Source organism: Gossypium arboreum, chromosome 6 (assembly GCF_025698485.1).
Source record: "Gossypium arboreum isolate Shixiya-1 chromosome 6, ASM2569848v2, whole genome shotgun sequence".
In the NCBI taxonomy this organism is placed as follows: Eukaryota; Viridiplantae; Streptophyta; class Magnoliopsida; order Malvales; family Malvaceae; genus Gossypium; species Gossypium arboreum.
This window is the reverse complement of record NC_069075.1, coordinates 13,431,883-13,503,971: the sequence shown is the minus strand read 5'-3', so window position 1 is coordinate 13,503,971 and position 72,089 is coordinate 13,431,883. Positions and strand designations below refer to the sequence as shown.

At 34.8% G+C, this 72,089-nt stretch overlaps 1 protein-coding gene, 1 long non-coding RNA gene and 1 other non-coding gene across 3 annotated transcripts; 1 reads left to right on the top strand and 2 right to left on the bottom strand.

Moving 5' to 3' along the window:
* Positions 1–9,418: 9,418 nt before the first annotated feature.
* Positions 9,419–9,525, bottom strand: LOC128294984 (small nucleolar RNA R71). Its single transcript, XR_008285291.1, has one exon. It is a non-coding gene; the product is annotated as a small nucleolar RNA R71 (small nucleolar RNA).
* Positions 9,526–46,262: 36,737 nt separating this feature from the next.
* Positions 46,263–49,087, bottom strand: LOC108484402 (uncharacterized). Its single transcript, XM_017788174.2, has 2 exons — positions 47,295–49,087; positions 46,263–46,779 (listed from the first exon to the last, which is right to left on the bottom strand). The coding sequence occupies exons 1-2, from the start codon at positions 48,693–48,695 to the stop codon at positions 46,396–46,398; spliced, it is 1,785 nt and encodes a 594-aa protein (XP_017643663.1). The 5' UTR covers positions 48,696–49,087; the 3' UTR covers positions 46,263–46,395.
* Positions 49,088–57,769: 8,682 nt separating this feature from the next.
* Positions 57,770–59,118, top strand: LOC128294153 (uncharacterized). Its single transcript, XR_008284421.1, has 2 exons — positions 57,770–58,093; positions 58,805–59,118. It is a non-coding gene; the product is annotated as an uncharacterized LOC128294153 (long non-coding RNA).
* Positions 59,119–72,089: the final 12,971 nt, after the last annotated feature.

Below are 72,089 nucleotides of genomic sequence, written 5' to 3'. Positions count from 1 at the left end.
GCTTAATTATGGGCGATCTACTATTAAACAGGGAATTTTCCTCCTCTGAATAAGCACATTAAAAACCTGAATTAATATCCTGGAATATTCAATCAAGGGTTAAATTCACAATTAAGAATAAGAACAAGTATTTATCATATAATTCAAATAGTAATAAGATTCGTCTTAGGTTTCATCTCCCTTAGGTATTTAGGGAATTTAGTTCATAATAATAAAAGGAAACATCTCAAAATTGAGAAAACAACAAAACATAGAGAAACCCAAAAACTTCGGTAGATCTTGAATGGAGATCCTAATTCCGGGATGATTTCGATGGCTGACCTTGAGTATTTTCTGCGTTGTACTCTCCGTGTGCCCTCTATTATTCTTCTAGGGTGTTTATATAGACTTTAGAATGCCCAAAATAGCCCAAACTTAGCCTTTTCTGAGTAGAATTAGACTTGGGCTCGACAGGGACACGGCCGTGTGCCACGCCTGTGTGAAGGTGCTCAGGCCGTGTGCAATTCTGAATTGGTTTAATGTCGACACAGCCATGACGCACGGAAGTGTGGCCTACCCGTGTGTCACACACGGGCGTATGGTTTTCCCGTGTGGAAATGCCTAGGCAATGTGAAACGCTGAATTAGGCCTATTTGGTCCGTTTTTGGCCCGTTTCTTGCTCTTTTCGCCTTCCTATGGGCACATAAGTATAAAACATGAATTTAAAGAATTAGGAGCATCGAATTCAATGAAACCAAGGAAAAATAATCCATAAATATGACAAGCATGGGGTAAAAATTTGTATATATTATGGTTTATCAGTTAAATAATTAAAAAAAGTAATTACTAATACTTTTAGTCCTCTTAGATATGATATTTTCTACTCACCATAGCTATACTATTGTTCGATAGGTGCGCTTACCTTTGTCGTATTTATAGTTAGTTTAGTGACCATCAAATATCATCCCTACGTAGTGATCCATTTTCTAAAATTTGAACTTCATTATTACACTCATACATTTTAGTATCTTCATCTACTTGTTCTTCACCAATATCAAAGATTTCATGATTTTGCACTTCTATCTCTAAAATATTATATAAGTGTCTATGGTGAAAATTTTGTACTACTCTCCAATTTTTCCTTATTGTATCCTCCACATAAAAAAACTTACTTTGCTTGAATTGACAAAATAAATGGATTATTCTCATACCAATATTTGTTAACATTGATACTTAGTAAATGACCATCTTTATGAACTCTTTTCTTTTTACTATCTAGGTGGAACCACTCACACTTAAACAAAATGACTCTATAATCTTTGATATAACTTAATTGAATAATATCAATAAGAAAACCGTGCAAGTTGATTTGGTCCTCTTCATGATTCCTTTCAATCATCACACCACTATTTTATGTTCTCTATAATAAACATAATATAAGTGTTAGTTATTCTACAATAAAATATAAAGTTACTTGAATAATTAAATTATTGTAATAGAAACCTACTCTAAATATGGTTCAACTTGATCACAATTTGTTAGAATATACCATTGCATCATTTCATACTCTTGTTGTGCAAAGACTCATATTCTGATGCTTCTAAAGGGAAAAACTTCTTGAAATAGCAAGCAAACTTGGATCATATATTTCATTCCCTCCATCATGATTTCTATCTTTTCAATTAAAATTTGTTTTTGTTAGAAATTGTTTGACCCAAATTCCTGTTAAAATAAAATACAAGTGGCAGGATAGGAGGATCTACGAGGGTAAAGATAGGTACGGTACAAGCTGCACAAGTGAAATCTGTATAGAAGTTTACTTCATCTATTTGATGTTGATTATAATAAGGTGTTTTAACCTTATTGCATTACTTCGATTTGACTTTGATTAGAATATGGTTTTACAAACCTATAAATAGACATAGTTTATACCCTTTTTGTATCATTCGAATTTCGACATAATGAATTTTCCTCTTCTTTGCCCGTGGTTTTTTCTCAAAAATGTTTCTATGTAAAATTCTATGTGTTGTTTTCTCTTTTTCTTTGCGATTCATTGTCATTATCGATGTTCAATTTTCATAGTCTCAATTCTAGAATGATACATAGGATAAAATGTTAAGCAATCAGTAGAAACATATGCCTCAACTATACATCCTTCTAGACGAGCCTTTTTCCATGTATATGTTTTGAGCTTTCCTAAAAACCTATTAGGTAGAAAAAGAATTTTTATTGAATTATTATACTTTACCTAAAAATATAAAACTTAAAAGGTTAAAAGATAGAGTTATCTCTCAACAAGGTACATCCATCGATAATGTACAGGTCCTCTAAGAATGACCTGATTAGGCAAGTGTACAACCAAATGTACCATCACATCAAAAAAAAGCTTGGGGGGAGGGGGTTCTCCAACTTGCACAAAATGATTACACTTGTAATACCTCGAAAATTTCTACAGTAAGAAGGTAAGATATTATCCTTGATATAGTAAAACAAGGAGATAAAGTGACATAAAAGGGAAATTTTGAGTTATGTCAACATTGGGAAGTATATTATGATATATTAATTCAAGAAAGGACTAAATCGTAAAAGTGAGAAAAGTTTTGTTACTGAAAAGTAAATACTCAAAGTTTGAAGGGTTAAAGTGTAAATCTGAAAAAGTTAAAGGACCAATAGTGAAAATATTTTAAGGGTGAAATGATCCAAAAACTATGGAAAATGGATAAATTAGGACCAATTGAACAAGTGAAGAACTATGAGGGACTAAATTATAATTTTTCCAAATTAACTGATGACTCGAGGATGGAATTTTAAAAGATCATGAAGGGCAAAATGGTCAATTAGTAAGAGGGAGAATTCTAGAATGTAATGATTATGTTGATGATATTTATAATTAATTAATTAGATAAATGTTATTTTATTAATATTTTAATAAGATATTTTTGAATATTTTATTTAATTGAGGATAATATAAAAAGAAACGAAGATGAAAAAAAAAAATTCGTCTTCATTCAAGGCTTCCAACGGCTATGAAGAGAGAAAGAAAGAAAGTTTTACTTTTTTTACAACTTAGTCATTCCACCAAAAATTCACCATTTTCACCTAAAAATCAAAAGAATTTCCATGGTTACCAAGAGAGAAAAATAATAAGGAGACCACGGAGAGCTAGAATATCAAGTTAGATTCAAGAAATAAAAGCTGGATGATAGAGAAAATCAAGTTAAAATTTGAAATCAATATGACAAAGTAAGAACATCAAGATTTCAACACATTTTTAAGTTTGATATTATTGAAAAAGCATGGAAATGATGTTAAAGTAGAGTTTTCTTATGTAAGGTTCTATGTTCTTGATATTTTAGTGAAGGGAAATAGGAGAAAGTGATGAGAAATATTGTAGAGAAAGGAAATAAGGGTGTTATAAACTTGGTAATAAACATTTTGCTCTAAAATAGTTTTAGACAACAGCAATAGTCTAACTTTGAAAAATCACCAAAAATTGTAGAAATCGAATTAGAGTTAAATAAAGTATGAAATTAAATTCTATTGAGTCTAGTTTCTCATAGAAGAAATGGTGTAAGAAATAGAATTGTAAATTATGAGTTATAATAAATTTTATGAGACAAGGTCGAATGATTTGGGTTCCTCTGTTCTGTCTTTGGAAAATCATAAAAAATGTAAAAAATAATTAGGGGTATAAATTTATATTTTAAATTCTTAATTATTTTATTTTCAATAGAAACAAATGGAATCATCATATAATCCCCGTATTAAGAGATAATTATTTTTAGTGAAGAAAGGTTGACGCTATCAAATAGCGAACAAGGATAAATTTGAAAAATTTACTGTATTTATTGGCTAAACTATAAATTATGAAATTTTTATGGTAGAAATATATTTGAGTCTAATTTTTATAACAACAAGCGGATCTTAATTTAGAATTCTGTAGCTCAAGATATAAATAATTTAGTGACTATGACTCAAGTGGACAGCTTGATATGAACATATAAGTAAATAGTGGAATTATATATATTCATTACGGATGTGGAATGGAGAGGAGGAGGAAAATATATGAATACTTAGCTATGTTTGGTTTACATTAAAAATGACTAATTTGCATGTTTTAGACTCAGGGGCTAAGTTGAATAAAAGTAAAACTTTAGGGGCAATTTTGTAAAAATGTAAAAAATGACCAAGTTTAAGGAAATGAATTGTTTTATTGTCTAAATTAATAAATTGAATGAAATTATTAATTGAGATCAAGATTGGGTGAAAAATTGAGGAAAATAGAAATTTTCAAAATGCCCCTGAATCTTGGTATTTTTGCAATTTAGCCAGGTAAGTTCATATGGTTGAACTTTTATGATTATTTGTTAACTTAGAAATGAAATAATGTATTATTTCATGTGTTTGTCATTGAATTGTGGCTATTGAAAGTATATGAAAAGTGATTTGAATGTTCAAATTAAGTAGAACGTTGGATTGAGTACGATCGTTCAGTGACAAGTGAAATGATAAGTGATGAATTGACGAATAAGACCATGGCAAGTGTGTAAATGTAAGACCATAGCTTTGCTATGGCATCTCAGTGAAAAGGCCATAATTGGGTTATGGCATCGTGAACGTAAGACCATAGTTGGATCATGGCAGTATATGTGCATGTGTAAGACCGTAGCTGGGCTATGACATCATGAAGATGATAAGACCATATCTGGGATATGGCATTGCGTGAGTAAGACCATGGCTGGGCCATGGCAATACAAGTGTAAGACCATAGTTGGACTATGGCATAAAGAAAATGATGTACTCAAATCCATAAGACGTTCTTTAATTTGACAAAAATTGGTAAGTGACATATGAAATTAATATTGAAAAACTTATGGTTATTATTGATATTGATCTGAAATAAGTGTACCTATTGATATTTAAATGGTCCAACGGGCAAAGTTCTAATATGAGATAGCATGAGTTTGAAATGAATTATTGCTGGTATATACTTGAAATACTTGGAAATAATGGTACATGAAATATTGATATAATGAAATGAATGATATATGTTTATGAAGAAACGAAAAAAGAATGATGTGTATTATGACATGTAATATGTGATTATCTTTATTATGTTGATACAAGGAAATTATTTTGTTGTGATGAGTAACAAACTTAAGTGTAACCTGTCAGGAAAATAAGTTTATCAATGTTGAAATTATATGTAATCTGTACAAGTACGCTAACCAGTGTTGTTGCTTGATACTTAGACAAGTGCCAAGCTATTGGTCGAATGGTGATTTTTTTATTTATATGATGCATTAGAATGGTAAGTATTTAATTGAAAATACGTTAGTGCTGTTTAAATTATTCAATTTCTTATGAAACGACTTATCATGTGATCAATTCGAAAAAGACTTTGGCTAAATGCACTAGCTTGTTACCATGGTTGAATGATATGTTTATGGCTTGTGTGTCAAGCATTGGAATAAGTGTGGAAAATAAAGAAATACAAATGAAAATAAAGAAACTAGGAAGAATTAAAGATATTTAAAATTTTACTAGGCTTGGGATAATATGTATAAGTAATGTTGTGGATTTATTCACCTTGTGAATTGATGAATATAACTTTATGAGTATTGGGATTATCAGAAGCTCGATTAGGTTGGAAGCTTTTCAGAGATATATCATACTATCCATTGGTTCTATACGTAATTTTGGATTATTTGATTCTGGTTATAATGGCATGTATAGGTTAATATGGCCAATGATGACATGTAAATGATTGGTTATGACTAGTCATTGGAATGGCTAGTGACGAATATGTTTTGGTGTTTATGTATAAAAGTCCATATCATTGTACATGTTTGAAATGGTTGATTGATAAAAATTGTATTGGCATATTGATGATTGAAGTTAGTTAGCATATTTGATATAATATGCATAAATGTGAAATTGGTATCTAGGCAAATATGAGTTTAATATTGATACGAAAATAATGTCATTTGATGTATCTATGGGTACATTCGTTGTATGTGGTTAATTTTCATGTATAAGACTTGATTTTGGTATGAATTAATTGTCATGGAATAGCCTATTTTCGTCTACACAGGCAGAGACACGGGCGTGTGTCTCATTCTTGTGTAACACATGACCTAGCACATAGGCTTGTGGCTTGGTTCATGACAACAATAACAAAATATTCCTCAAGTTTTCTTATTTGTGACCACCATCACTCCTATTCCTTATCTTAATTACTCTATCCTCTTGTCTTGTTTGCATGACCAATAAGAGCAATGTTTTTAATATAGACTGAGTAAGACTTTCAGTGTGTAATACTCTTGTAAAAGCACCTTGAAGAGATGAAATCTTTGAACCAGACAAAATTTTTGATTTGTAAGTCTCAAAGTCAAGATGATAAAAAACCAACAAAGAAACTCATGACAACCATTTGTTCTCGTTGAGAGACTTATCTTCTTTCTCTAGATAATAGAGTACTTGGCATACCTCGTATATACAAGAAATATTCCCCTTCCTAAAATATAAAAAATCCAAGTACTCCGTTAACTCCTTAACAAATGCATAGTAGTTAGTTAGATAAATTACCTCGCTGTCAATAGAATTTCAAATCTACAAAAATGATTGAGCACCTTCTCCCTGCCACACTTGCTTGGTATAATCAATAAGAGGTTTATTTTTCAAACGATCATCTTTATCAATACTTCGTAAGTAAATTCAAATTGTTTTACTTCAACCTAGATAATTAGAATCATTCAACTTGTGCTTTGTAATTTTTGACATCATTGAGATCATATCATTAATAAAAACTTTACTACCTCCCATCATGAAGATAATTGAATAATCAATTCAATCAAATAACTCCAAATAATAACATTAAATTCAAGCAACCAAAAATTTAAAGGACCCATATAATAAATTTCTCAAACCTAAAATTCAATTTGCCACAAATTCAAATGAACCATATAGCAAATTTCCCAAAACAATTAGGAAATAGTGAACAATGATGAATAATGATGAAAATAGGAGGCAAGAAATAAACCCTTTTCAAGACAGAAGCAAACTAGCAAATCAATGGTTGAGACTTAGTCAGAGTATCGAGTCGACCTTGTAGGAGGACGCTGGAGGTTTGGTGTGTGACGTGTAGTCACGTGCCTCCATGTGTCAACATGTGGTGAAGGCGTTAGAACAGTCTAGTGATGTGTAAAAGCCATTCACAAGGATTTTTGTTACTGGATTTCAAGTGTTGGCTGAAAAATGTGACACACACCTCCTTAGGCCAACAATAAGAACCAAAAACCACCTCTTAGTGGTCACGAGAATACCCTTGATAAACCGTAATTTATACATATTTCTATCCCATGCTTAGCACATTTTAAGCATGATTTTTCCTTAAAATTGGTGAATTCAATGCTCCTAATGGCTTAATTTCGTGTTTTATACTTAGGTAAGCATAGCAGAGTGAAAGGAACGAGAAACGGGCCAAAAACAGAGAAAATGGGCCAATGTACGAAATCAACACGGCCTAGACCTTCTTACACGGGCAGACCACACAGCCGTCTCAATTTGGCAGAATCGAAGCACGACTCACACGGGTGGACCACACGCTCGTGCCTCTTTAACAGGCTTGACCACGGCCTGAAGTAATCGCACACGGGTGTGTCACACGGCTGTGTCCCTGCCGAGCCCAAGTTTAGTCCAATTCGGAAAAGGCCAATTTTGAGGGTTCTTAGGCATTCTAAAGCCTATAAATACACCCTAGAGGAGGAGAAAAAAAGACACACAAGGAAAGAGGCAGGGAACTGCTCAAGGAAAGTCAATTGATCCATATCAGAAGTCGGATTCATCATCAAGACTGAAGATCTCCCCTCAATTTCCCTTCAGGAGTTTTGGGTTTTTCTTTAGGTTTTGTATTCATTATTCTTCTGAGATGTTTACCTTTTTAGTTATGAACTAAAACCCCTAAATACCTAACGGGAATGAAACCTAAGACAGATTTTGCTATTATTATCTGAATTGTATGATAAATATTTGGCTTGTTCTTAATTATTTGTTCTTAATTCTTGTCTTGATATTCCAGGATATTGATTCAAGTTAAGCTCTTATTCAGTGGAGGAATATACCCTGTCTAAGAGTACATTTGTCATAATTAAGTGGAGTTGATTGCGCGCCTAGAGATAGGGTGACAAGATTTTGCCGGATTAGGGTGAAACCTAATAAGGGGATCCATAGATCGAGTTAATGCAACCCTAGGGAGTTAATTAGAAAGAGATTTCAATTATTCAACCTAGGGTTAGATGTTGTTAGTCTCAAGAGGGATAATAATATAACTTAGGGATTTCTGCGGATCAAGTCAAATGAATAAATTGTTCAATTCAGAGTCAAATAACAAGTGAAGTCTAGGTGGATTTTTCCTTAGGTATTATCTTAATTCAATCGTTTTTCCAAAAGTAATTCCCCAATTCTATTTTCTGTGAATTCTTAGTTTAGTTAATTAGTTAGTTAAAACAAACCCCATTATTCTTAGGCTAGATAATAAAAAGACAGTCATTACTAGTACTTTTAGTTCCTTTGGGTTCGATAATCCGGTCTTGCTAAAGCTATACTACTGTTCGATAAGTACACTTGCCTTCATCGTGATAATAGTTAGTTTTAAGAACGATTCATTATAAATATTTAAAACCTGTCACGAATATCTCGTATCAAGTTTTTGGCGCCGTTGTCGGGGAACTAAGATATTAGGAACACTCGATTTTTATTACTTTAGCCATTTACTTTTACTGCAATTTAAATTTTATTCTAATTTTTATTACAAATTCTTTCTTTTCTCTTTTTCTGGCAGGTTCTTATAGTTTATGACTAGAAGAAACCTGTCAAGACCATTACTTTTTGACAGTGAGATCGATCGCATAGTTCGCAGAAACCAAAGGGAAATAAGGCGAAGCTTAAGATACACAGAGAACGAACAAGAGGACGATAAGAGGATGATATTAAAACCACAACCGAGGAAATGGCTGAAAACCAAGAAAATCTGCTACCTCCTGCAATTGCTGTTAATCAAAATCTTGCTTCGTGCACTATGTATGATTATGCTAAACCTAATTTAACAGGAACTGAGTCAGGTATAGTTAGATCTGCTATTGATGCAAATAATTTTGAACTGAAACCTAACACAATTCAAATGATACAACAGTTTGTTTAGTTTGATGGTTTGCAGGACAAGAATCCCAACGCTCACTTGGCAAATTTCTTAGAATTTTGCGATAGCTTCAAAATTAATGGCATTTTTTATGACGCCATTCGCCTTCGGTTGTTTCCCTTTTTGTTAAGAAATAAGGCTAAACAATGGTTGAACTCGTTACCACGAGAGTCAATCACTACTTGGGAACAAATGACTGAAAAATTTTTATTAAAATATTTTCTACCGGCTAAAACAACCAAATTACGTAATGATATCTCTTCTTTTGTGCAGATGGATTTAGAAACACTCTACGATGCATGGGAGAGATACAAGGACCTTTTAAGAAGATGCCTTCACCATGGGTTACCACTTTGGCTACAGGTTCAAACGTTCCATAATGGCCTGAATTGTGACAGCCCAAAATTGACCCTAGTCGGAATGTGGTCTCGGGACCATAAAACTGAGGCATAAAAATAATTAAAAATTTATTTTGATGCCTATAATATGTGTGTGCTCATGTATGACATTTTATGATGATTGATTTAGTGTTATGAAGGTGAATTCCACTAGAAAGGACTTAGTAGTGAACTTTGAAAGTACTATAGGGAAATGTGTGATGACTAATTAAAGCATGCATGCAAAATAATGGACTTGCAAGTCAAATTCCCCTTTTTACAAGTGGTGGCCGGCCATGACAAAGAGATATGGGCTAAACATGTCATGAAACATGTTTTGTTGGGCATTAGGGAGAAATAATAAACAAATAAGCATGGGTAAGAAAAGAATGAAAAAAAAATGTGTGTGAGAGAGTAGCATTCCCCCCCTTGCCGTGAGTTGAGAAAGAAGGAAGAAAAAAAAATTGTTGTGTTCATCCATTTTCACTTCTTGGCCGAAAATACTAAGGAAAAAGGGGGAGGATTTTTACTTCATGCTTGGTTTGGAAGAGATCTAGAAGGAGATTTGGCTAAGTTTGCATCAAGATTAAGGTATGTATGAGGTTGTGTTAGGAGTTTCATGCATGTTTTGGTTGCTAACTTGATGTGCATGTTAGCCATGGCTCAAATCTTTGATATGCCATGGAAATGGTATTTGGCCAAAGTTGTTATGGTGATAAAGCCATTGCATGCTAAGTGTGAAGCTTGATGATGATGCATGCAATGATGGATTGTCTACTCTTGAGTAAGATTTTGAGTTTTCTTTTGTTTAATCGTGATTGAAGTTGAAAAGGGCATGATTGTCATATTCGCCATGATGCATTCATGAGCATGGTTCATGCTTCTTGCATGTTAGTTAAAATTTGTGTTTTGGATGGCTATGGACACCTTGAAATTCGCCATGCTCATATATGTATATATATGTTTGCACATGATGTTTTGGTTATGAACTAAGTGATGAATATGTTTGTTTAAAGAAGAAGATGTTGAAGAATGATTGTGAAATTGCAAGCACATTCGCCTAGCACACATATGAGTGCTTGATGCTATATTATAAGTTTTGAGCTACAATATGCAAAGCATTAACTAGTAAAATGCATGCTGTTTTTGTGAGGTATTAAGTGCATAATTGGCCTCAACATGTACATGAATATTCGGCCTTGGGTAGCCTATTGAAGGCCTTAGCTTTTCCTTGATGCTCGAATAAATTGTATTGAATTGCTTGATGTAGTATAAAATGTGCATGACCATTGTGTATTCAAGCTAAAGAGTGGCCATATGACCATTTAAACTCCTTGTCATATTCGCCATAAGCTAGCACAATGAGGTTTTAATAAATTGAATTTGTTTGAATTAGCTCAAGAGCTAAGAGGGCCACAATTGGACAAGGGAAGGAAAAGTGATCGAATAGCCGTAAAAGCCGTTCGACAACATCCGAGGTAAGTCCTCAAGAAGTGACCTTACTTGAATTATGTGGAATGAAATATGGATGTATTGATTATTGATTTATGTGTGTATGAGTATTCGAATAATACCCGGGCTAAGTCCCGAAGGCGATTATGCTAGTGATTATAATTGTGTTTGAGCCTTAGTAACAAAAATGAAATATGTATGTCCAATGATTATTGATGTATGTGTGCATGAGAAATTGAATGATATCCGGCTAAGCCCGAAGACAATTATGCTGGAAATTATATCCGGTTAAGACCAAGGCAATTGTGCTAGTGGCTACATCCGGCTAAGACCAAGGCATTCGTGCGAGACATTCTATCCGGCTAAGACCAAGGCATTTGTGCACGTGGTTATATCCGGTTATATTCGAAGAATCTTGGGCTGGAGGTGAGTGTTGGTTGCTGTAATAAATTCAATTAGTACGCTCAAAAAGCCCAAAGAATAAGGTACGTTTATATGTGCATTGGAAAGTCGACATGTTTGAGCAACATTCGCTCAATCGACTAATGAATTTCAGCTATTGAATTGATCGATACTTTGTGAAAGTATATAATGATGAAGTGTGAAGTAAGAATGACTATGTGAATGAGTATTAATGGAATGATGTATTTGGTTATGTGAATGTATTGCTTTAATTAAAGCTGATTATATTCCTTGAGACTTACTAAGCATAAAAATGCTTACCCGTTGCTTTGGCTCTCTGTTTTATAGATTTCGCCGATAGCAATCGGATTTGGGATCAATAAAGCAAGTCATCCACACTATCAACGCCTCTATTTTGGTATAAATTTTGGTTGAACTTTGAAATGGCATGTATAGGACTACCCTTGTTGGTTTAAAAATGTGGTGATGTATATGTATACTGCCATGCGAAAATGGCTCGTAAAAGGAAGCATGAACTTAGACTATTTGTGGTTTGTATGTATATATATGGTGTCATGATGTGATTATGGATTGGAAATGGGAGTGTTGGTCACGTGATCAGCCATTGGTATGGTTAAAATGATCATATATGAACCTATGTATGGCAAGACTAGTTGGTTCATGGAGACTACAAAATAGGTAAGACCTACCTTAAAAAAAGGTGCTGCCAGCTGCAGAGATGTGAATGTGAAAAATCACCAAAATTTGTAGGAATGGTATTAATTAGTGAATAAGCTATGTAAATGAACCTTGATGAGTCTATTTTCATATGGAAGAAACGAAATGGTCATAGGAGTTACATGTTAAGAGATATTAAAGCTATTGTGAGACAGGGCCAGAACGGTTTCTGGGTCCCCTGTCGCAATTTTAAAAATTTTCTATAAATTATCCAGAAAGAATTAGGAGTCATGCCTTATATGTACAGATTCCATTTTGAGTCTAGTTTCATTAGAAACAAACGGCACCAGTATTAAAGTCCTGTACAGTGAGATATTGAAGTTGCAACGTGCGAAGGTCAGAGCAGTCGATCCCTGTAACATGGGTGACTTTAACTAATAAACTGTACCAATTGGCCCGACCAAAAATTCTAGAAATAAATCCATGGATGGATACATGAGTCTAAATTCAGGGAAAATTTACGACACCAGTTTCCGAGTTTTGAAACTCGAGATATGATTTTTAAGGCGACGGTGACGCAGTTTTCCAGCCTGACTGGAAATGTCAAATTGGTGGGCAAAATATGTGAACTTGGCTTGTTAACCCCTCGTGTCCGACACCGGCGATGGTCTCGGGTTCGGGGTGTTACAATTTTATTGGTATCAGAGCCACGATTTAGTCGATTCTAGGACTACCGTGATGTGTTTGGGGTCTAGCTATACATGCCATTAAATGATGAATCGATAGTGTGGTGATTTCTGACAATTTGACTTTGTGTTTGTTTATAGCAATGGATCCCGATCCCAACCGAGCGATAGCTGATGATGTGGAGAGTGTGGCGCCGCTCCCGCAAGGGACAGCGCCGGTGGACTCTCAACCTATGGCCAGCAATCCGAATGACGAGGCTAGGCAAGCCTTTTATAGTGTGATGAACGAATGGTTTAATCAATACATTCGAACTAACACTACTGTTCCACAACCTCCATTCCCGACAAATGCAACCCCAGACCTACAATACCTCCGTGATCGACCAAATAAGGTCAAGTAAGCCCCAATCGATAGGATTCAAAACATGGGGCCACTGAATTTAAGGCTACGGATGATGATGATGCCGAAGCGAGCTGAATTTTGGTTGGATAACACTATCCGGTGCTCGATGAGCTATCCTGTACACCGATGAGTGCTTAAAGTGTACCATCTCCTTGCTACGTGAGTCCGCCTACTATTGGTGGAGTACTCGACTTTTGTGGTACCTAGAGAGCAAGTGACTTGGGAATTCTTTCAAACCGAGTTCAAAAAGTATATCACCGAGATTCATCGACCAAAAGCGAAGGGAATTCCTTGACCTTAAGCAAGGTTCTATGTCGATTCGATCTACGAACGAAAATTTGTGAGGCTTAGCCAGACGCTGAGAATGCATTTCGTCCAAGCCATTATGTGTAAACGCTCGAGGATGGGCTGAATGATGATATAAGGATGTTCGTTGGCATTCTCGAGATACGAGAGTTCGTAGTACTTGTTGAGCGAGCTTGTAAAGTCAAGAGCTTAGAAAGGAGAAACAAAAAGCGATGTGGGAACCGGAGAATTCGAAAGAGGTCCTCGGAAAGTCTCTTCAACAAGCATAGAAGAGATTTCGAGATGATGCGAGCCGGTCTAGAGGCGTTTGGGCTTTTCTAGACGAGGACGCGATCGACCCCTGTGACCACACGAGTCGCCTGATCGCCAGGGTGGAAATGATCGCCGAGAGAGGCGGAGTGTCCACATTGTGGCAAATGGCATTCGGGAGCTGTTGGTTTCGTGATCGCTCTCGCTATAAGTGTGGGTCGGCCGACCACTTTATGAAGGATTGCCCGAGGATGCATGAACAGAATGTAAGTCGAGTGGAAACCCGGTACTACCATCGCCGAGGTAGGCCACCTAGAAATATGGGCAATGACAAGGGCGGTCGAGAGGATCTAGAGATGCTACCATCGATCCGAGGCTCGTGTTCTGCAATGACTTATGCCATACGCGCACGTGAGGATGCTTGCCTCTCGGATGTCATTACCGGTACTTTCACTCTTTTCAATACAAATGTGATTGCTTTGATTGACCCCGGTTCTACTCATTCATATATATGTGAAACCTTAGCATCCAAAGAAGACTTTGCCTATTGAGTCTCTCGAGTTTGTAATTCGGTGTCAAACCCTTGGGTCATTACGTGCTTGTCAACAAAGTGTGCAAGAAAAGTCCCCTAGTGTTCCAAGGTTCTTGTTTTCCGGCGGACTTGATGCTTTTGCCGCTCGATGAGTTCGACGTTATTCTTGGTTTGGATTGGTTGACCATGCACGATGCGGTTGTAAATTGCAAAAGCAAGACTATCGATTTGAGGTGCGCGAATAATGAGATAATTCGGGTTGAGTCTACGGACTTAAAGGGTTGCCACCGTAATATCGCAATGTTGGCCCGAAAATATGTAAGAAAAGGGTGCGGCGTACCTTGCGACGTGCTTTCGATGACAAGGAATCGAAAAGAAACCCGAATCAGGTCGTTGGTTTGTGAATACCGGATGTTTTCCTCAAGAATTGCTTGGGTTTACCACCGCTCGAGAAATAGAATTTGGCATCGAATTGGTACCGTACCACTCCAATTTCGATAGCTCCGTATCGTATGGCACCAACGGAATTAAAGGAGTTGAAAGCTCGGTTGCAAGAATTGGTGGATAGAGGTTTTGCTCGCCCGAGTTTTTCGCCTTGGGTGCGCCGGTGTTGTTCGTGAAGAAGAAGGATGGAACCATGCGGTTGTGATCGACTATCGTCGACTTAATAAAGCGACGATAAAGAACAAATATCCGCTGCCACGTATTGATGACTTGTTCGATCAACTCAAGGGAGCCTCGGTGTTCTCGAAAATAGATTTGAGATCGGGCTATTATCAATTGCGAATCCGAGATTCTGGACGCACCCAAGACCGCCTTCGAACGAGATATGGTCACTATGAGTTCCTAGTGATGCCGCTTTGGGCTCACTAATGCCCTCGCGGTATTTATGGATTTAATGAATCGGATCTTCGACCATATTTGGATCGATTCGTAGTCGTGTTCATTGATGACATCTTGGTCTATTCAAGAAATGAGACCGAACATCTTTGAACACCGCGGTTAGTGCTTGCAAATTTTACGGATAAGCAATTATATGCTAAGTTCAGCAAGTGTGAGTTCGTTAAGAGAGGTTAGCTTCTTGGGTCATGTGGTATCTACATCGGTATTCGAGTCGACCAATAAAATTTCAGCCATACTTAATTGGAAGCCTCAGAAATATTACCGAGGTTCAAGCTTTTTGGGGCTTGCTTAGGTTATTACCGACGATTTGTAAAAGGCTTCTCAACGATAGCCACACCGATGACGGCTTACTCCAAAAGGATGTTAAGTTCGAATGGATTTGAGAAATGCCAAAAAGTTTCGATCAACTGAAAACTTATTTGACTGAAGCCCCAATTTTAGTGCAACCCGAATCGGCAAAGAGTTTGTCATCTATAGTGACGCCTCCTCCTTGGGTTAGGTTGCGATTGATGCAAGAAGGTCGAGTTGTGGCCTATACGTCGAGGCAATTAAAGCCACACGAGAAAAATTATCCGACCCATGATCTCGAATTGGCCGCCATCGTATTCGCTTTAAAGATTTGGCGACATTACTTATTTGGTGAAAGGTGCCATGTGTACTCGGATCACAAAAGTCTCAAATATTTGATGACCCAAAGAGACTTAAATCATGACAAAGACGTTGGCTCGAGTATGTTAAAGGATTATGAGTGGTCATTGACTATCACCCGGAAAGGCGAATGTGGTTGCGGATGCCTTGAGTCGTAAATTATTATTCACTTTACGAGCGATGAATGTGCACTTGTCTGCTCGATCCGACAAAGGTGTTAGTGGTGAATTGAAAGCCAAACCCTTATTGACACATCAAATTCGAGAAGCTCGTAAAGTCGACGACGAGTTAGCCGCAAAACGGTTGAGTGTGTTCCGAGCAAGGACTCGGAGTTTCAAATCGATGATGACGATTGTTTGAGGTTCAAAGGTCGCCTCTGTGTTCCAAAGAATTGAACTCATTTCGATAATTCAATGAAGCCCATTGTAGCCGAATGGCAATCCACTCGGGAGTACGAAGATGTACAACGATTTGAAACGTCGGTTTTGGTGGCATGGTATGAAACGAGACATCTCGACTTTGTTTCGAGATGTTTAATATGTCAACAAGTGAAAGCGGAACATCGTGCCTTCGAGATTACTTCACCAATCACGATACCGAGTGGAAATGGGATCGAGTCACAATGGACTTTGTATCCGGACCGCCATTGTCGCAAGTAAGAAGGATGCGGTTTGGGTCGTGTTAGATAGATCGACTAAGTCGGCTCACTTTGTCCCGTGACGTCACGGATTTTTCAATGGACAAATTAGCCGAATTGTACGCTTCTCGATTGTGAGATTACACGAGTGCCTATTTCCATCGTGTCGGATAGAGATCCGAGATTTACCTCGCGATTTTGGAAAAAGTTGCAAGAAGCTTTGGGTACCAAGTTGCATTTTAGCACCGCCTTTCACCCCCAAACCGATGGTCAATCCGAGCGGATAATTCAGATACTTGAGGATATGTTGAGATGTTGCGTCCTCGAGTTTAGTGGTTCATGGGAACGGTATTTGCCGTTGATTGAATTCGCTTACAACAACAGCTTTCAATCAAGTATTAAGATGGCACCCTACGAGGCTCTATGCGGTCGTAAATGCCGTACACCATTGTTTTGGACTGAGCTTGGTGAAAGCAAGATCTTCGGGGTGGATTTGATTAGAGATGTTGAACAGAAAGTGAAAGTAATCCGTGAAAGTCTGAAGATGGCCTCCGATCGTCAGAAGTCGTACGCGGATCTGAAGCGTAAGGATATCGAGTATCGTGGGTGATAAAGTGTTTCTCAAGGTATCGCTTTGGAAAAAGATACTCGATTCTACCGTAAGGGCAAGTGAGCCCGAGGTTCATTGGGCCATATGAGATATCCGAAGCGAGTCGGTCCAAGGGCATATCGCTTGATTTTGCCCCCAATCCAAAAAGGTTCACGATGTCTTTCATGTTTCGATGCTTGACGCTATAGATCCGATCCATCGCACGTGATTAGTCCATCGAAATTGAAATTCAAGCTAATATAAGTTATGAGGAAGAACCGATTCAGTATCCTATCACGGAAGTGAAAGAGTTATAAACAAGCGGTTCCGCTAGTGAAAGTGTTATGGTTCAAGCACGGGATAGAAGAAGCTACTTGGGAGACCGAGAACTCTATGAAAGAGCGATATCCAAACCTATTTACGGTAAGATTTTCGGGACGAAAATTTCTTAAGTGGGGAGAGTTGTGACACCCAAAATTGACCCTAGTCGGAATGTGGTCTCGGGACCATAAAACCGAGGCATAAAAATAATTAAAATTTATTTTGATGCCTATAATATGTGTGTGCTCATGTATGACATTTTATGATGATTGATTTAGTGTTATAAAGGTGAATTCCACTAGAAAGGACTTAGTAGTGAACTTTGAAAGTACGATAGGAAATGTGTGATGACTAATTAAAGCATGCATGCAAAATAATGGACTTGCATGTCAAATTCCCTTTTACAAGTGATGGCCGGCCATGGCAAAGAGATATGGGCTAAACATGTCATGAAACATGTTTTGTTGGGCATTAGGGAGAAATAATAAACAAATAAGCATGGGTAAGAAAAGAATGAAAAAAATGTGTGTGAGAGAGTAGCATTCCCCCTGCCGTGAGTTGAGAAAGAAGGAAGAAAAAAAAATTGTTGTGTTCATCCATTTTCACTTCTTGGCCGAAAATACTAAGGAAAAAGGGGGAGGATTTTTGCTTCATGCTTGGTTTGGAAGAGATCTAGAAGGAGATTTGGCTAAGTTTGCATCAAGATTAAGGTATGTATGAAGTTGTGTTAGGAGTTTCATGCATGTTTTGGTTGCTAACTTGATGTGCATGTTAGCCATGGCTCAAATCTTTGATATGCCATGGAAATGGTATTTGGTCAAAGTTGTTATGTTGATAAAGCCATTGCATGCTAAGTGTGAAGCTTGATGATGATGCATGCAATGATGGATTGTCTACTCTTGAGTAAGATTTTGAGTTTTCTTTTTGTTTAATCATGATTGAAGTTGAAAAGGGCATGATTGTCATATTCGCCATGATGCATTCATGAGCATGGTTCATGCTTCTTGCACGTTAGTTAAAATTTGTGTTTTGGATGGCTATGGACACCTTGAAATTCGCCATGCTCATATATGTATATATATGTTTGCACATGATGTTTTGGTTATGAACTAAGTGATGAATATGTTTGTTTAAAGAAGAAGATGTTGAAGAATGATTGTGAAATTGCAAGCACATTCGCCTAGCACACATATGAGTGCTTGATGCTATATTATAAGTTTTGAGCTACAATATGCAAAGCATTAACTAGTAAAATGCATGCTGTTTTTGTGAGGTATTAAGTGCATAATTGGCCTCAACATGTACATGAATATTCGGCCTTGGGTAGCCTATTGAAGGCCTTAGCTTTTCCTTGATGCTCGAATAAATTGTATTGAATTGCTTGATGTAGTATAAAATGTGCATGACCATTGTGTATTCAAGCTAAAGAGTGGCCATATGACCATTTAAACTCCTTGTCATATTCGCCATAAGCTAGCACAATGAGGTTTTAATAAATTGAATTTGTTTGAATTAGCTCAAGAGTTAAGAGGGCCACAATTGGACAAGGGAAGGAAAAGTGATCGAATAGCCGTAAAAGCCGCTCGACAACATCCGAGGTAAGTCCTCAAGAAGTGACCTTACTTGAATTATGTGGAATGAAATATGGATGTATTGATTATTGATTTATGTGTGTATGAGTATTCGAATAATACCCGCTAAACTCAAGGCGATTATGCTAGTGATTATAATTGTGTTTGAGCCTTAGTAACGAAAATGAAATATGTATGTCCAATGATTATTGATGTATGTGTGCATGAGAAATTGAATGATATCCGGCTAAGCCTCAAGACAATTATGCTGGAAATTATATCCGGTTAAGACTCAAGGCAATTGTGCTAGTGGCTACATCCGGCTAAGACCAAGGCATTTGTGCACGTGGTTATATCCGTTATATTCAAGAATCTTGGGCTGGAGGTGAGTGTTGGTTGCTGTAATAAATTCAATTAGTACGCTCAAAAAGCCCAAAGAATAAGGTACGCTTATATGTGCATTGAAAGTCGACATGTTTGAGCAACATTCGCTCAATCGACTAATGAATTTCAGCTATTGAATTGATCGATACTTTGTGAAAGTATATAATGATGAAGTGTGAAGTAAGAATGACTATGTGAATGAGTATTAATGGAATGATGTATTTGGTTATGTGAATGTATTGCTTTAATTAAAGCTGATTATATTCCTTGAGACTTACTAAGCATAAAATGCTTACCCGCTGCTTTGGCTCTCTGCTTTATAGATTTCGCTCGATAGCAATCGGATTTGGGATCAATAAAGTCAAGTCATCCACACTATCAACGCCTCTATTTTGGTATAAATTTTGGTTGAACTTTGAAATGGCATGTATAGGACTACCCTTGTTGGTTTAAAAATGTGGTGATGTATATGTATACGGCCATGCGAAAATGGCTCGTAAAAGGAAGCATGAACTTAGACTATTTGTGGTTTGTATGTATATATATGGTGTCATGATGTGATTATGGATTGGAAATGGGAGTGTTGGTCACATGATCAGCCATTGGTATGGTTAAAATGATCATATATGAACCTATGTATGGCAAGACTAGTTGGTTCATGGAGACTACAAAATAGGTAAGACCTACCTTAAAAAAAGGTGCTGCCAGCTGCAGAGATGTGAATGTGAAAAATCACCAAAATTTGTAGGAATGGTATTAATTAGTGAATAAGCTATGTAAATGAACCTTGATGAGTCTATTTTCATATGGAAGAAACGAAATGGTCATAGGAGTTACATGTTAAGAGATATTAAAGCTATTGTGAGACAGGGCCAGAACGGTTTCTCGGTCCCCTGTCGCAACTTTAAAAATTTTCTATAAATTATCCAGAAAGAATTAGGAGTCATTCCTTATATGTAAAGATTCCATTTTGAGTCTAGTTTCATTAGAAACAAACGGAACCAGTATTAAAGTCCTGTACAGTGAGATATTCAAGTTGCAACGCGCGAAGGTCAGAGCAGTCGATCCCTGTAACATGGGTGACTTTAACTAATAAACTGTACCAATTGGCTCGACCAAAAATTCTAGAAATAAATCCATGGATGGATACATGAGTCTAAATTCAGGGAAAATTTACGAAACCAGTTTCCGAGTTTTGAAACTCGAGATATGATTTTTAAGGCGACGGTGATGCAGTTTTCCAGCCTGACTAGAAATGTCAAATTGGTGGGCAAAATATGTGAACTTGGCTTGTTAACCCCTCGTGTCCGACACCGGCGATGGTCTCGGGTTCGGGGTGTTATATGAATCCTTTGACTCGACAGATGATTGATGCAGACGCTGTAGGAACTATCAATAATACGACACTTGAGGCGGCTTACGAATTTTTTGAGGAGATGTCACTGGATAACTATTAGTTGCAAGTTATGCGAACAAAGCTGACAAAAGCAGTCGGTGTTTTTAACCTCGACGCGGTTACTATGTTGTCCAACCAAGTAGAACTCTTAAATAAAAAGATTGACGATTTGTGTGGTTCTACTCAAGTACATCCTGTGATGAGGTACGATTCAAATAGAGGAGGAGCGTACACAGAATATCAACTCTTTAACCCTAGCATCAAGGAGGAACAAGTCCAATATAGTAATACTTACAATGCAGGTTGGAGGAAGCACTCAAATCTTTCATGGGGAAGCCAAGGAAACCAAAGACCACCTCCAGGCTACCAACAACCACCCTACCAATAGGAAAAGAAGCTGAACCTTGAGAAGATGCTAGCAAAATTTATATCGGTGTCAGAAACTCATTTTCAGAATACCGAAACAGTACTTAAGATTCAACAAGCATCGATCCAAGTGCTTGAAACTCATATTGGACAGCTTGCCAAGTTGATTTCTAAACGACCACAAGGTAGCTTTCCAAGGAACATAGAATCTAACCTAAAGGAGCAATTCAACACGATTACTAGTCAAGATGAGGAAGGGTTAGTCACACCTGAACCAGAACCAAAGCAAGAAACTGAGATAAGCAAAGGTAAAGGTGAGGTAGACCACAATGAGCAGAAACCGGTAAGTACAGAATACAAACCTCGTGTGCCATACCCTAATGCGACAAGGAAAGACCGCTCAGATGAACAATTTGGTAAATTCCTTAAACTCTTAAAAAAATTACATATTAACTTACCGTTTATTGAAGCTCTATCGCAGATGCCAAACGCAATGAAATTTTTAAATGAGCTTTTAGCAAATAAGCGAAAGTTGGACGAGGCTTTGCATGTGAAGCTAAACGCAGTTTGCTCAGCTATTCTATAGAATAAATACCCAACAAACTAAAAGATCCAGGGATTTTTACGATTCCTTTCTTAATTGGTAGTTTAGATGTTAATAATGCATTAGCTAATTTAGGGGCTAGTATTAACGTCATGCCTTACAAAATGTTTAAACAACTAGGTATTGGGAAACCCAAACAGACTAGGATGAGCATTCAATTAGCAGATAAAACTATCAAATTTCCTACGGGTATTATTGAAGATGTGCTAGTTAAAATCGATAAATTTATATTTCCCGTTGATTTTGTTGTTCTAGACATAGATGAGGATAGCAACACTCCTTTGATTTTAGGAAGGCCCTTTTTAGCAACTGCTGGAACGATTATTGATGTTGGCACAGGTGAGCTCACACTTCGTGTAAGAGACGAAACAATCATCCTTCAAGCTCGCAATTCTAGCAACACATCAAAAATTGAAGGTGATTGTCTAAACCATTCTACTAAAACTGGCAATATGATGCAACCTACTTTGCAAGAAATGAGTTTGAATGAAGTACATGAGCCATTTTCAAGCAATAGTAGAGGACCTATTCATGAAAAATGAAGGCTACAAATCGAGGAGCTAGATGAATGGCGGACACATAAACCGAGAACACACGATAAACCAAAACTACGCCAAAACAAGCTCAATACCTTTCCAAATTAACTTAAGATCGGAGATAAAATTTTATTAAATGCCGCAGAGCCTCACATTGTCATTGCCAAACCAGATGAAGAAATCCCTCTTACGGTACTTAGCATTTTCCCATTCGGTACAGTTGAGGTAAGTTATCCCAAGTTCGGCACTTTCAAGGTAAACAATACCTGCCTAAAACCTTATTTTGATAAGATTCACAACAGGAATGAGGAGTATAAACTCCTCAAACCACCATGACCAAATGGAGAGGTAAGTCGAGCTTAGACTATAAATAAGCACTTCTCGGGAGGCAACCCGAGCATTAACAATATTAATTTCTTTAAATTTTAGTTTTAACATCTAACATACTAACCGACTCATGGAACGCAGGCTTTCGAAAGCACACACGGCCAATCATACGGGCGTGCTTAGGACCGTGTGGAAACAGGGCATAGATTTTCCCCAGCACGGGCTACGATAAATCACCACGGCCGTGCGACATGACCGTGGGTGAACCTGCCAAAACAACACACGCCCGTGCTCGAAAACCATGGATAAACCTGTCAAATTAACATAGGCGTGCGACACGCTCGTGGCTAGCAACCGTGGTTGAACCTGCCAAAACAACATGGGCGTGGACCTTCATACACGGGCATAGGAGAAGCGAGCAAAGACAAACACGGCCTTGTGCACCAACACGCCCAAGGTACACAAGTGTGGGTAAATTGTCAGACGCGCCTAAATTTAAAATTCGCGAATCACACGGGCAAAGTTTGGGGAACATGGGCGTGTTCCCTGGCCGTGTGTCCCAAAATATATAAAGACCCTTCACTATTCATCATCTCCCTCACCCAAAATCCCTAACCCTAGCCGCTGTAGATTCACATGGCCTCCTACCACACCCGTGCGCCGCCTTCAACTACATGTTTAACGCCTAAGCTCCTCCCTCTTGCATTTGTTTACTCCTTTATCTCAATCTTTGTCAGTTATTTTGTTTCTTTCATGATTTCTATGCTCCATTTGACTATTTTACGTGCACATTCATACTTAGAATAGTAGATAAATGTATATTTTTAAGTTTTGTTTTGGTCAGTATATTAGGCTACATTCATTCATGGTTATTGTTCCTATGGGTTTCATGCTATTAACCTCAAACAAATTCATTCTTTAGATATCTCCATTACTTATTCTCACAGGGTTATTTGGCACATTTACTTTGGCTGTTATAGTATAGGTTAATATGTAAACCCCATGGAAAGTATTCACATTCCATTTCAATTTCTATTACAGGTACACCATGTCATCTTCACGAGGAAAGAAAGTCACTGTTCCTGCTTCGAAGAAAAGGAAAGGAGCGTCATCTTCCTCGGGTCCTACCGCGAGAATTCGTCACCCTTTCCTGCAGTTTCCCATTGGGTCCCAAGAAGAACTTTTCCAGATTCTACAGGCCCTACCCATGGAAGTGGGCCGTTGTATAGACTGGGCCGCGCTAGAACAAGTCCAACTCGCGGATGCAATTCAGGCCCTCCTCACCACTGATCCTTGGGGCTTTTCTTTGAGATTGTCGAGACGACATATCTCGAACTCACGATGGAACTCTGCTCAATGTTCCATCTTTAGACCATGATGGTCCACTTTGATGACCCGGGAACAATCCAATTTCGCCTCAGTGGTCTAGTCTGCCAGTTGAACGTCTCAGAGTTTGGAACCGCACTGGGCCTTTACACTGAAAAGTGCATGGAGTAGAATGAACTCCACGCTCTCAATCGCCACATCTATCACTATCCTTTACGGTGTTAGAATGCCCTCGCCCCTGGTGCTGCCTCCTACAATCCTAGCTGCTCCAAGGCATCGGCTCTCCCTCCATCTTTGAGGTACTTATACACCATTTTGGCTCACACGTTAACAAGAAGGCGAGAGAGCATTAGCGTCGTCAACATTCACGATGCCTACTTCCTACGGTGTATGTCGCATGGGCACGTCATAGACCTTGCTTATTCATTTCCATCGCCATTCAACATCAGACGAAGCGGCATAGGAAGGGGGTCATCTCCATTAGGCCCTATGTGACGCGGTCGGCCTGACACTTCGGGCTCATCAACACAGTAGCCCAATCATCCTTCCTCACTCTCATGGGCCAAATTTCCCCACAAGGCATATCGAGCATGCTAAGTATGAGGATGATCATGAAATGACGTGGCACCTTCCCTCCTCAGTACCGTTTCGCTTAATCTACCGAGGAGGATGCTCCCGAGGACATTACTGATGATGTCCCTTCATGTCATGAGGACCCACCGTCTCAGCCACCACCACCCTCTCGTCCAGTTCATGCTGCGACTTCATACGCTGACATCTCTGAGCGCCTAACTCGATTCGAGCAGAAATGTTTTCAGCGCTTCGATCACATTGATGCTATACTACACCGGATTTGTCAGCACTTCCACATCTCATCGCCACCCCCACCTCGTGAACCATATAGCGATGAAGATGTTTAAAAAATTTTGTTTATTATTTTATGTTTTTACTTTTATTCTACTTTAAGACTATTTTTTTATTTTTCTTTAAGCTTATATTTATTAGGTGTTATAATTTTATTTAACAATTTTGAATTTTGGCTATTTCCTATCAAGTAATTATTCTTCCTTATACATTTTCTAAAAGAGTTCCTGATTCTATCATAGTAATAAAGAGCTCTAAAGCTCACTATTATTCAAGGACTCGCAACTTTACTGGGAAAGGTTCTCCACGACTGCCATGTCCTGCTCGGCCACGACCATAACCAACTTCAGATATAATATTCTTTTGGTGCAGGACTTATGGACTAATGAACCTCTACCACCGCCGGAGTATCCTTCTCCACCCTCACGCTAATTATTCTCCAAAACTCCAGTTCAAGGAAATTCATTCATCACTCAAGAAGTTTCACTTTTCTCCCTATCTTATATTTATATTCTTTTCTATATATCTATCTTTGTACATTGAGCGGAATGTACATCTTAAGTGTGGGGGGAGGGGTATTCATTTTCACTATTAGAAAAATCCCTGAATGATTGCCTTGTTCTCTTGAATAGTTCTTATATCATGTTTAGGATAAATTTTGATTGATTTATGACTTTTATTAATATATCTTAAATTAAAACATAATCATTTATGCATTGTTTATTTAAACATTAAGACATTAGAGAATTAAGCATGATAAGTTGATTTTTAAGAATTTAAAATTTTAGGTTGTTTCCCCAAGTTTAGGTATTACCTTGAGTTGGAATTCACAAGGTTAAACATCGAAAAGGCATAATTTTTGTGAGATCTTGAGCCTTTAGAGCATCTATTAATTCTTTCATGCTCACTTTCATTATGAGTGCGTCAGTATTGAATTGTTATTCTAGAACTTGCTTGATGATGCATGTCAAGACCACACCATTTGATTTGATATGTCGAAATGAGAAAGACACTTAGGTTTAACCCACTCACTCCATAAAAGTCTACCTCCACAATTAACCCTTAGTGAACCCCCTTGATCCTAACAACCCATTCATTGATGTACCCTCAATATTAACCCATAACTCATTATTGTTGAAATCTCCTAAATTAATTTGATCCCTATTTTTGTCGAGATTTAATTTGGAATAGTTGCTTATTTATGTTTTATTCTATTTTGTAATTTGACCTGTTCTTAAAAAAAAAACCAAAAACAAATATATGTATACATATTAGTAGTAGTGATCTTCTGAAATAAAGAAGTTAAATTCCATAATCTGAGAAAAAGCTCTGTTGTACGCAATTGATGACTAGTCATTTTTCTAGTTAGGCAATTTTTCAATTCAATCTCGACTCTAACCCTTTCTTTCAGTTTGTGACCACATCCTCTAACCAAAGCCACGTTACAACCCTCTAAAGACCTTTTGATTGATGTTTCATCTCAATTTATAGTGGTGGAGATTTGATTTTCATGCAAGCCTATGGTAATGACTTTTCATTATTGACTATTGAGTGCTTTATTTATTGTTCTTAAACACCTGGAGTATTTTGAGTGAATCTTTAGTGAGGATGTGAAACTCTATGACATTTTGAATCAATGGTAATTACTTAGATGAGGGGAGACACCTATGTTTTCATGATAAAATACTCAACTTGGAATGTTTGAAACTTTGATGTTCTTTCAGTTAAATTTTCAATGAATGATTACCTATGGATTATTTTGAGATATTATCAATAGAAATTAAAAGTTGAGAAGAATTTATTTTGATTATGAGTTGAGGATTTTGTTTGAGGACAAGCAAATGCTTAAGTGTGGGGGTATTTGATAAACCGTAATTTATACATATTTCTATCCCATGCTTAGCACATTTTATGGATGATTTTTCCTTAAAATTGGTGAATTCGATGCTCCTAATGCCTTAATTTCATGTTTTATACTTAGGTGAGCATAGGAGAGTGAAAGGAACGAGAAACGGGCCAAAAACGGAGACAATGGGCCAACGTATGAAATCAACACGGCTTAGACCTTCTCACACGGGCAGACCACACGGCCGTGTCAATTTGGTAGAATCAAAGCACGACTCACACGGGTGGACCACACGCCTGTGCCTCTTTACAGGCTTGACCACGGCCTGAAGTAATCATACACGGGCATGTCACACGGGCGTGTCCCTGTCGAGCCCAAGCTTAGTCCAATTTAGAAAATGCCAATTTTGAGGGTTCTCAAGCATTCCAAAGCCTATAAATACACCCTAGAGGAGGAGGAAAGAGGACACACAGGGAAAGAGGTAGGGAACTGCTCAAGAAAAGTTGATTGATCCATCTTAGAAGTCGGATTCATCATCAAGACTGAAGATCTCCCCTCAATTTTCCGTCAGGAGTTTTGGATTGTTCTTTATATTTTGTATTCATTATTCTTCTAAGATGTTTACCTTTTTAGATATGAACTAAAACCCCTCAATACCTAAGGGGAATGAAACCTAAGACAGATCTTGTTATTATTATCTGAATTGTACGATAAATATTTGGCTTGTTCTTAATTATGTGTTCTTAATTATTGTCTTGATATTCCAGGATATTGATTCAAGCTAAGCTATTATTCAAATGAGGAATAGACCCTATCTAAGAGTACATTTTTCATAATTAAATGGAGTTGATTGCGCGCCTAGAGATAGGGTGACAAGATTTTGCTGGATTAGGGTGAAACCTAATAAGGGGATCCATAGATCGAGTTAATGCAACCCTAGGGAGTTAATTAGAAAGAGATTTCAATTATTCAACCTAGGGTTAGACGTTTTTAGTCTCGAGAGGGATAATAATATAACTTAGGGATTTCTACGGATCAAGTCAAATGAATAAATCGTTCAATTCAGAATCAAATAACAAGTGAAGTCTAGGTGGATTTTTCCTTAGGTATTGTCTTAATTCAATCGTTTTTCCAAAAGTAATTCCCAAATTCTATTTTCTGTGAATTCTTAGTTTAGTTAATTAGTTAGTTAAAACAAACCCCATTATTCTTAGGCTAGCTAGTACTTTTAGTTCCTTTGGGTTCAATAATCCGGTCTTGCTAAAGCTATACTACTGTTCGATAGATATACTTGCCTTCATCGTGATAATAGTTAGTTTCAAGAACCATTCATTATAAATATTTAAAACCTGTCACGAATATCACGTATCACCCTCAAAACTTACTGTTTCATGATAAATTTGACGAAACTCAATTTCTAAATCGCATCTTTAACTTTGACATCATGTAACAAAAGTAAAAATTGAGAGAAAAACTTATATTATTTACAAATGAGAATATCACACACATATTTATACAAGTTACAATATTTTGGTTAAGGAAAGAAATAGAAGTTAATAAAAAATCTAAAAAAATAATATGACTAATATTATATTCACCACATTGTGTAAGAAAAGTAAGAAACTTTTGTTTGATGCTTTTAGTCTAATGCCCAAGTTTGAACTACACATTGTTTGTTAATGTTTTCCCTGCTTAAGGAGGCACTATCATCCTTTGCATAGCTAACAATTTTGATTTTAGGTATTTAACAATTGAGAATTTTAAGATTCAACCTAGATGTAAGGTAGCACAATGTCCTTTCTTAATTTATACTACTAGTGATGGTAACGATGGGCTTTTTAAGATTAGGACTTATGTTAGTGGGCATAATTGTTCAATAAATTTTCAAAACAAAATAACAAATTATAAAATCATGGGTAAACATTTTCTTAGCAAGGTGAGGTGTATCTATAATTTAAAATTAGATGATATGAAAAGGCTTGTAAAATAAGAGCTTAAGGTAGAGTTGAACAAAAACATCTGTTGGAGAGCAAAGAAATGGTGTCTAGAACAAATCAGGGGTACGGTTTAATATGAATTCAGTAGATTATATGACTATATATTAAGGTAGGAAGACGCTAATGGTCATTTTGAACTTATGGTTGAAAGCCAAGTATTGTTGATAAACCCAAATTCAAAAGGTTTTGTGTAATTTGGGTACTTAAAAGAGGGTTTTAAGAAACACTATAGATTTGTGGTATGTTTAGATGATTTTTACCTTAAATATTCTACACAACTTGTATTGTTGTTAAGGTAGAAAATAGAGAGACATAGATTTGGTTTTTTGTTAAACTATGCCTTATTGGATAATATGTTTTGATATAACAAATTAAAGTGTTTTTGAATAAAAGTAAAGTTGAGCAATTTGAAAAAATCAAGTTGAAATGGTTTCAATTGAATTAAACATTTTCAAATATGTTTCAACCATTTTCAAACAAGTTATAAATGCTCTAAGATAAAAAAGTATCGATACTTTTTGTCTAAGTATCGATATTTTACAAGAAGTCGATACTCCTCTGATAATTGATACCAAATTGACATTTTGTTTCTTTCAAACCCTAATAGGTATTGATCAGGTATTGATACTTTTCTTAAGGTATCGATACTTTTCTTAAGATATCGATATATTTCCTAAAGGTATCGATATTCTTACCCCAATGGTTACTGAAATCTGCATTAATTATAAAAAAATATCGATACCCTTTTAGTAGGTATCGATACTCGTTGCTATAGGTGCATTTAATGACCTGGTATTTCATCCCTAATGGCTAAATTCACTTCTACAACAAGCACAATAGTTTGAAATCAATTAGAAGGTATAGATATCAAATTCCAAAAGTCTAGCAACAAGAAGAACAATATGCAAAGCTTAAACATAAATCAAAACAACCTAGAGCTTAATTCTTTCAACCTTTTCTTGTAAACACTTGTGAGCTTTCATTGTATTCATTTAGCTCAAGTGTTCTTCTTTGTATTTGTGCTTAATTGGCAAACATTCTGATCTTATGAGGATTTTTTTTTATTTGCTTATTTGTATCTCTTTTGAAAGAGGGCTTATTGATTGTAAGGTTAAACCTTGTCCTCAAAGGTTGCCAAATTAGTGAATTTGAGAAAATTCTTTGTTGTGGAAAGCTAAGGTAGTGGAGTAGGCATTGGGACCAAACCACTATAAATCCTTGTGTTCTCTGTTGCATAATTTTTGTTGCTTCCACCACAACTTCTCAAAGGTCGATTCAACCTCTTTACAGTTGATCTTGAGTTGATCCTTCTGAGCTAACATTTTTGAAAAATATACAAACTGACCTTGGGTTTGGACATGACAAAGACTTCAATGTTATAAGTGATATACAAAAGGTTTGTATCTAATGTTAAGTTACTTTTTTTGGGGTCTATTTGTGTCAAATATGTGTTGCTTACTTTTTTTCATTTCTGTTTTTTATAAGGCTTCCTGGAGGAGATATCGCCTATATTCCCCAGCATAGAGCATAAATCTATGCGAAGCATATGTATGCCAATTGTAAGAAAAATCACAAATGAGGGGCTTGTAGAAGCCATTCTAGGGATGTTTCAAGGTAACATATGAAGTTCTAGGGAATAATAGGTTGTTGGGTGAGTCAAAACAAACATTTTTGTCAAGGACCCTAAACGCTAGTCTAAGTCATACTTTTCCACTAGATCATATTGTGATGCTAAATAGGGTATCATTTTCTCGGGTTTAATCTCTTGCTTATTTTTTTCATAAAGAACCTAAAATTGTTTATAAACTCTTTTATTTTTTATATTTATTAGAAATGTGATTATAACAACCCGTTTTCGGTAAAACTAAAACAGTGGTTTTGAGACCACAAATCTGATTTTGGAAGAAAAATTTATTTTTATATTATTTTATGGTCTATAGTTTGATAGTAATATTGTATAAAAATTTCGTAAAGAAATTTTACCGATTACATGTTTAATTTGATAAAGGACCAAATTGCACAAAGTGCGAAAGTTGAGTTCTAATAGCTAAAGGGATTAAATAGCTATAGAAATTTAAAGTGGAGGTCCTTATATGTTAAATAGACCATTTAAAAATTCTTAGTGGTTAAGGATGATGATTCATCCATGGAAAATAAAATAAAGAAAATGATGAAATCGAAAAGTGAAAAAAATAAAAGATGATAATTAATTAAATAATGAAAATATCTTTTTCATCATCTTTCCCAAATTATTTCCATGGAAACCCTACCTAAGAGAAAGTAGCTTAAGCAAGCTTACTTTGATCAATTAGGTACATTTTCTTGTTTCGTTTTTAATGATTTTTATATTTCGAAGATCGTAATAGCTTAATCTAGCTATCTCGGGGACTAATTTGTAAAGTTATCAAAGAACTAGGGTTGTGCCATGGATGAACATAGATGAATTATGAATTTTTATGGTAGAAAATGAAAGGTTGTTGATAGATAAGCAACTTTTGTAATGGGAATTTTGTTGAAATTATGATTTAGGGACTAAATTTTCATGGAAAAATTTTGAATTTTATTAAATACATGGGCTGTAAATTTTACATGTGTTACAGACACACCAAATCTCCTAAAAGTATCCTGTTATATGCCCTCTCGAGCTTCCCGTTGTATGGTTCCTGCGAGCATCCTGATCGGTAGTGATCTTGCATGTGTTGCAGACTACCGTAGCTCTTTGTAAATGTCCTGTTATATGATCTGATCAGTTGTGATCCTGCATATATTGGGGGTACAAACGCAGCTCTTTGTGAGCATCTTCATATAGCTCGCTTGAACTTCCTGATATATGGCTATCTGGAGCTCCTCACTAAAGGCTCTTCGTGAGCTTCCTGATTAAAAGTTCTTTGTAAACTTCCTAATTATGACTCTTATGAGTTTTCCTATTATATAGCCCGGATAAGCTTTCTAATAGGCTCTTTGTGAGCTTTCTGATTAATGGCTCTTTGTAAGCTTCCTGTTATATGGCTTGAGGGAGGATTTCCTGATTATGTGCTTTAAAGAGCACTCCTAAATATGAATTGACAGATTTCTGATTTGTACACTTCCAGTGTACCACCTGTGTATCCATCAATGTTTTTAATGATTTAACGGGTAAAATCCTGACATGAAAAAATATGAACATGAAATTAATTAATACATGTATCTACCTGAAATACATGAAAATGATGATACATGATATATGGAAATACGAGATGATAATATATGAACGTGGAACTAGTTTAATGAATATGTTCATCCATGATTATAAATTTGTACACTTTGAATGCAATACCCATGTGACAGTGACATTTCAAATGATTTAATGGGCAAAGTTCAACATGAAATAATCTGAACTCGAGATGAATTATTATGAAAATGTACTTGAAATACAAGGATATGATTTGTATATGTTATATGAATACGTGATGTGGAAAGTATATGTACATGGAAATCTAATTATTGTTGAGCCCCTACATGTTTCTTGACATTTATATGAAATATATGACTAACAAGGGTGATAAGGATATGTGTTAGGGCTCGTGATCAAGTTGATAGAATGTGTTTTTTATGTTTAAATTGAATTTAAATGAGTGGTAAGTTAATTACCATATTATACGAACTTACTAAGTATTTCATGCTTACTCTATTTTATTTTCTCCTGTTCTATAGTAATTCGGAGGCTCGTTGGATTGGAAGCTTGGCGGAGATGGCTCACACTATCCATCAACCCATTTCGATATATATATATATATATATATATATATATATATATATATGGTAAATCAATTATGATTATAATGGCATGTATAGTTTAATTGGCCAATATTGGCATATAAATGCTTTAATTGTAACTAGCCATTGGAATGACTTGTGATGGATATGTTTGGTATGTGTTTGAAATGGTTGATTGATCAAAATTATATTGGCATGTTGTTGATTGAATTAAGTTAGCATATTTGATAAGATATGCATATATGTGATCTTGGTAATTTAAGTAAGTGCGTATACTTGATTATATGAGGTATTATATCATGGATAATACTTGATTTTGAGTTGGGTTAAATGACCTATAATAGCTTGTGAATGTATTAAACTGTTGGTGTAGGAGGAAGAAAAAATGAGGTGAGAAATATGGCTTAGAAAATAGCCTATTTTCGTCCACATGGGCAGAGACATGGGCTTGTGTCTCAGCCGTGTGTGACACACGGCCTAGCATATGGGCGTGAGACCTGGCCTGTGTCCCCTGCATCTTTAAAATTTCAAAATAGGCGTTTGGCTTGGCCGTGTGACCCAAGTCAGAAAGTTACACGGCATGAGACACGGGCGTGTCCCTTGGCCGTGTTAAACACACGGCCTGACAACACGAGCATGTGACCTCTGCACCTAGGAAAAAAATTTGAGATTTTGCAAAAAATTCTCTAAGTGCCCGATTTAGTCCCGACTCGTTTCTAATTCATGTTTTGGACCTCGAGGGTTAATATAATAGATTTTATGTTTGACTTCTAACCTGAATACTGTATAAAATGAAATATTTGTTTACTTCATCTGTATATTTCGTTAATGCTTCGTAAACCAGCTCCGGTAACGGATACGGGTTAGGGGTGTTACAGTGATCATTGTGGAAAAATTAAATTAGTGCTATTAAAAGAACACGTGGCTTTCTTTTGGTTTCATGTCAGTCATGCAACTCTTTAGATTAGTTCAGATTAATTGTCTTAGTCAAGAATTTGTCGTTCATGTAAGTCTAAGAAAAAATAAGATATATCCTTAAAATCGCTTGGGATAATAGATCCTTTATAGACTACTCCACCACCTTTGTAATAAGCACTCATATATTATCCTAATTACTACATATTTCAATAGTAAAATGTCACATCTTGACAATACAATTATTAACAAAAATTTAAGAGAGAGCTAGAAGTGGAACCAACAACTAGTGATAAAATTGACGGTGTTGGAGCCAAAGAAAGAGACGCCGCCTCCTCATTCTTGCTCACTCTGATAGACCATTTTACTAAGAAAGGCCCATTTCCTACTTTATTTACGAAAATGGGCCGCTTTATTTATTATTTATCAGAATGGGCCAAAAATATAAAAACACGTCTATGTAGGAGCGTTTTAAGGGAAAATTCCAACAAAACGCGTCCCTAATGGAGCGCTTTTGTCATGTCAAAAAACGCTACGACGTGGACGCTTTTGTCGATATGAAAAAGCGCCCTCGTGGATGCGTTTTGCCCTTGTTTTTCTAGGGTTAGGGTTATTTGCATGTTTAGTGCCTAGGGTTTATGGGTTTAGGATTTTAGTGGTTTAAGGTTAATGTTTTATTAAAATAATTTAGGAATTTATTTGTTAGGGTTTAGAGATTTTAAAAATAAATCAAGGTTTAAAATTTTAAAAAATTAATTAAATTAGGTCTTAGGGTTTTAAGTAAATTAATTAAATTAGAGTTTAGGGTTTTTAAAAAATTAATTAAATTAAGGTTTAAGGTTTTAAAAAAATAATTTTGTGTTTAGGTTTTAGAGGTTTTATAAAAGGATTTAGAGTTGAGTGTTGAAAAAATTATATTGAAAAGAATGATTTTTTTTTCTACAATAGTTTTTGAAAAATTAATTTTGAGAAGACGATTCTGAAAAAATAGTGACAAAAACGTTTCAAGCAAGATACATGTCAGCAAAAGTACTGAAAAAAGCTCCCACGTGGATGCTCTTTTTCTACATTAGTTTCTGAAAGAATAATTTTGAGAAGACAGTTCTAAAAAAATAATGTCAAAAACGCTTCAAGCAGTATGCACTGTCAGCAAAATTACTAAACAAAAATCTCACGTGGATGCTTTTTTTCTACAGTAGTTCTTGAAAAAATAATTTTGAAAAGACGGTTCTGAAAAAATAGTGTCAAAAACGCTTCAAGTAGGATGCACTGTAAGCAAAATTACTAAAAAAAGCTCTTACATGGACGCTCTTTTTTTTCCTGAAAAAATAATTTTGAGAAGACGGTTCTGAAAAAATAGTGTCAAAAACACTTCAAGTAGTATGCACTATCAGCAAAGTTACTGAAGAAAAATTCCACATGAACGCTTTTTTTCTATAATAGTTCTTGCTTGGCCTTAGCCTATAAATGAGTTAAATTTCATTTTCATGTTACATAAGTTACAGCAAGAAAAATTAAAGAGGCTAAGCAGAATAGAAATTGAAAATGATTGAACGTATTAGTGTTATTGTTTACTATAATGGTGAGGTCTATGACACTGAGAACGGCATTGTTTTTTATCGAAGAACACAGCGCAATTGGTTTTTAACTAGCACATAAATTTGACAGAACCTCGTAAAAGAATTAGGCGCAAATCTTCGGAATAACACCAATGAGAGTTTCGTTTATTAAGTATTGACTTTGTGCTTCGATTGATCCCATGACATATGACTCATTTGATATCAAAGGTGGTCGTAGCTTGGAGACGATGGTGCAGACTCATCTAGCTAGTGGATCACCCTATCTTGTATTGTATGTATAATTTTTATCACCAAATGAAGCATTTGCGACTTCAACATCTACTGCTGTTTGAGAGGAATACACGACCCCTACCCGACATTTTGTTAGTGAGAGGCAGAACACGGAAGTACTCGTGTTTGGTGGCAGTATGGAATACATAACCCTTGCACGACACTCGATTAGTGGATAGGACATGCACCTTGGTGGGTTGATGTTTGATGCTAGAAATATATACTGAGAATGACTTCAACTTCTAGTGGTTGAAAATCCATATCTTATTGGGGACGTTATGAAACATCCACAAAAAGGGATGATGTACTCCCTACAACGTCCACTGGTGAGGGGACCTAGTACATTGCAGATGATGCTGGGTTGGATAATGAGTCCGATGTGGATCCATCTCGAGAGCCCAGCCTCGATGGTGTAGAAGTTGCATTATTTTCTGAATCAGAGCCTGTTCAAATTGAACCTGAAGATGGTGAAGGTGGAAGAAGAAAAAGATCTGTGATTCACGGTGTACTCGCCTCTAACCTCCATGTATAATGTCGATCTATCGGTAGATGATGCGTTGGAGTTTCCAGATCTACCACACAGAAGGCATGACTATACAAGTTTGTCGTTGGATTCGGGTGAATTGGAAGTTGGTAAGGAGTTTTCCAATAAGGATAGTTTTCTTGGTGCATTGAAATAATATAGCATCATGAACGAGGTTAACTACCACGTGGTTAAATCCAAATCTGAGAAGTTCGAGGCCAAGTGTACAGTCCAAGACGATACATGTTAATGGAAAATCATGGCTTCGATTAGGAAAAAGACAGGGTTGCTGGAGATAAAGAAGTACAAAGGTCCACATTTGTGTGTTGTCAGCACAATATCACTATGTGTTTAGGGTTTTTTAATAATATTGTTATTACTTAATGTTGCATTATTTAACGTACTTCATTGACAGGTGTTTTCACAAGATCATCCTAAGATAGATTTAGATATGATAGTTGGTTTAATACTATCGATGGTGAAGGCGGATTCCAGGACTTCTGTGTTGGTCTTAATTGCCAATATTTGAAGCCAATTGAGGTACAAGCCTTCTTACCACAAGACTTGGATAGCTAAGCAGAAGGTGTTGGAAAATATGCATAATAGGTGGGACGTTTCATTTAATGAGGTGTGGTAGTGGTGTTAGGTGCTAGAGAGGTATGTCCCAGGTTGAAGAACAGGCCTTGAAACGAGCCCTGCGTACTACAATAACTGCTTGCTCCGTGGATGCCAAGTGTTCAAGCGTCTGTTCTGGATCTTTAAGCAATACCAGGATGCATTTGTGTACTGCAAGCCCTTAGTACAAATTGACGGTACCTTTATGTATGGTAGATATACCCATCGGCTATTACTAGCTATGGTATAAGATGGCGGTGAGAGAATCCTTCCAATTGCATTTGTAATAACATCGGGGGGTCAGGTGACGACTAGGATTTCTTTCTTTCTAAGTTAAGAGGCATGTCTGCCCTAACTTGATATCTGCCTATATTGGATCAGGGCACTGGAATACTAGCCGCAATTGAGCAACAGGGAAACCTATAGGATCACAGACACCATCGGTATTGTCTAAGGCACGTTGCGTCCAACTACTACAGGCAATATCGGTCTACCACTGAATGAAGACAAGTGACCAACATGAGTATTTAATCTCCACTAATATAATTTCGTTTGTAATATTCAATTTATTCTAAATGGAAAAGTGGTATGTAATTTTCGCTATCAACTTATATTGACATGGTATAAGATCAATAATAACCGATTTCATGAGATGTTGGCGATTTTTCGGTTAGTTAACGATCAAGTTGCAAACTACCTCTGTAACATACCTTTCGATCAGTGGACACAAGCATACAATGGCGGCCTATGATATGGTCATATGACCTCAAACCTAGCTGAATGCATAAATTTTGTTCTAAAAGGAAATGTCATTTTTCGATAACCTCGATTGTATAGGAGACATATTTTCATTTGGCGACACTATTTCCAAATCGAGCAATGAGTTATAAAGGCCAAATGCAAGGAGGCCATGTATGATGCTGAAAGGTATTGCAAGAAATTAACAAGGTATAAGTGTGGGCCAACACCATGCACATTATGTGTTACGATTGCGACAACCTATGGTTTCATGTAAAAGAGTTCATCAGATCGAGCCAAGGTATTACCGGCGGGCAATATCATGTACAACTGAGAAATAGGACTTGCGATTGTGGGACGTTTGACACACTTTGTTATTCATGCGCTTATGCAATTGCAGCTTGTCAGAATCTCCGTTTGGATCTCATGAGCTATGTCGACGAAGTGTACAAAATAAAATACATGTACAACGTGTAGAGATACATATTTCTGTCGGTCCCAGATAAACGTAAGTGGCCATTTGTATTGCTTGCTCCATTTAAGTTGTTACCAAATAGAGAATTGCGTTACAAACCAAAAGGTTAACCTTGCTCGAGTAAAATACGTGATAATATAGATATCCAGAAAAGAACGAACCAAAAAATGTTGTATAGATGGTGTAGGAACCCAGGTCATACAATTTGAATATGTCCAAATCAAAATAATTGATAATTGCTTAAATGAAACCATGTTGCATTATTTCTATTTTTTTATTCAAAAGAACTTCTATTTTATTAAATAGGACAAATATAAAAATAATTAACTATTAAAATATTCTAAACAACTTTTATTTTATTAAATGAAACAATATAAAAACAGTTTGTACAACTATATTAAAAAAATCAATGCATGTGCCGGTCGAAATCAATGCCACATAGGGGTGGTCGATAATAATGCGTTGGATTCCTTTTTGGTTCAGCTTCCGGCGAAGGTTGTGGTTATTTGGTGGGAGTTGTGGTTGTTCTGGTTGTAGGTGTTAGAAGGATAACCCATTTTGATAGAACAAAAAATGTAGAGGTGTTTACATCACCTAGGACGAAGGTGTTTGAATCCCATAAGGCGATAGGGATTGGAAATGAGATGAGCTCCCCGACGGTGTCTCGTACGATCTCTTCTGCGACAATGGCCTATATATCGTCGGCTGAGTCATAGTCATTGAGAATGAAGATGCAGCGGGTCATGCATTCCAACTTGACATAGGATTAGGAAAAAGAAACATATAAGGGTTAAGATACATATAAGGGCTAGAATACGCACCTGGCATAATCTGAAGGGGCTGTGGCGTGGGCGTCGTCGCTTAAGGCGTTAGCCCCTTGATTGTGTGGTCACTGTTGATGGGCTCGCCCTGTCATCCCTTCTCATTGGAAAAGGGCCCATCGTTTCCTTTCGAGATGAATTTGTCGATGTCTTTGCTCTTCTAAGAGTAAACATGGCTTGTCATGGATCCTAAACTATGGCATGTAATCCGGCGCAAACGCTAACTCTAGAACGATGATCGATTCGCGAGTAGGTATATGATCATACCGATTTTCCCACATTTCGATAGATTCCAAGAAAAGTAGCAACTAATGCGTATTCAATTACCGTAAGTCAATTTTGTGCTTTTCATCGAGCACCTTAGGTGTCATAGGAATTGGTTGTTAAAATCCAAATTGTCACAACACTCTATCCGTCTGATGCATCTTAACAATAGCAAAGTTGATTAATGGGGCCTTAACATGTCAAATGTTCAAATTTTGAAAGAATTCATCCGGAACTACTACCCGAATTGCCGGATCCTCGTATGGTGTCCATTGAAACTATATGAATGTGATAAAAATATTAGTTATATACATAATACTAAATGTGAAATGACTATGTTATGTATATATATTTCATTTAATACTTACATGCGCTTCCGACCGTTGGTCTAATAAAAGTTGTATATCTTTAAGAGCAGTAGGTATTCCAACATAACTCGTCGAATGGTTCCACCTAATTAAATAAATTTTTAGCATAAAATTATAGTTTAAATCTATGTAATAATTGTAAAATCTAATATATATTTTACCTCGTTATGAGTGCGAATGTATATGGGTAGTGCACTCGAGAACGTAAAAATGGAAAGTGAAACTGAACCCATGATTGTAATAGTGATAGACAACCTCCAATTTTGGTTTTATTTGGTTTTTTCACCCCGCACATCTCCCGGTACAATGTTGCTAACACGGCAGACCCCCAACTAAGTTCGTCAGCTGCTCTAAGATCAATAAGTTTCAGTAGCCACCTCAGATGTACGAGGTTTCATAACAAGTCCGGCATCAAATAACCTCCAATGATCTCAAAGATGTATGCCCGAGCATTTCGTATTCTTTCTACTTCAGTCGAGTCATCCCCCGGCTTTGGGAATGTGTCTCGTAACTAGCCTATCTCGATCCGACCTCCTTAAATATTATCTGGAATTGCACCCAAAAGATCGTAGCATATGGCTCCCCAATCAGCAAATTGAGTGAACCCGATGAGTACGGACCAGTCCACCGGTAATCCCAATTGTAATTGCACGTCCTCCAAAGTGATAGTACACTCCCCGCATAGAAGATGAAATGTGTGCGTCTCGGGTCTCCACCTCTCTATGAATGCGCTATGAGTTTTAGGTCCAACTTGCACCCCCAACTATATTGGCCACATGCCAAAAAGCCGCTTCCCTCAAGTAATTTTCTATCAAATGTGATGGAGGACCATGCATATTACGAATATAACATTGTAACACCCGATCTATAGACTGTTATAAAAATTTTAAAATAAAAATTAATTAAAATTACATAAATAAAAAATATTAAATAATATTCAAAATTTGAAATTAACCATTACCATTTTTATTTGTTCGACGGAGATATATTTATGGTCGAGATAAATTAATTTCTCAGCCATTGCTAACACGATCAAATATCTTAGAAATTATAAAAAAAATAATGCTAATTTAGAAAAAAAAATTATAGGAGATAGTTAATTAAAGAGAGCTTTGAGAAATTTAGAGAGAAATTTGAGACCTTTTTTTAGAATTTTGGAAGAAATATTTGTGTAAAAAAAATAGGAGGGGGTTTATATATATATTTTACTGTTGGACCCCCAACGGTCAAAATTTTAAATGATTGTTGGGGTAACCAATGGGAGTCAAAAACATGAGTTAAAACGCGTTCTTAAGGGAGCGCTTTTGCCATGTCAGCAAAGCGCGTCTACATCAACACGTTTTTTGCTGACATGGCAAAAGGGCTTCTTTAGGTACCGTTTTGTTGAAATTTCCCCTTAAAACGCTCTTACTTAAATACGTTTTTGTATTTTTGATCTATTCTGATAAATAATAAGTAAAGTGGCCCATTTCCGTAAATAAAATAGAAATGGGCCGTAAAATGATCACTCTGATAGGTACAAAGATGAGAGTGAAACTGTTTTTCTTTTTGCCTTTTTAACTTAAAGAAGGAATCTTCAACCTTTAGGTTTCAAAATTGAAGGAACAAAAAAATTATTTGGGCTTTAAATACAGCATAAATGGTTAGAAACCCCAAAGCTATTTGGGCCTTAGCAACTTAAATATCTAATTCAATTTTTTAATAAAAATATCTAATTCATTTAGAGTTTTAATTATTAATTACGTATACATTTTTCTATATTTATACTAAGTAGTAAATTTTAATTGAATTTATGTAACGAGTCAAAAAGAATAAATTTGATTGAATAACAATTAAAATAACATTTTTTATAAAATAAATTATATTATTTTAAAAGTATTTTTATTTTTTATACATTTTATATAAAAAAGCACATATAATAAATTTTAAACCTAAGATATTATAATTTTAAATTTATGTACTTTAGCATTTCAACCAAAGCCCATTTATATTTGTTAGAATTAAGTGACCCAAATTTTATTTAAATAAAATACGATGGAAAATAAAATAAAAGTAAAATCCATATAGAACTAGACTTCTTTTATTTTATTTTAGAATAAGGTTTTAAACCTTATTAAACTCCATCTATTTTATATTGATTAGATAAGGTGTTTCAATCCTACTAGAATATGGCTTTGCAAGCCTATAAATAGACATAGTCTATTCCTCTTGTATTTGAGTAAAAAATTTTCGACATAGTGAATTTTCTTCTCCTCTCGCCTGTGGTTTTTTTCCGAAAGGGTTTCCACGTAAAATTTATGTGTTCTTTATTTTTATTTATTTTATTCTATTTTATTTTTCACAAATTGGTATCGAGCTTCCGGTTATTCATCTCGATCACGGTAATGGCGTCTTTGAAGTATGAAATTCACTGTTGGATCGCAACACCGATTTGCGTTGTGGCAAATTAAGATGCAAGCGCTTCTTGCACGATGGATCTAGAGGATGCCCGCTAGGATAGATAAGATGCCTTCGACATTAACAGATGAAGAGAAGAAGCGTAAGGATCGAAAGGCATTAACACAATTACATCTGCATTTGTCCAACGAAATTTTGCGGGATGTGATGAAAGAGAAAACGCCACGCATTATGGAAGAGGCTAGAACAAATATGTATGTCGAAAACTCTAACAAGCAAGTTGCATATGAAGCGGCGTCTTTATGCTCATCGTTTGGAGGAAGGTGCGTCAGACACGAACACTTAACAAAGTTTAAAGAAATTCTCTCAAACTTGGAGGCCATGGAGGTTCAAGATGATAAGGAAGATCTAGGGTTGATTCTACTTTGTTCGTTGCCCCGCCTTATTCAACCTTTAGAGACACGATTTTATATAGCCGCGAGTCTCTCACAGCTTGATGAGGTTTATGATTCTTTAACCTCGTATGATAAGATGAAGCATCTTGTGGTTAAACCCAACTCTCAGGGAGAGGGTCTCATTGTTCGTGGGAGACAAGACCGGAATGTTGATGATGATCGTGGTAGAACACAGGAACGGAATCCTCGTGGTAAATCTAAGGGTAGATCGAAATCTTCAAACAGAGGTAAAACTTGCAACTTCTGCAAGAAGAAAGGGCACATTAAATCTGAGTGCTATAAGCTACAAAATAAGATTAAAAGGGAGGCTGCGAATCAAAAGGGAAAACAGCCAAAAAAAAATTTCGGTGAAGCTGATGTTGTAGAAGACTACAGCGATGGTGAACTTCTAGTTGCTTCAGTCAATAATTCTAAAGTAAGCGAGGAGTGGATACTTGATTCAGTGCACCTTCCACATGAGTCCCAATCGGGATTGGTTTACAACTTATGAAACAAAGATTCAAGGTGTTGTTTTGATGGGAAATAATGCTTCATGTAAAATCGCAGTGTTGGAACAATTAAAGTTAAGATGTTTGATGGAGTTGTCAGAACACTTAGTGACGTGCGGCATGTTCCAGAATTGAAAAGAAATTTAATTTCGTTGAGTACTCTTGATTCAAAAGGGTACAGATACACAGCTGAAAGTGGGGTTTTAAAGATTTCCAAAGGGTCCCTTGTTGTGATGAAAGGGCAAAGAAAGATTGCCAAGTTATATGTTTTATGTGGTTCTATCATATCGGTGATGCAATTGCCGCTTCTCTTCCTTGTCGATGATGATATTACTAAACTTTGGCATATGCGCCTAGGGCATATGAGTGAGAATGGCATGGCGAATTAAGCAAAGAGGACTTCTTAATGGGCAAGGAATTTGCAAACCGAATTTCTGTGAGCACCGTGTTTTTGGGAAGCAAAGAGAGTTCGATTCACTAGAGGAATCCATAACACGAAGGAAACGTTAGAGTATATCCATTCGATCCGTGGGGCCGTCCAGAGTGCCTTCGAGAGGTGGAGCTAATTATATGCTAACCTTTATTAATGATTTTTCCGAAAAGTTTGGGCGTTCTTCCCAAGCGAAAAGCGATGTGTTTTCCACATTTAAGTCTTGGAAAATTATGATTGAAAAACAGACGGAAAATGAGATAAAATACCTCCGCATGCATAATGGCTTAGAGTTCTGCTCGATGAGTTTAATAGATTGTGCAAGTCGGAAGGATCATGAGACACTTGACGATTCATCATACTCCACAAAGAAAACGGCGTTGCGAACGAATGAACGAACGATCATGGAGAAGGTTCGATGTATGTTGTCAAATGCCAACTTACAAGTCATTTTGGGCGTATGACCTCTCATCGCATGTTTTTGATCAACCGATCTCCATCCGCTGCCATTGAGAAAAGACTCCACAAGAGGTATGGTCCGTAATCCCGCTAATTATTCGATTTAAAGATTTTTGGGTGTCCTGCGATGCTCATGTTGATAATGGAAAATTGGAACCGAGATCCATTAAATGCGTTTTCTTAGTTATAAAGCTGGTGTAAAAGGCTATAAGTTATGGTGTCCTGAAAATAGAAAAGTTGTGATTAGCAGAGATGTTGTTTTGATGAAACTGCTATGCTACCTAACTTATCTCTTAAAGACTCTTCCAATAAAGAAAACCAAAAGCGGTGGAGCATCGATTAATACGTAATCAACTCCTCAAGCCAAGACAAAATTGAGAATAGAGTTGCTTCTTCACCGCAATACTCTATCGCCAAAAACAGACAAGAAGAGAAATTAAACCTCCAAAGAAGTATGCCGAGGTTGATCTAGTTGCTTATGCTTTAAATGTGGTGAAGATATAGATGCGAATCAAGAGCCATTTAATTATTCTCGAGGCGATTAGTGTGAAGACTCGAAAAAGTGGATGTTTGCTATGCAAGAGGAGATGGAATCACTCCACAAAAATCGAACATGGGATCTTGTAAAACTTCCTAAAGGTAAAAAGGTCGTTCGTTGTAAATGGGTGTTTAAAAGAAAGAAGGGACTCAGGAGTTGAAGAACCCAGATATAAAGCAAGGCTTGTTGCAAAGGGTTACAATCAAATTCCGAGAGTGGACTTCACAGATGTGTTCTCTCCGGTTGTTAAGCATAGTTTGATTCGAGCTTTGCTTGGTATTGTTGCCATGCATGATTTGGAGCTTGAGCAGTTAGATGTAAAACGCATTTTGCATAGAGAACTTGAGGAAGATATTTACATGCAACAACCGGAGGGTTTTATAGTCTCGTAAAAAGAGGACTATGTTTGCTTGTTTGAAAAAGTCCCTTTACGGTTTGAAACAATACCAAGACAAGGGTACAAGAGGTTTGATTCCTTTATGACTTCTCATGATTTCAAAAGAAGTAGTTTTGACAGTTGTGTCTACTTTAAGAAAAATGATGATGGTTCTTTTGTGTATCTACTTCTTTATGTTGATGACATGTTGATAGCAAAGAAAAGATAAAAGAGAGATAAGAAAGGTTAAAGCCCAACTAAGTGAAGAATTTGAGATGAAAGATTTAGGACCAAAAAGAAGATACTTGGTATGGAGATTCTCGAGATAGAAAAGCAAGTAAATTGTACCTAAGTCGGAAGGGTACATTGAGAAAGTTCTTTGCAGTTCAATATGCAGAGTGCTAAGCTCGTTAGTACTCCTTTAGCAACCCATTTCGGACTTTCATCGGCCTTATCTCCTCAATCGATAATGAGATTGAGTACATGTCACATGTTCCATACTCTAGTGTAGTAGGATCTCTCATGTATGCTATGGTTTGTTCACGCCCGATTTATCATATGCAATCAAGTGCGCTTAGCGATACATGGCGAATCTCGGTAAAGAACACCGGAAAGCGCTTCATGGATTTTAAGATACTTACGAGGCACTACTAATGTTTGCTTACGCTTTGGAAGAACTAAAGATGGAGTTATAGGGTATGTTGATGCTGATTTTGCTTGGAGACCTTGATAGAAGAAGATCTCTCACAGTTACGTCTTTACAATCGGAGGTTGTGCAATTAGTTGGAAAGCCACTTTGCAAACTACGATCGCTTTGTCTACCAATCGTCGAGTACATGGCGATTATGAGGCTTGTAAAGAAGCTATTTGGTTGAAGGGACTATTTAGTGAACTCAATGAAGACCTTCAAATCAAAGACAAGATTTTGTGACAATCAGTGCCATCTTTCTTACAAAAGATCAAATGTTTCATGAGAGAACAAAACACATTGATATTCGGTATCATTTTGTTCGTGATATTATTGCTCGTGGTGATATTGTTGTGAGCAAAATTAGCACTCATGAAAATCCTGCAGATATGATGACTAAGTCACTTCCTATAACCAAGTTTGAGCATTGCTTAGACTTGGTTGGTGTTCATTGTTGAAGTTAAACCCTTAAGGGTTTTTTGGAAGAGGTGAAGAACTTGTTTATTGAAAGTTCGCGATGAAGAACTTGTTCATTGAGAATTTGTGTCAAGGTGGAGATTGTTAGAATTAAGTGACCCAAATTTTATTTAAACAAAATACGATGGAAAATAAAATAAAAGTAAAATCCATATAGAACTAGACTTCTTTTATTTTATTTTAGAATAAGGTTTTAAACCTTATTAAACTCCATCTATTTTATATTGATTAGGATAAGGTGTTTCAATCCTACTAGAATATGGCTTTGCAAGCCTATAAATAGGCATAGTCTATTCCTCTTGTATTTGAGTAAAAAATTTTCGACATAGTGAATTTTCTTCTCCTCCTGCCGTGGTTTTTTTCCAAAAGGGTTTCCACGTAAAATTTATGTGTTCTTTATTTTTATTTATTTTATTCTATTTTATTTTTCACAATATTTTATATTAATATTTTTATAAAATTATGCTTTTCAAGTACATTGTGGGTGACCATAATCTAGTTACTAGTTAAGCTTTTGATTAAATATTTTATAGCTTCATGTATTTTAATATGAATGTATTTTATCTTTTATATTTTTATAAAATTATGTTTTAAAATATTATCATTATAATATTTTTTATTTTTATTATCGTTTTATTATTAGATTCGAGATTATTTTTTTAATAATATTATTTTCAAAGTTGTAACTACATCTAGGCATCCTGTGTGTAAAAGATATTATCCAAGTAAGATAATATATTTTGTAAAGGTACCGGGGATGATGATGGTGATGAAGGGTTTGATAAAAGCTAGTACTACAGGTTGGTGATGATGATGATGATAGACAAGGGCATGTGCTTCCGAAATTTTGATAAAAGCAAAAGATGAATGATAATGAGCGGCACCTTTAAAACCGTAAAATACAGAGGACCACTTGTAAGATGGCCTGTCTTTGATCCCAATATGCCCCCCTATTCCTCATACTCGTGAACATTGAAATACGGTAATATCTAAAGTATAAAAATAAAAAATAAAAAATAAAAACAGCTCCAAAATTGTGTTGAACAACATATTTAATCAACCAAATTGCCTACCATTGATTTTCAACAGCAAAATTTTTGCAGGTTGCAAGAAAATCAAAATATTTAACATTGCGGAATTTCCATTTGACCAAATTATCTGTATTTTGAATAATTTTTTGTTTTTCACTTTGATTTCCTTGTGGACTTTGATTTCTTCAATTTGCCGGACTTGTCGTCGACACTGGTCCATGTATATCCACTAGGAATGGCAAAAGGATCAGCTTGTTGCGCCATTGAGGAACTCCGTTGTTGCTGTTGTTGCTTGTTAGCCGACACCGATTGACTATTGCTTCGCCTCAGCCATGCCGTGGTGGACGATGACCACGATGTCGACGGTAATGACGAATTATGTTTATCCGAATTTTGATCATCCTCTGTTTGGCCTCTTCCATTGGAAAAATATCTAGGGCTTGAGAGTGGAGTGAAGAATTGCTCGGTCGATTGGAGGTCGACGAATTTCGTGAACGTTATCACCACCCTCACCGTCGGGACTACCGGGATCGCAACCTGCGAAACCCCACCAACAACAATTCAATACCAACCTTGTCCGAAAATCACATATCAAAAGAGAAACGACAGTTCAACAGTTGGTCCACATATGATTCTCTTGGTTTGTCCGATGGGGTAAAAGTAAAACGTAACATTGCCTCTGGCTAGAATATGACAAAATGACAAAGAAAAAGGAAACCTCGGATGATGTGGGTTTTTTAAAAGGGAGAATCACCGTTGGATCTAAAACACACCCATTGGGACAAGTTCCACGTCATTGGAGCCGACCAAAAACAGGGTTTTCCCCCCACAAAAAGAAAAGCTTCTCCACTAATCAGAGACCAAAGCAAAGCTGAAAAACTAAAACACACTTGCTTTCCTTTTGTCCATTGGTCAGGCTATCATCATCCAACGCATCAAAAGACCCAAACCAGACACCCTTCTAAGGAGACAGGTATCTACGTGGACCCCACATTTCTTAAACAACAAAAAAAAAAACAGATATTTATAGATTTAATAACTCGCCGTCTTACCTTAACCGGAAATGTCCCCGGCGGAAATTTGGTGGTTAACAGCTCCCGCATTCTTCGAACAGCTTTCACTTTGTTAGCCAAAATATCAAGTAAAGGTAGCAATTCTTCGGTCTTTAATGGGAATTGTTCCGTTAACCAAACTGACGGCCGTAAACTTCGAACGTACTCTTTCTCCTTTGTTTGTGGGGGCGGCACCACCGTTTTCGCCGTTGCGAAAGACGTCGATCTTCTAGGAGGCATCGCCGCGGCTGAAGAAGGGAAAACGTCAACGCTCTTCCTCCCGACCGAAATCCATTCTCTGTCTTCTCTCACGAAGCTACTGTGTCTTCTTCTATCAGGCATTGCAAAATTGGGATTTTCGCAAACTAAGAAACCGTCATCGTCTTCGTCGAGCTCTAAGGGTAACACTTGTTCACTTCCGGCGACGTCATTTTCGGAACCCGCAACTTTTCGTGACCTAAAGCTGAATATCACGTTATGTACTTCGTAAACTCTGGCTTTCCATTCACCGACGCTCTCTGTTTTCTCTTGGCGCCTCCAGTTAGTTCTTCCGACGAGTTCCGCTCTGGTTACGTCCATTCCGGGTCGGTACACACTCGTTTGGGAACAAAAACCCGCAATGTCGGATTCGCTCATCGGAGCTCCGGCATTTTCGAATGCGTCGAAGATTTTGCGATCTTCGCGGTTGAGGACTAGCAATGAGCCGCAAGGGATGTTGTGGAGGTGATCGCCATCGCCGAGGAAGAGGAAGCTTTGATCGGCGCGTTGGATTTTCAAGCCGTCGAAGCCTGCTAATGAAGTATCAGCTCGAAGGTTACCGTCGCGTTTCCAGATCTTGTAGGTATCGGAAGGAGCGATTTTTCCGACGAACGGAATTACGGAGCTTTCGAAGTGAAAGGAGATTTCCATGTAGAAGTCACGCATTCGGCGGAGGACGGCAATTACGCGAGGTAAACGGCGGCGCCACTTGCACCAGGCCGAGCGGTGGTGGAGTTTCAAGAGAACCAACGCAATGTCGGAGCTTCGGCGACAGAGTGCTTCTTGGAGAGGATTCCAGCCCGCAGCGTTCTGGAGCGACACGTCAGCACCAGCAATACCGAGAGTTCTAGCAGCAACGACGTCGTTAAGGCGGACCGCGAGGTGGAGAGGAGTTTCACGGAAAGGGACATCTCGGCGGTCGAGAACGGCGGAAATTTGGTCAGCTACACGCTCTTGACTGAGTGAGTCGCACTCGGTGTGGATCTGAGCAGGATCAGCCAGCTTTGGCAGCGTGGAAACCAGTCGATTCAAAGTAGTATGATCACGCAAAACGACAGCGTAGTGAACAGGGCTATGCTTGTAATCCTCCGGTTTGATAGCTGGAAACGGCGCCGTCGCCGACGCAGAAGACGATCTCGACATTATTTTACTTTTTTTTTTTGTTTTGGGTTTCTAATTTCCTTTCACAAAATTTTACCTAATCCTGTCTCAGTTCTTTGGGTTGTGAAAATGAAAGACAAAACGAAGAAAATGGAAAGGTTGAAGGCAATAGGGAAATGGAGAGGGTAAGATGGTCATTTGATAAAAATGAATTTTATTGGGTAGCGTGAAAAGAGAAAGAGAAGGACGAGATACACGCAATCTGGCAATCTGGCGCGGCTTTTGTTGATGCTTCAGACAGGTACAGTCCTAAGACCGAACATCCCTTCCTTGCTTTACCTTACGCTTCTTTGTTTTGTCTTTTCCGCTTTTCTTTTGTTTGAAAAAAAAATTAAAATTGATGTTACCGTGGAGACGCAGTGCAGGATAGTGTGATTCCATGATGAAATGAAATCTCGGGGTTAAAATGGTAATGGGTAGGTCCCATATTGATGATTTCCATGATATATTTGCTCTTTTTAGTTACAAGATTTCCTTTCAATGGTATGGGTATACGAATGAATGAGATCAGGAGCATAGGATTTATATAGCCTTTTTCTTTTCAAGTCTTTTGATGTAAAAATTCAACAAAGATCTTTTAACCTCGCATGGAATTTTGAATGCTTACAAAGAAGTTTGAAACAACAATCATTTGGACAATAATGGTTCTAAGTAATTGACACTGGGATTCAAATATTAGGGTATTGACTCATTTTCAAGCACATGCAAAATATAGCAAGTATCAAAGGTACGCATTTTGAGGGATGTTCCAAAACCAGGGACGGGGATTTGTTGGCGTTAAAAATAATGATTAAGGAGTAATTAGTAATTAGCAATGAGACGGGGAAAAGGAATAAGAAAAGTGAAAAGAGAGGGCAGTCCAAGTCCAAGAAGTGGCTTTTGTCGTGACCAAATGCAAGGAAGAACAGGGACATATGTCTCCGGCAGCAAAGACCAATCGCTAACGGATTTCACTACCTACGATGCAACTAAACACCCTTCCTTGCATTCCCAAACACAATTAATGATTTTCGTCGCCTCCTTTGTGATTTACCTTTTTCTTTTCCTCTCTTTGGAATTTTATTATCTCATTATTTCTTACCTTAATTGCAACAAACCTTCTCATTTTGATATTTTAGTTTTTTAATTATTTTTTTAAAATGTTACAATACTACTTTCTATGACCCTCCAGACGTAGTTCTGCAATTATTGCATGCATACCCCCTACATGTTTGTTATAATTTATCTTTCATATCTGAAAAAATTAAAACTAACTAATAAGTACAAATCAACAAAGTTCAGGGGTTAAATTATATATTATCCCTTTAATTATTAAATTTCCATATCTCAAATTTGAATTCAACTTTGAAGTTAATAAATACAAGCTACATCAAATTTAAACTTATATTTAATACTTTAAATTTGTGGATAGGTTTTATTTGATAGTTTAATACCATATTAATATTTTAATAGTTCAATTGAAATATTTTAAAAATTTAAAGAATAATTTAAATTTTATACATAATTTAGAATGTTTGATGTAATTAACAGTTTTTCATTTTCAAAATAAAATAATATATATATATATATATATATATATAGGTTTACTTTGCTACAGCTGTAGCCTATGATTTTACCTCGCACCCTATTTCAAGTTTTTAACCCTTTAGTTGGAAGGTTCCGAGAATAAACACATGGAAGGTTGCTTTTAATTAGGCCTTACAACATCTATACTATCTAGTCTATACTAGCTTTAACTAAGTTGTTATTACCATTTAGTTGGAGACGAATTTAGTTAGGTAGCCTTTGGAAATTAAAATTTGGATTTTAAAATTTTATGCATGGGTTTATAAATTAATTGTTTTCAAATTCTTTGGGAATTAAAATATTAAATTTTTAATATTTCGGATTAATTCAAATTCATTATTTAGATCATTCAAATTTAAATTTAGATTTCAATTAATTGTAAACTTTAAAAATATTTTTTAAATAATTATTTAAGAGGACTTGGACATTGTTGTTTGAACTGGATCAAATGGCCAATTAAATTGGGAATCAATCGAGGTATTCGCTTCGAGAAAGACATTATACCAATTGACCCCGTGAACCAATTAAACCAAATTTTTTATTTTTAATTTTTATTAAAATCTATTTTCAGATTTTTTTTTTTACAATTGAATTGATATAAACTTTATATAGACATGAATATTATAATATAAACAATAACAATAATATTATCTTTCAAAATTTAAAAAAAATCTAAAACATTAACTCTTTTAAATAATATGAAGAAATTTGAAACCAAAATTGCAAATCATTGTGACCTAAAATATTGTAAAATATATACTATATTGATTTCATACATGTAAATAACTAGGCTCAATTAGATCTAATTTCTATAAATCCTATAACAGGAAAAAATTGGACCGATCAATTAAACCAATTGGATCAAAAATCGATTAGGGATGTCAATTCAAAATAAAGGGTCAAATTGATTGACTCATGAATTAGTCGAATCAACCAAACTGGTGACCGAACTGGTTGAATCAAGTACTGATAATCTGATTGGTTTGCCTACTAGTTCGATTCTAAAAACCTTGAGCTTTATTGTTTGAGTTTTAAAGGAAGTGTGTAAAGAAAAAAGAACAAAAGTTCTCATTTTTTTAATCAATATTGATTTTAAAATTTCAAGTTTTAAAATAAATTTTAAAATCTAAAATCTAAAATTTAAATTTTAACTTTTATGAAATTGGTCCAATTATTATTATTATTATTATTATTATTATTATTATTATTATTATTATTATTATTTAAAAATTAACAAATTTTATTGTAAATTTATTTATTTTTAATAATTTTATATTTTTTAAAAATTAAAGTGGTTAATTTAAAGGGTTTAAGATCATTGGGGTGTGAGTTTAAACCTAAACATTATTTTATATATTTTTATACTAATTTTTTATGTCAAATGTGTTATAGGTGTATTTATATGTTTAATTATATTAAAGGAAAAGTATATTGCTATGGTTTGAAAAATACTAGCTTCTCTCTAAGGTTTGATGAAAAAATCCACTAACCCCTAAGATTTATTTATTAAATGAATTTTAAATCATAACGACTACTTTACCCTTACTTATTATTTCGTTATTTTATTATCTTTAATATTTAATTCAATCATTTTCAATTAAAATAATAAAATATAATTAATTATTATTAAAATAAATTAGAAATTACATTATATTCAAACATAATTTATATGTTAAATATAATGTAATTTTCAATTAATATGTGTAAGCTTTTTTTTCCGAAGCTATACAATCAAATTAGTAACTAAAATATATTCAGGTCTATACTGAATATATTTATATGTGTGGGACATAAATTAAAATGAATATAAATTAAGAACCCACACATAATTTACAAAAGTGAAACTCAAACTTAAGATCTTAAAATTACTAACTTTAACCTTGCATTAAGCTAAGGTATCATTAGTTGTATGTTTACCTTTAAAAAAATTGTTATCAATGATAATTATATTTTTGTTTTTTGTCTTCTGTTTTAATTTTTGTTTATTTTTAATGAATTTTATGAATTCATGTTAATTATTTAAATTTTAATCTAATTGTAATATTAATTTTGAGACCAATTCTTCCTTTATTTCTTTTATATTTTCATCAATTTCTTTTTATTAGAATATTCTAAACAATTACAACTATATAAAAATAACTTAATGAGTTAATTTTAAGGTTAATATATATTTGAATTAAATATAAATTTAAAATATTTAATTTTAATTGAACTCAAATATAATTATTTAAGAAAAATTCAAATATGTTTAATTTTATAATACTTTAATATTTTATTATTTTGCAATTAAAATAAAGAAATGAATAAACTAAATAGAAAGTACATATATAGATAATAACAAGGGTATGACTGTCTTTTTATTTAAAATTTACTTAGTATATAGATTTTAAGGAGGTTTATAAGATTTTTTCTCAAACTTAAAGTTACATGAGTATTATTAAAATCATTTATGGGTATTATTAAAACTATAAATGAATGTAATTTACACCAAACTTAAAGGGTAAGTTTACCCTTATTTTTATCTAATTAATTTTATATTTTTATTTTGTTTAATTGATGTAAGTACTTTTTATTTAAAGATACTTAAATGTTTTTAATCTTGTTCATCTTTTTCAATATATTATCATCATCTTCTTCAGTTTACCTCAAATCCATAGTTCACTTGTATCTTCTTTTCAATATTTAAACTTCACCTAGGTTACTTGCCTCGTTGCTGCTCACCTTGCGATCTAACTATTTGCAGTGAATAGAAGGGAGTGTGTGAACTCTTGCGAACTCAGTGACTATATAGGAAATAATAACCACATAGCACACACAAAACATAAGTTAAACAAAATCTTTGGCTAAGTTACAGAACTTGCGAATTGGGTTTGCCATACTTACTATCAAATAGCTTAAAAATAACAAAGCATATTATTCCAGAAAACATAAACTTATTTTCCTGTTGGATAAGCGAATCTCCTTATAACGCCTTAAAATGATTCAATGAGTCTTAACATGCCCTATAAGTGTAGCATAAAACTAAACACTCTCCAACACACCAACATATCCCAAAGAATGGAGCTTAGCTCGACATACCTTTATCTCTCCGACTTGTCCCAAGGCCTTTTGCCCAAATCACAAAACATAAAAGTGAGTACTCACAATCCTATGGCATGCCATTATATCCAACGGTTTCAGAAAAACATATTTCTTAAAATATGTGCTTGAAACATAGAGCTCACACATTATGAGGAGCTCACGGAGCACTTGTTCATATTGAACTTGCATTATAGACCTCGCATATCACTATTCATAAAAACACATATTTAATCATAAACAAAAAAAATAGAGCTTTTAGAGAAGGCTTACTCTCGGAACTTAAGTTAAAAATCCTAAGCTCCTGATTAACATTATGGTTCACCCATACATGTGGCGATCCTTGAACACTCACCAATTTGCTAAAAACTTTAGACAACTTTTGTCTTTCCCTTTCCTTGCTTGTAGGTGGTTCTGTCAATTTTGCAATTTCACAAACATAAAAAAAGTCACTAACAGACAAAACACATGAAAATTCATACATAATTACAAACAATCCTAGGTTCTCACGTGCTAATCTTTTGATGAACCTCGTTTCCTTTGTTTGCGAACCTTTCTTAATTACTTCTAAACATAAAAGAGAAACAGAGTCTTACCTTAGATCTTAAGAGCTAAGTGCTAGGTTCTCAAAACTTGATGATAGAATAGTCGATAATGAATTTGAGAGAAATTTGTTGCATATCAGAATATGAAATTTCTAATGGAAAAGGTTTAACTTATATGTACGGAGTGTTCTAATGTTCTTAGAATACCCTAGTCGTAGTAGAAGTAAGAAATAAGTTGCATGCATGAATCGTGTTATAAAATAAGTTGACTTCTTAATTTTGGTATAATTACCCTTCAGCTACTCCTACTTTTAACTATCGACCCAAAATAACTATCCTAGTTCGCTAAGCCTACTGGTGATCCTTACTTTGCCAAGCATACTGGCGAACACCAACATGCCGACCAACTATCGAACATTAGCGTACCAAACCTACTAGCGTACACCATCTCACTAGTGTCGTTGACGAATTCCAGCTCGTTAAGCCTACTAGTGGTCACAGTTCACTAAATCTATTAGCGAACCATGCTTCTCCAAAGCCACTGGTGACCTCTATTCGCCAGGCTTAAACTTCTAGGTCCTATTTTGAGACGTTACAGTTACCTTCCTCTAGCAACCAAAATCGAGGCTTGCCCATCTGATTTGTTCTTTAAGCCTAACTCGTTGTCGATTTTATCCTTACTCAAAAGATTTCCCTTCATGTCCTCAAATGAGTCTTTTTTTATCATAAATCACCGTCTCCCTAAAAGTTTTTTATGAAGGGGAAAAGAACAAAGTAGTAACATAACCTGATTTTCGTGTCTATATTGACCTCAGCATTCTTTATGTTATTAAGCAGAGTGAAAAATTCACTGATGTGAACCTTAATAGACTCACACTCTACCATTTGGAATGTGTATAATCGTTGTTTTAACACTAAGTGATTTACAAGGAACTTTGTCATAGATAGGGCTTCCAATTTCCTCCATAGAACTGCTGTAATCTTCTCCGAATGTACCTCCCGTAATACATTGTCAGTGAGGCATAACTGAATTGTTGATAATGTCTTCGCATCGAGTTCCTCCCACTTTGTCTGGTTCGCATTCGTGGGCTTTTTTCTTGTAATGACCTTTTTCAAACCGTTCTGAACCATAATTGTCATCATTTGAACTTGCCACAGTTGAAATTTATAATCCCATCGAACTTCTCGATATGGTACCTCATTGCCATCTCTGAATAGGTTGAATGCGGAAATTGAACCAAGCTCTAATATTAGTTTGTTGGATCGAACCTGAATTGTGCAACAAACACGAACGAAAATAAAGAAAATTGGACACAGATATTTACATAGAAAAACCCTTTAGAAGAGGATAAAAAACCATGAGCAACGAAAACTTCACTAAAACGGCAAAAATCGAAAGGGGAAGTACAAGATGGAGAAACAAATAAACCCTGAACCCAAAATACAAAGATTCCTCGAAACTCCCACAAACTCTCTCTTAATTTTGTTGTTGTTATTATCTACTATCTAGGATTGCTAAGAGGCCTATTTAGAGGCTGAATTTTGTGTACAAATATTACTAAACCTTCTTAAAATAGTTAGAGTTAGACTGGGAAAATATAACAGAGTTTAACTAGGAGAAGAAACCCGGTCGAGTGGGGAACACGTCGCCACATCATGACGTCACTCTCGCCTTGTCGGGATGTCCATCTTTGCATCGTTAGGACGTGGTGTTACTTCTCATCTGGGCGTCATAATCACGCGGGACGACAACTTTTCCACGTCACGATGTCAACTTTGTTTCATCTGAAATGCTAGACACACTTTTCATTTAATTTGGGCTAATATTTTTTATAGTAAATAATAACATGTAATTATGCTTATTATATATGTGATGTCCATATTTTTCCAACAGAAAATACTATGGTAAACAATTGGAGTACATTTAGTATTCTTAATATGATATATTTACTTATTTAAATTTCATTTTAGTCATAAATTAAACTATTTTTTATTTTAATTTCATACATATTGCAGTTGTGTTATTATTAATTTTAAACTTTATATTTCATTATTTATTATATATCATTTTAAATATATACTTATATTCTAAATACGTGATTTTTGTGTGATAAAATTTGTGACTAGGAGAATTTTTGTTTTCATTGGACTGGAAGTGCTACCGAAGAGTTGAAGCAAAGCAATGAAGCAGTGGCCTAGAATAAAGAAACTGAAGTGTCCACTATTGTTGCCTGCTTTGAGATTGAAGCCCATAACCATGAGCTTCCGACCACCTCTACCATTCCCTTTTCTTCGTTTTGGGCCTAATCTCTTATTTATTAGTATTAGGTTACTACTATAGAATTTGACATGTATTTACTTTTAACCTTTAAATATTTTTAATTTTTATTAGTTTGAAATTTAAAAAGAAGAATTTTTATCTTAAACTTAAAACATAAATCACCAATTTCAGTAGAAATTTCAAAACTATTTTTTTACTTATCTAAAAATACTATATCAAATTTAATTTGATTTAAAATTATATTCTAAATAATAAAATATAAGTTAAATGATGAGTTTTACATCCCATCCCCACTTATTAATTTTAATATGAAATAATATGTTTAGAATTATTTTATTACAAAGACTAGCATATTTTAAGTAAACAACTAATCTATAACCTATTATTAAAGTTATCCCCACCCAATGAAAAGCCATAATTTGAATTTTGGTGGCTTCAATGAAATCACAACTAAGCAATGCCTTTTCTTAAGAAATATATTATGGTAGGATTAATTAAGCCATTTTATTGCTAAAAGTTATGATATTTATATTAAGTTATTGCAAAGCGTAATTATTTAATTTTCAAAAATAAATTAAATGCTCATAATAACTTAAGTAAAATATGTGATATCAAACAATGTGGAATAATTAAACACAAATTTTATTATAAACATAACATGAAGAAACACAAACATGATATCTTTACTTAAAAATTATGAATAATATAAGATGAATATAAATATATAAACTATTCTCTAAATTAAATCCGTATTATAACACATCTAAAACACATTACAACCCAAAAATAATATAAATATGACATGCATTAAGAAAACATCGAATCTATACAAAAACATGCAACAATATATTTATAATATTTTAAACTAAAATATAACACAAATATAAATATTGTTTAAAAATGAAAATTGACTCTACATCATCGAGAAATTATTTTGTGGATCATTTCCACCACATTATTCACGGCCCCTTTCCAATTATTTTATCATTTTTTTCATATTATTGATACATAATTTTAGTAATTTTTTACCTTGAATCCTGAACCTCAAACTTAAGCCATAGATCATAAAACCCGAACCTTGAATCGGAACCTAAACCTTGAACCCCAAACCCATTTGGGATTCAAGATTTATGGTTAGGATTTGAGTTAAGGTTTAAGTTTTGAGTTTAGGATTTAAGGTTCGTGGTTTAGGGTTCGAGATCCATGGTTTGGGGTTTAATGAGAAGAGTTACCATAATTATATGTCAATAACATAAAAAAATTTGTTGACATGCCATTAAATAATTGAAAAGGAACCATAAATGATGTAATGGAAAGAATATACAAAATAATTTCTTGTCATTAAATAATTAAAAAAAGACAATAAATAATTTGATGGAAAGAATCCATTAAATAATTTCAATTACACCATCATTTAGTTATTCTAACTTTTTTTTTTTTCCCTAATAGGGCTCACATGTATTCATCTAACTTACATATTTTGAGTCAATTGCCAAAACTTAGCCATCAAGTAATGAGATTCCACAAGGTGGGGCTGAACTTTGATCTTCCACTTTTGCTTGTTGACCACGTTCAAATGCAGCCGAAGAAAGTCTGCAACCACCACCCCCTGAAAGCGACCAGCACACGATGCGTGCACCTCCTTTTCCTTCCACATTATTCGCAACAAATGTCCTGCCAAACTGCATGCTATATATATATATATATATATAACACCATCACCACCACTACCACCACCAAACTATTATTAACTCCAACTCCACAGCAAAAGCCACACAAATATTAAATTTCCATGGATCCTTTTAGAAGCTTCTTCAGTTGTTTTTCCGGTTCAAGTAAGGTGGCGTCTCAAGGTGACAATACTCCACCAACATCCAGCAACGTTAAAGCCAAATCGAAGGAAAGAAACAGTAAGAAAAGCCCTCCGATCCCGATGACTTACTTCCCCATGGGAACCAGGTTTAGTCGCTTGTGAAGGGTTCCAACTACAGTTTCTTTTCATCTTCCACATTATTAACGAATCAACCATGTTTCGTCGAGGGAAGTACTGAGTTACTCTGTGATTCTTTCTTCCATTTAGTGGGAAAAGGAATTAAGTCTGGAATTGAGCAAAGGCTAACTGTTGTGCAAATAGCTGGGTTTTTTTTTAGATGTATGATTGAAGAATTTAGTAGTATATTATTCTTTTGGTTTAATTCCTCCACCAGTCCCTGCATTTTAAAATTTAATCTTTTTACTTATCTGATTTAAAAATCGAAATCCAATAATGAGAAAAAGAAAAAAAAGAGAGGACGAGGATTATTATAAAACTTATTAATAAAGCCAGTAATTGTATAAATCAAAACTATTTAAAATATGCGAGTCATAGTATGTTGAACTTTTGCCCAGTTTTTCTTTTTGTTCTTGGAGGGTTATATCTCTAAATCTGTACCCTAAATGCAACATAACATAGCATTTAAATATGCCCCATATATATAATAGGCTTTTATCTCTGTCTTCTGACACGCCTTTGTCTGCCGTCTGGCACGTTTTGTTTCTTTTTGTCCTTCTGTACTTCTGCTTTCTTTTGTGATTGTGTTTCTTCCACACTAATTTTTGGTATCTGTCGAGTATTTTGATAGGTCTTTTTTGGCGGAAAATTAGGAATAGAGAGGGGTTTGGCTGATCTGAGGTTGGGGGATAAAGAAGAGGAGGCCCTTGCTATCCCAGATGAGGTTGAAACACATAGTACAACGTACAGCTTTTGCTTGGTGGGATGCTTCTTAACTACTAGTGTTGTTAATTTCCCAACCATGAGGAATACGTTGGAAAACATCTGGCACCCCTTGGAGGGTGTACAAATTTCAGATTTGGGTGAAAAATGGTTTCTATTCAAAATTTTTAATGAAATTGATATCCATCGGGTTCTTACAGGAGCCCCTTAGACATTCAATAATCACTTTTTGATTTTCCATAGGATACAGGAGAATGAGGATCATTTGTCTATTTCTTTGGTCTATTCTGATTGGTGGGTCCAGATTCATGATCTGCCACCAGGATTTTTTAAGGAATCTGTGGCAGTGCAATTTGGAAATTTCATTGGTAAATTTTTGGAATATGATACGAAGTAGCTGACCAATGGCTATAAAAATTTTCTTCGCATCCGAGTTCAATTCGATGTTAGGAAGCCGCTAAAATGACGGAAGAAAATTGTGACTTCTGAGTCCAAATTCACGTATGCAAAAATCTAATACGAAAAGCTGACTTTGTTTTGCTTCTTGTGTAGGTGTCTTGGCCATGGAATAGTTTTTGTCCAATGAGATTACAACGTGGAACACAGGAAATGGAAATGGGTTGGGATTTGACATTGAGGGCCCAGCCACGGAAAGCCACCACGGTCAATAGCATCTGGTTGAGGGGGGAAGGGGACAATAATTTTTTTGGAAAGAATCGCGTTGAGCAACATTTGGGCCAAAATTCAAGGCACAATTATGAGAGTAGATCATGGGTTGATCGAAATCATATTTTAGGAATTAATCTGGAAATATTCAATTTTGAAATTCATCTCAATCAGAGGCAAGAATCACGTCCTATTGTTGGGGGGATTTGTTGCCATGCAAAAGTCAACAGCTGGAGCCCATTTTGAATTATGGGGAATTAATTAAAGGATCAAAAGATATGGGACCTGCTACTGGGTTGGATATGACAAAAATGGATTGTAAGCTCGAAGACGATCCTATAGCTAGTGAGGAAAGAAAAAAAAGACAAAGGTTTGACTCTTTGACTTCTAATGTTTCCACTATTCCGGATTCGTTTGAAGTTTCTGGTGGGCAACCTGCCCATTTTAAAATATTATCGGCGGTTGCCAGTGGGTATGCCGTCCGGAAGAAATAAAATTTTTTTGTTGGAATGTTCGTGGATTGGGAGTCCGCGAGCAGTTAAGAAACTTTAGCATATGCTGAAAATTTATCATCCCCAAATCGTTTTCTTTATGGAGACAAAATTGAATGCTGCTAAAATGAAAACCGCTAGGAGAAGGTGCGTTTTCTTAATGGTATTGATGTACCTACAGAAGGAACTCGAGGGGTCTTATTATTGGGTGGAATGGGTGCCAGCTAGTTTATTTGAATAGTTTCTCCAAAAATCACATTGATGTTGAAATTTAAGAGGCGGAAGAAATTTCTCGGTGGAGATTTACGAGATTTTACGGGGCACCGGATGTAAGGGATAAAGCCGCAACATGGGAGTTACTTCGTTCTTTAGGGAAAAATAATTCGCTACCATGGTTAGTTGGAGGCGATTTTAATGATATACTTTTTGCTAATGAAAAACAAGGTGGGGTTTTTAGGGAAGAAGCTAGAATGGAGGCCTTTAGAAAGACTTTGGAAGAGTATCATTTGGAAGATATAGGATATTTTGGGGTGTGGTTCACTTGGGAGAGAGGGCGGCTTCCGGAAAACAACATCAGAGAGAGAATAGATAGAGGTGTTGCCACAGATGCATGGCTTCAACTTTTTCTAAATTATGCTTTGAAGCACCTCCCTCATTCTTTTTCGGACCATTGTCTATTGCTTTTTGAGACGGAGGTTGGGGGTTCACGTAAAAAACCTAAAGTGTTTCGTTTTGAGGCATGGTGGGTTTTGGAAGAGTCTTGCGAGGATGAAATAAGAAGGTTATGGAATGACAGTTCGGGTTTATTTGTCAGTCAGCTTTTATCTCTTTCTTTGGGGTTACAGAGTTGGGAAGGCAAGATTAAACAAAGAAGAGATCGTGATGTCAAAAGATTAACAAAAAGACTGGAAGAGTTAAATGGTTCTGAGGTTATGGATGGATCTTTGGCGGAGTTGGTTGATGTCAAACTACACCTTAACATGGAGATGGATAAGGAGGAGAGATATTGATAACAACGAGCTAGGGTGAACTGGTTGAAAAATAGAGATAGAAACACCTTGTTCTTTCACAAATTTGCTTCTCAAAGAAGGCATACAAATGGCATTTTTGGATTGCAAAGAAGCGATGGTTCTATAGCCACAGATCGTATGGAGATTGGGGAAATTGTTCGTGACTATTTTTCAGATTTATTTGACTCTAGAGGAATTGGCAATTTGGATCATATTCTTTCGGGAGACTCTTGCCGCATTAATGACAGTATGAATCAAAGTCTTACAGCTGTCTATACAAAGGAGGAAATTGAAAAGGCTTTGAAAGGGATGGGGCTTACAAAAGCTGCTGGTTTGGATGGATTTCCCACTATTTTCTACCAGAAATACTGGTCTATTATTGGTAATGATACTAGCGTATTCTGCTTGGATATTCTAAACAATAGAAAATCGATGATAGATATCAATAGTACTCAATTGGTTTTAATCCCTAAAACTGCAAATCCTTTCAATTTGAAGAATTTCCGCCCTATTAGTCTATGTACTGTAATTTATAAGATTATAGCAAAGACGGTGGCGAATCAATTACAGAAAGTGCTGGATATTTGTATTGATGACTCTTAAAGTGCATTTGTACCGGGTAGACTTATTACTGACAATGTGTTGTTGGCTTATGAGGTTCTTCATTCTTTCAAGAATAAGAGAGGTAGGCGAAAAAGATTATGGCCTTAAAGCTGGATATGAGCAAAGCATACGATCGGGTGGAGTGGCCTTTTATTCAAGGTATGATGTTAAAATTGGGTTTTGCTGATTCTTTTGTTGATCTCATCCTACATTGTATTAGGTCGGTTCAATATTCCATTTTAATTAATGGTAAAGAAGGATCTAGTTTTAATCCTTCGAGAGGGCTGAGGCAAGGGGATCCTTTAAGTCCTTATTTATTTTTGTTTTGTGGAGAGGGCCTTTCAGCATTGATGAGATTAGTTAGCCGAGAAAAGAGAATTCTAGGGGCTAAGGTTTGTAGATCACCCACCTTATGTTTACAGATGATTGTATTCTTTTTGGGGAGGTTTTTGATAGGGGGATCATGGTGCTTAAATATATTCTTAGAGAGTACGAATCCTGTTCGGGGCAATGTGTAAACTTTGAAAAATCCACAGCTTTTTTCAATTCAAATGTTACTGATCAAGATAAGAATATGGCGTTTCAAGCTCTTAACGTTCGTTGTTCGACAGAGCCTGAAAGATATTTGGGACTTTCGAACATGGTGGGACGAAGAAGAAAAATGGCTTTCCAGGGTTTGAAGGACAGATTGAAGCAGAAGATAAATAATTGGAGTGTTAGGCATATCTCTCAAGGTGGAAGGGAGGTATTTATTAAAGCAGTATCCCAATTCGATGTCTTGTTTTCTTTTGCTAAAAACATTTTGTGTTGAAATGGAAAACTTAATTAGTGCATTTTGGTGGCAAAAAATCTTTGGTAAGAGAGGGATGCATTGGTGTGATTGGAAGTCGTTATGTTTGCTTAAAGAAGAGGGTGGTATGGGGTTTTGTAATTTGAATCTTTTTAATATTGCTTTACTTGCCAAACAGGGTTGGCGATTATTACGTAATCCTAACTAGCTAAATATTTTAAAGATTCAGATTTCATGAATTCCAGGTTAGGAAATTTACCTTCTCTTACCTGGCAGAGCATTTGGACTGTAAAAGGACTTCTTCAAAAGGGCTTGGGCTAGAGGATTGGGGATGGAAAGAGTGTCTGTATCTGGAGAGACACGTGGGTACCTGGTAGTGTGGATTTTAGAGTTTAGAGTATGAATGTAAATTCAGGGCTTTCTAATGTAGCTAATTTGATTGATGTTAATTCAATAAAGTGGAAAGTGAAGTTGATTCGCAATACCTTTGAGGATATGGATGCGGAAAGGATTCTATGTATCCCACTGTCTATGCGTCTGCATGATGATCTCTTAGTATGAACTGGCAAGCCGACTGGGGAATATACTGTCCGGAGTAGACATAAACCCTTTTACATAATGGATAGACTCAAATACAACCAAATTACAAAAATTTTTACAAAAGATTGTGGACCCTTGATCTTCCTCCAAAAATCAAAATTACAAACTAGAGGATTGCTAGTAACTATTTGCCTACTTTCGGTAACCTTCATTTTAGACGCTTGATGGGATCAGCCACTTGTAGAAGATGCCAATGTGGGGGGGGAACACGAGAGAATTTGTTCAGAGAGTGTCTTACAGCAAAGGAAGCATGGGAGAGTTTAGGAGTTTTTTAGCCTAACACAGAAGCAAGTACAGATTTCAATGAGTGGCTTAAAAACTTGTTCGAGTCCTTTTCATTGGCTAAGTGTAGGTTGATAGCTTGCACTTTGTGGGCTTTATGGACTTCAAGAAATAGATTCATTCATGAAGGAGTTTTTAACTCTGGTTCTCAAATTGCAGATTATGTGAGAAACTCCCTAAAAGAACTTGATGGTTTGGAGTCAGACTTACCAGCGAGGTAGATTCTTTCTTGCAGATGGGTTGCTCCAACTAGACCGAGGGTAAAAATCAATTTCGACGCTACTTTTAACAAACAGATGAATGAGTCTTGCTCTGGGATGGTGGTAAGAAATGAAAATAGAAATGTAATTTGCTGTAAAACAGTGCTTCATTTGAATGTACCTTCTGTTTTGCTGCAGAAGTGCTGGCTGGTTTCCAAGTGATCCAGCTCGGTTATCCCTTCAGGTAAGGGAGGTAGAAATCGAAGGGGACTCTCGTTCGGTTATCTGCAAACTGAAAGAGCAAAAAGATGATAGATCTGAGATAGAAGCTATTATAAAAGACTCTAAGCAACTGAGTTTTGGTTTTGTCTCTTGTAATTTTTGATTTACTCATAGAGAATCAAACCAGGTTGCTCATTTTATTACTACCGAGGGACTAAAGAAAAGAGAGAACTCTTATCTGGTGAACAGGGTCTTCTCTAGTGCGGAGGATGCGGTGTGTGCTAATCGACGGGGTTTGGAGATTATGTGAAAATGAAGAGTTGCTTGTGTGTTGTCTTTTGAATTTGGAAAATGAAGGGTTAAAGGCTGATGCTGATTTTCTTTTTCTTCGGTGATTTTGATTGATGCTGATACTGAGTTATGGCAAGAAATGATGAAGCAACGTTTTCCAATAAATTTTGTTGCTTTTGATGTGGGGTTTTTAATTTGGATAACAGCTGGATGGAAATATCTAGAGACTCCCCACCTGTTGAGCTGGATCTTTTGCTGATGGCTGCTATGCTGTGTTTCTTTGTTTTGTTTTTTCAAGTTTTGTTTTTGGGCCTGATTTCCTTGAACGGCCGTTTTCTTTGTTTTCAGTTTTGTTATGTTTTTTGGCTACTCTTATAATAAGATCCAGATATTCTATTTCAAAAAAAAATATGCGAGTCATTTATATAGTTTAAAAAACTCGATAAGGATAATTTTCTTAATTTCAAATTAGTAATCAAACTCAATATAAATATAGAGATTAAATTGAAAATAATTGAATTTGTATTATCTTCTTTTGATTAAAAAATATTTAGATAAAAATTTAATATCATATATATATAAAAGAATGAAATTTGAATTTTTTGAATCAACTAAAATATTTATTTTCATTGTAATACTAAAATAACGTTAATAATAGTTTTTAGATGAAGTTATAAAAAATAATATTGAATTAGACTTTATATTCATATTAAACTTTAAAAATTATTTTTAGATAAAATCATCTCCAATTAGATTTTATAGTTATATTAAGGGTAAACTACTAAAATAGTCACTTTTGTTTACCTCAAGTTATATTTTAGTCATTTATGTTTGAAATGTTATGTTTTAGTCACTTACGTTAACATGTTATAACATTTTAGTCGCTAAGCTGCCAATTGCCATTAATGGTGTAACAGTTAGTTGATGTAGCATGTTAAATCATCATTGATTTTGTCATCATGTTGAACAAACAATAAAAATCGAACCAACCTATATTCATTGGTCATTGCTAGGCTGTCGAGAACTATAAAAATAAAACCTACACGAAAAAGAGTAATTAGTAGAAGCAACAAGTAGAGTCATATCCACATAAATCAATAATAACTTTACTTCTTTAAGAAAAAAATAAAAATAAAATAAAAGGGGTTTGTATGCAATCAAAAACTTAAAATTAAATTAAAACTAAATTGAAATTGAAAACTTAAGTTAAAGAAAGAAATAATTAAAATTTTTAGGAAAATCGATTGGAAAAAACAATAAAAATAAAATCTTTATTTGATTTATGAATTCGACCATCGACACAAACATAACTTCAACGCCTTTAGTAAACTAGTTCTAGTTGCTAACTCAATGTTGGGAACCAATCTCTACTTAACTATTCAGTAACCAAGCAACAACTTGTTTGAAATTACTTCACTAACTAATAAATAACCTTGCAACTTAACACCCAAGATTTAACTTACCGACAACATTAAGAATTAGAGAGACCTAATTCTAACCAACAAACTTACCTCAATAGGATTTATTAAAGCTAAATCGCACATCCACATCACACCACATAATCGTCAATTACGACATAAACGAGTTATGCAATTTTTCATTGGTATTAGAATGAATTAAACAATTACAAATTTAATTATTCTAATTGACTTGACAACCATTCTAAGCTATTGAACACTTGCTAGGCATTCAATAAACCTGAGCAATAGTAATTATAACAAAAAATGCATGAACACCAAAGAATAAAGAAGAATTAAAGAGCAAATAAGTCTCATGAATTTATTAAATCAAACTTCGACAAAACCTTTGACTAGAAAAAGAGAGTTTAGCAAGTCATGAAATCGAAAGAATGAAAAATAAACAAAAATAGCTATTTAATCTCTATACAATCAAAAGTCCTCACTCCCTCTCAAATCATAGTATTTATAATATCTTTTCAGCCTATATTAGGTAACAAAAACTTGATTTAGGTCATAAAACCTATAAAATACCAAAACACCCTTGGAACATAACCAAAATTGGAAAATTCAAGTCAGAACAAGGTGATCCGGTGTTGGGGCGTGCGGGTTGTGGCGTAGGGGCGCTAGGCAGCACAAGGGCACAGACATGGGTGCTTCTCTTCTCGCACCAGGGTGTCGATTGAGGCTGGGGCACTGTTGCTCGCATGCAGGGGTGCCAAATTGCTGTGTCGGGGCTCCAAACTCCTCGCTTTTGGCTATGTTTTGCCTCAGTTCTTTGTCTAATCTTCTAATGGTCTCAAAACCAGAGCATCAAGCTTCTGTGCACCTATTTCAAGTTCAGAAACACTTAATTAAAATTCAATTATTTAAAAATACATAAAATAAAGAGAAAATATTAAAAAGATAAATAAAAGAAAATGTGACTCGAAATAGGCAATCTAAACTAAAATGCAATATTTTACTTAAGGATCATGCAAAATACTAAATGTTCGGATGTAAAATATGTGCAATTATTAGTCACAGGTGTACATTTAAAAGATAATTTTTTTTATATAAAATCATATCACTATTGAAATTAGACTTTTATCTTGATTAAGTTACATTTATTATTTTAGATTAATTAATATTAGATAAGTGTTACAATTGTATACCAATTAAAATTAAGATTTAGCACTATAAATATGTTACACTAATTTTTTTACTCATACGATGCACAAGTTGATTGTATATATTAACTAAATTACATTTAATTATATCTTAAAACTTTTCATAAATTTTGTAATATTTCATTAATAATATAATTACGAAATTAAAGTATATAAATATATAAGTTTAATTTTAAAACCATGATAATTTATATTAGACTAAATTTAAATAAAAATATTTTAAAAATATAAATATTATACTAGTAGATTGTGTAAAATTCTGTTTTATATATAGTTTCTAACTTAATTTTAATTATTAATTAGTGAATGTAGATTGTTAATTAAATTTAAATATTACGACAACTAATTAATTTATTGTAATATTATTTATATTTTAAAATATCTATTTCAATTTTAATAGTGTATTTACTTTGTAAAAATAAAATAAACTTAAAAAGTTTTTTAATGGTTTTAAAATTTACCATGACTTTTATGTAAAATTGTAAGTTGAATTATTGAATATAAGCAAATTGAAAAGACTTAATTTTTTTTGTGAGAAATAAACAAAAAGGAAGATTAAACTAAACTAAGGGAAATCTCCCTTGGAGGAACTTCATACAGTTGTAGACCCTCTTCCCTCCCGAAGGCCATTTTGGCTAGGTAGTCAGCATAATTATTATCCTTTTTAGGGACGTGTTGTAAGATCTATTCTCTATCCTTTACCAAAAGATGATGAACTCATTTGATAACAGTAGAATTTGGTGCCCTTGATGAGAAGTCCTAGATAGCCTTCACAACCTCCACATTATCAGACTGAATTGACACTCTTTCATTATCCCGAAGAAGAGTTGGCCTATCTAAGATGCATCATAGCTCATCTTCAAAGATTGAGCACTCTCCCAGACATCTATTATAGCCTAGAATCCATTCTCCTTTCTAATCACGTAAGACTCCCTCAGCAGCAGCAAGTCTGGAATTTACCTTAACGGCACCATCGGTATTTAATTGAATCCATCCATCTGACAGTGAGACTGCCAACATAGCTTCTTGTCTCCCTTGTGGGTCATCTTTATGTAAAGAAGCATATTGCTTTGCCCAACTATAAAAACTTTTAACCGTCTCACAAGCACTCCATGATATTCCCTGAAATGTGAAAAGATTTATGTTCTTCCAAATGCGCCATGCGATAATTCTAAACAAGCAAGGCGAACCTACATCTCCTATTGGCAATCTATGTTGGTTTTGCAAATTACACACAAACCATTCGTGTAGGCTATCGGAGTAGAACCATCTGACTTTGTCACTAGGAAAGACTTATTATGCAAATATAACTTGTAAAAACCATTAAAAACTTATGTAAAAAATGCGAAATGGTTTATCTTATATTTTTCCCCTTTATATATGTTTACTTTCTTTTTTTGCTACGTGTCAAATTTTATAATGTGAACACATTAAAAACTTAATGACCTTATAATATATAAATACAATTTTTCTTTCGCATGGGTTGATTGTATATATTAATAAAACTAATTATTTCTTATATTTTTATAAAATCTGTAAAGTTTAATTAATAATATGTTTATGAAATCAAAACATCATAATATATAAGTTTTAACTTTAAAAACATGATAATTAATTAGAATAAATTTAAATAAATAACATTTTAAAATAATTTTTGAAATATAAATATTTAATAGTATGTGTCAAAGTCTACTTTCATAGTTTGTAAATTGATTTTATTAATTATTAATTAGTAAATGTAGCCTGTTACTTAAATTTAAATATTGTAACCACTAAATAATTTATTATAATAATATTTATATTTTTAAATAATTACTAATTTGTAAAAATAGTGATAAACTTAAAAATATTTTCAACAATTTTAAAGTTTATAGTGATTTATTATATAAAATTGTAAGTTAAATTATTAAATATAAAAATTAAAAGGACTAATTATGAAATTATAACTTACAAAACACCATTAAAAATTATATTAAAAATATAGAAGAGATTTATGTTGCAATTTTCCTCCACGAATGCTTTCTTCGATTGCCACACATCAAATTTTAATAATGTGAACACTATATATATATATATAACTAGTTTGGATACCCATGCGATGCATGGACTAATTGTATGTATCAATCAAAATAATATATAAACCACTTAAATTTTATTTCAAATATGATTATTTGTATAATATTTTAAATAGATTTTATATAGATTTTAAATTTAAATTAGTTTTTGAAAAAAACTATGTTATTGAAAAAGATTTATAAATATAAATAGTTTTAAATAATTTGAAAATATCATGTTAATAGTTTTAGACTAATATAATTTTAATTAAAAATTTGCAGTATGCTTTAAACATATTTTAATCACTTTTTAAATATTTAAGTAAAATTTATAACACTTTTAAAAATTAAAGTTGTTTTAAATATGTTTGTTAAAAATTTCTTTTTTTTTAAATTTTGTTAAAAGTTTAATGTAAAAATATTTGTTGAAAAAGATAATTTAAAATTTTGGGCATATTAATTAAAAATATTTCGAAATATTGAAAATATTAAATTAAAATTTTTAAATAATTTTAACTTTGACATTTATTAACGTAGTTTATGGAAATATGTTAAAATATCTACACAATTGATTTAATTAAGGTCATATTGTTGTTGTATTCTATGAGATAGCCGATCGACGTTTCTCTAGCACTTAAAGGAGCAGTCGAATTTGTCTTAAGGAGACTGTCTAAATAGGCCTCAACTACCATTTCAATTTAATTTTGTTTTCTATTTTCCATTTATATATATATATATATATATGTATTAATATTGATCTTGTTCGATCTTGTGATTAATATAAAAAGTTTTATATTACTGTTATTTTACTAATAATTTTGCAACATTGAACCCCAAAAAGATTAAGTATCAAATTATGAAAAACTGTGAAGTTTAGATGCTAAATTAGAAAAAACTATCAAGTTTAGATACTAAATTACAAAAAAGTGTCAAATTAATACTAAATTAGACTCAAAAAAATTTAAATACCAAATTAAAAAAAAATTGTCAAGTTCAAGTACCGTCATCCTCTTAGATCTGATCAGCATGTCCTTAAAAGAAGCTCGCGCAATCAATCCACTCTCCGCCCCAACCGAGTGCTCCTGATAATCCACCTCGTGATAGTCACATTGCATTTCCATTTCATTTTTTTAAATCAAGATGAAAATTTTGAATTTTGTCTTCTTGATGTTTGATCAAATAGATGGTAGGCATACTAAAATAAATTATACATTAATTTTAATTTAATGTGTACTTGTATACATAAATTTTAATTTAATATAATTATATACGTGAAACTCTAATTGTAGTTCAAATATATACTTAAAATTTTAAATTTAATTTAATTATACACATTTTTAAAAAATAAATCAAATTATTTTTATATTAGATAAATATAATTATTTATGTATGCAATATATGAATATAAAATAATGTTATATCAATAATTATGTTAATGATTTACGAAATTAGAACAAATCAAAATTTCATATATAAAATTGCACAAAATCAAAATTTATGTATGCAATTATACATTAAACCATAATTCAGTATATAATTTTAGAATTTATCCCCAAATAATAATAACCAAACATATCAAACAATAATTATATACTACATATAAATACATACATATATATATATATATATATATATGCATGTCTCATCAAAGAAATTGAAATCAAAAATTGTAAAAAGAGGTTATAGCTGCTTTGTAGGGAAAAAAAGGTTTGACTTTTATTATTTTAATTACTTCAACAATTTATAAAGTGAATTTTATTAATTACTGATATATATTTAAAATAATTTTATGATATTATTACTTTGATAGAACTTTTAAAAATATTTTAAAATTAATTAATGTCACATTAATATATTATCATGTTAGTTAATAGTTAATTAATACTACTTTTGTTAGATCACATTATAATTAATAATATATTGATAAATTGTTTTTCTAATGATAATTTTAAAATATAATGAAAAATAAAATGTATTATCATCCGTTAAAATATAAAAAACTAAATTATTAAAAATACTTTGGATGGAAATTAAATTAAAAAATTACAAATACCATAATAGTATCTTGTCATTGATTAAACTAGCCTTCCAGATCTCCCAGTGTTTTATCAATATTAATAATCTCAAAGATTGAATGACGGTAAATGACTTTTCGTGGAACGCGGCATGGAGGCTAAAAGGGCCACAAAGGGTGAGATCTTTCCTATGGCTAGTATTGAATGACAAACTCCTCACAAATGCAAAAAGAGTGCGGAGATATATGGCGGAGGAGGCAAGTTTGCAACAGTAGTGTGTGTTGAGGCTTTGTTTTAGGGCAGTTTCAACTTGGTCGATTGTTACTCAACCTTCGAAACTTACTGAATTCATGTCTTTGAGCCTCAAAGATTGGATTATCATTAACATATCTAGGCCGGATTTTTGGGATTCTCATTAACATAATTGGGATGTGACTTTTGGGATTATTTGTTGGGGCCCATGGAGTTGGCGAACTAAAGAGTTTTTTATCCAAACTTTGAAGAGAAAGAAGGATTTTTGCAGTGGTGTTTGCGACTTGCGGATAACGTTAGTACTGCTGTATGTTTATTTCGAAAGGGTTTGGATAGCATAAGCAGGGGGAGAAGTGGGGATACGATGGGAGGTGCCGGAAGGAGAGTGGATAAAGGTAAATACTGATGCAGCAGTGGGAGTGGCCAGGGACAATGGGGGACATTGGCTATGGGGGTTTTTCCCTTTAAACAGGGATTTGCCCGGTGTTACAAGCTGAGTTGTGGGGGGTTTTTGAGGAGTTAAACTAGCCTGGAAGAAGGGAGTTAAGAAGATTGTCTAGAGATGAACTGTATAAAGACAATTAACCTGATGAGCAGTCATACTCGAGACCAGAATTTGTCAGGGGAGAGAGTAAAGGATTTATTTGATTGAATGGAGAAATTTTGAATGGTACATGTATCAAGACAATAGAACAGATTAGTATAATTGAATTGAATTAATAAATTCAACTTTATCATGAGAATGAGTGTTGAATGGAAAATTTTTGACAAATTTTGTTGAGCGGTGTACGACAAAACAAATAAAATTCTATTTTACTTTGATATTTTTTAAAATAAAAATTATATTACTAATCTCCTTATAATTTGCCTTAATAAAAGTAATTATTAGCTGATAGACACAATATTTCAAAAAAAATTCATAATTTTATAAGTATTATTAAAGATTATATAATAATAAAAGTATGAAGCACCAAATAATAATGAAATATGAGGATTTTACTGTAATGGAAACAAAAACACAGCAATAAAAAACATTCATACTAAATACTATTAAATAAAAAGTATCAAACACTTTAACCCGGCATATAAAA

Coding starts and splice junctions, on each gene's coding strand:
- LOC108484402 (XM_017788174.2), bottom strand. CDS start 48,695: ATGTCGAGATCGTCTTCTGCGTCGGCGACGGCGCCGTTTCCAGCTATC. Junction 46,780..47,294: donor CGGGGACATTTCCGGTTAAG/GTAAGACGGCGA, acceptor GGGGTTTCGCAG/GTTGCGATCCCGGTAGTCCC.